The sequence below is a fragment of the Rattus rattus genome, chromosome 13 (assembly GCF_011064425.1).
Source record: "Rattus rattus isolate New Zealand chromosome 13, Rrattus_CSIRO_v1, whole genome shotgun sequence".
Taxonomy (NCBI): domain Eukaryota; kingdom Metazoa; phylum Chordata; class Mammalia; order Rodentia; family Muridae; genus Rattus; species Rattus rattus.
The window spans coordinates 13,569,983-13,630,930 of NC_046166.1; the positions used below are offsets into that span (position 1 = coordinate 13,569,983).

General features: G+C 51.4%; 5 protein-coding genes and 1 pseudogene across 7 annotated transcripts; 2 read left to right on the forward strand and 4 right to left on the reverse strand.

Moving 5' to 3' along the window:
- Nucleotides 1-19,233: 19,233 nt before the first annotated feature.
- LOC116915098 lies at nucleotides 19,234-20,683 on the reverse strand (annotated as a pseudogene).
- A 2,579-nt stretch (nucleotides 20,684-23,262) lies between these two features.
- Nucleotides 23,263-26,850, reverse strand: Ankle1 (ankyrin repeat and LEM domain containing 1). 2 transcript variants are annotated; one of them, XM_032919524.1, is made up of 9 exons: nucleotides 26,768-26,850; nucleotides 26,526-26,678; nucleotides 26,042-26,147; nucleotides 25,850-25,964; nucleotides 25,093-25,566; nucleotides 24,835-24,997; nucleotides 24,081-24,240; nucleotides 23,851-23,980; nucleotides 23,263-23,674 (listed from the first exon to the last, which is right to left on the reverse strand). In XM_032919524.1, exons 1-9 carry the CDS (start codon nucleotides 26,827-26,829, stop codon nucleotides 23,502-23,504), a joined length of 1,536 nt encoding a protein of 511 aa, XP_032775415.1. In that variant the 5' UTR covers nucleotides 26,830-26,850; the 3' UTR covers nucleotides 23,263-23,501. The 2 variants fall into 2 exon arrangements, with proteins under 2 accessions (XP_032775415.1, XP_032775414.1); XM_032919523.1 differs by having other exon boundaries at nucleotides 25,093-25,569.
- Nucleotides 26,851-28,388: 1,538 nt separating this feature from the next.
- On the reverse strand, nucleotides 28,389-34,584 carry Babam1 (BRISC and BRCA1 A complex member 1). Its single transcript, XM_032919536.1, has 9 exons — nucleotides 34,420-34,584; nucleotides 33,682-34,031; nucleotides 33,261-33,319; nucleotides 32,491-32,611; nucleotides 32,335-32,413; nucleotides 30,860-30,884; nucleotides 30,229-30,358; nucleotides 30,026-30,112; nucleotides 28,389-28,743 (listed from the first exon to the last, which is right to left on the reverse strand). The coding sequence occupies exons 2-9, from the start codon at nucleotides 33,979-33,981 to the stop codon at nucleotides 28,540-28,542; spliced, it is 1,005 nt and encodes a 334-aa protein (XP_032775427.1). The 5' UTR covers nucleotides 33,982-34,031; nucleotides 34,420-34,584; the 3' UTR covers nucleotides 28,389-28,539.
- A 1,316-nt stretch (nucleotides 34,585-35,900) lies between these two features.
- Nucleotides 35,901-46,269, forward strand: Ushbp1 (USH1 protein network component harmonin binding protein 1). The gene is made up of 12 exons (XM_032919535.1): nucleotides 35,901-36,021; nucleotides 36,228-36,349; nucleotides 36,568-37,003; nucleotides 38,888-39,013; nucleotides 40,661-40,794; nucleotides 40,934-41,074; nucleotides 41,392-41,556; nucleotides 42,641-42,890; nucleotides 44,073-44,300; nucleotides 45,326-45,411; nucleotides 45,571-45,693; nucleotides 45,837-46,269. Exons 1-12 carry the CDS (start codon nucleotides 35,968-35,970, stop codon nucleotides 46,012-46,014), a joined length of 2,043 nt encoding a protein of 680 aa, XP_032775426.1. The 5' UTR covers nucleotides 35,901-35,967; the 3' UTR covers nucleotides 46,015-46,269.
- A 3,909-nt stretch (nucleotides 46,270-50,178) lies between these two features.
- Nr2f6 (nuclear receptor subfamily 2 group F member 6) lies at nucleotides 50,179-57,579 on the forward strand. The gene is made up of 5 exons (XM_032919526.1): nucleotides 50,179-50,572; nucleotides 53,129-53,223; nucleotides 55,315-55,839; nucleotides 56,944-57,227; nucleotides 57,279-57,579. The coding sequence occupies exons 1-4, from the start codon at nucleotides 50,292-50,294 to the stop codon at nucleotides 57,213-57,215; spliced, it is 1,173 nt and encodes a 390-aa protein (XP_032775417.1). The 5' UTR covers nucleotides 50,179-50,291; the 3' UTR covers nucleotides 57,216-57,227; nucleotides 57,279-57,579.
- A 935-nt stretch (nucleotides 57,580-58,514) lies between these two features.
- Nucleotides 58,515-60,303, reverse strand: Ocel1 (occludin/ELL domain containing 1). 2 transcript variants are annotated; one of them, XM_032919530.1, is made up of 4 exons: nucleotides 59,589-60,303; nucleotides 59,091-59,256; nucleotides 58,924-58,977; nucleotides 58,515-58,756 (listed from the first exon to the last, which is right to left on the reverse strand). In XM_032919530.1, the coding sequence occupies exons 1-4, from the start codon at nucleotides 59,918-59,920 to the stop codon at nucleotides 58,628-58,630; spliced, it is 681 nt and encodes a 226-aa protein (XP_032775421.1). In that variant the 5' UTR covers nucleotides 59,921-60,303; the 3' UTR covers nucleotides 58,515-58,627. The 2 variants fall into 2 exon arrangements, with proteins under 2 accessions (XP_032775421.1, XP_032775422.1); XM_032919531.1 differs by having other exon boundaries at nucleotides 58,643-58,756; nucleotides 58,892-58,977.
- Between the last annotated feature and the right edge of the window lie 645 nt (nucleotides 60,304-60,948).

Below are 60,948 nucleotides of genomic sequence, written 5' to 3' on the forward strand. Positions count from 1 at the left end.
GAGCGTGACAGGCCATCCTCCTGGGTGGGACTGAAGGGTAGACAGCAAGTAGGACTTCCTGGTGTGCTCACAGATCCTGCTGAGCGCTTTCCTGAAGCTCAGGGAGGAAGGCAGTCAGATGTTGATGCTGTGGGAGCCAGAGTCTGAGGCGTTGCCCCAGCCCGAGCTGAAGCTCGTTAGAAGGGCGATGGCAGAGTGGGTGGGGCCTCGCACGAGTGGGCGGGGCTGGCCAGACTACGCCCTCACATTGGCTGCACGGGGCTGTGGGGCTGTGTGTGTCCTTGGTTGTCCAACACCGTTACTTTGCCAGCAGGGGTCACTAATACTCGCTGTTTTTAATTTTTCTGTTTTTTTTTTTTTTTTTTTTTTAATGTGTATGTGTTTTGCCTGCATGTCTATTGTGCACTGTGTACGTACCGCGTGTCTGCGGAGGCCAGAAGAGGGCATCTAGATCTTCTGGAACTAGAGTTACAGCAGGTTATAAGGCAGGACATCCGCACTAGGAACCAATCCTGGGTTCTCAGCAAGAGCAGCCAGCACTCTCAGCCCCTGAAGCTGCTCTGTAACCACAATGTCACCTAAATGATGAGTGGTAACAGACCACTGCAGAGAACTGATGACCTCATGTAAATGAACTGCTGCTTGGAGGAGGCAACAGCTGGCCTATGAGGTGGCTCAGCACCAAGTGGCCAAGCTTCACAATCTGGGTTCCCTGAGTTCTGTCCTGGAAACACATGGTATAATAAGAGAACTTACTCCCAAATGTCCTATGACCTGCACATGTGGTCATGACAAGTACACACACACACACACACACACACACACACACACACACACACACACTGGGAGGGAGTCCTGACTGGAACCTCAATCCTGGGGTGCCTAACAGCCTTATGAGGGGAGGGTTCCAGACACGAGCTTCACCAGACAGCCTACGTCAGTCACATCCAAGCCCCAAGGAAGACTCACCACAGCATCCCCTGACCTTCCTGTCCATGCTCTACTAGTGACAGAATTGTAATGTATTCACTGTGTGTACTCAGGAGAGTGTATACAGAGGTCAAAGGAGGAGCTGCAGGAACATGTTCTCTCCTTTCTACTCTGTGGGTCCTGGGGATCAAACTTGGGTGGTTGGGCAATCACCTTCCCTCAGACCTGCCATGGGGAGTTGGCTGTAGGTCCAGCTGTCCATCGCTGACACAAATCCTGGCAGAATCTTCTTCAAAGAACATAAAGTTTGCGTTGGCTTCTGGAGCTATGGTGAGCCAATGGTCACGTCACCGTGGTCCTGTCATTTAGGAACATTTAGGGCAGGGTCTAGCTGCTCCCCTCACCATAGGCAGGAGGAGACAGCCTGACAGCTCAAAGGATCGTTTTGGTTTAGTTTAGCTCTTTTTAAACTGTCTCTCTACATAGCCCTGGTTGACCTGGAACTCACTTTGTTTCCCAGACTGGCCTCAAATTCAGATATCCATCAGCGTGTGCCTCCCAAGTGCCTGGGTTAAAGGCTCGTGCCACTGTGCCCGGGTACAAAATGCTTTCTTAATAACTTTACTTAACGTGTGTCAGGACATGTATACACATGACTGTAGTGCTTACAGAGACCGGAAGACGGTGTCATATTCCCTGAAGCTGCACTTCCAGGTGGCTGTGTCTGACATGGGTGCTGGGAACCAAATTTAGGTCCTCTGCAATGGCAGCCATCACTCTTCAGCATGGAGCCAGCCCTCCCAAGGGATTTCCAGTGACCCCAGTACCTACCACTGTTGTACCATGATAAACACCATGACCAAAAGCCATGTGAGGAGGAGCGCTTCCCCTCACAGGTTCCTATGGAAGCCAGGAACCTGAGGGCAGGAGCTGGTGCGAGGCCATGGAGGGGGTGCTGCTTACTGGATTGCTCTCCGTGGCTTGCTCAGCCTGCTTTCTTATGGCACCACCCACAGTGAGCCGGGCCTTGCCTCATCAATCACTAATGATGAAAGTCCAGGAGGCTCGCCCATAGGCCAGTCTGAGGGAGGTTATTTTCTCAGTTGGGCTCCCTCTTCCTGAATGATTCCTGCTGACGGTCACAGCCCACGGAGTGCAGACCCCAGCAGCAGCTGTGGGCATTCAAGGCCACATACAGTAGAGCCTGATGCTAATTACTCTCTCCAGCCTACTGAATCTCCAGCTCCAGCTCCTTGGTTCCTTCTATCTGGTTTAAAACTGTTGCAGTCTGATGCCAAAACCACCTCTAGCCCGTCTGAAGCTATCAGATCCCATATCACTTCCCAGGTTCCTGGAACCCTGTCTGTGTCACGAGGTCTGTCTCTGGTGACCTAGGAAAGTCCCCTCCTGATATTGACATTGAGGTGTCTGCTCACCCATGTGTAAAGTTCACCAGGTCAGACAATCAGTGATGAGGCCTGGGCATAGTCAAGGTGTCTCAGGTGCCATTCAGATATCCGGGTGTAGGCAGGGCACGCACAGGCCTGCAGAGCAGCAATAATGATTGGGTTCGAGACACAGGTCCATGGAACCCTCTGCAGTGTCCTTATGGAGCACTGGGTTTCGGGGTGGCCAGGAGACCATAGATGTGGAAGGTGGTTCCTCTAGGCCCTGGGATGTGGCTGAAGGGACAGTGGTGAGACACAGTAGTCCAGCAGCATCCAGAGCACAGCAGGGACCTCCCTCACACTGCACTCCCTTGGCCTTCCCTGACAGATCTTTTTCTGGTGTCTCTGGGTCACTGCATCCTCCTCCATTGAGATCCCTCCTTCAAGCCTGGGGTCTCTAGGGTATGGCCATTTGGTTCCAAACCTGCCAGCTATTCCACACCATTGCTGCAACAGGCCTGCCAGTCACTGACACAGAGAAGTGACTTGGCTCAAGGACATGCTGGCCACATGCCGCCTTTGTTGTGCATTTTGTTGATGCTTAAGAAATTCTGGGTTGGGGATTTAGAGAGGGTATGTCTATAGTCCCCAGTTCGAAAAAAAGAAAAAAAAAAGAAATTCCACAAAGCTTTACATAGGACCCATCACATCAAAGGTTGATGTGAACGGTTATATCCGAAACCCCTTGAGTCAGAGCTGACCACTGGGCAGCCCTTCCCGCACCTCTGAATGAGCTCATTGGTTTTTGTGGCTGACACCGAAGCATGCTCCTAATAAGCAAAACCGTCATGATTATAACACTCATCTCTATCTCAATGTTCCTCCCATCCCCCCTTACCTTACTCAGGACCAATCAGCTGAAAGATTGGCTGATAATACTTTGCCTAGTAAGACTCCCCCCTTACCCTTTGAACTTTGGAGCCTGGTTTCATATAGAAAAAGCCTGCCCTGAGGACAGACTAGTGCTAGCCACAATTTGATTTTTCCTTCTTATAGTCTTGGACATCCAGTACTACGGTGTGCATTCAATAAACTTTCCTTTTTAAAAAGATTTATTTGTGCATTCAATAAACTATTCTTGCTTAACTGGGATTGTAGACATATAGTTTATGTGGCGATTCCCAGACCCCCAATTACTGGGTGTGTAATATTGAGTGCAGCCCCCAAAAGGAGAGTGCATGTAGACTCAAGTGACCTTGCCCCTAAGTTATTTCCTTTTTAAAAAGATTTATTTGAGGGGTTGGGGATTTAGCTCAGTGGTAGAGCGCTTGCCTAGGAAGCGCAAGGCCCTGGGTTCGGTCCCCAGCTCCGAAAAAAAGAACAAAAAAAAAAAAAGATTTATTTGTTTATTATATATAAGTACACTGTAGCCGTCTTCAGACACACCAGAAGAGGGCTGGTGGGGAGGAAAGGGTTTACACTTCCACATTGCTGTTCATCACCAAAGGAAGTCAGGACTGGAACTCAAGCAGGTCAGGAAGCAGGAGCTGATGCAGAGGCCATGGAGGGATGTAACTTACTGCCTTGCTTCCCCTGGCTTGCTCAGCTTGCTCTCTTGTAGAACCCAAGACCACCAGCCCAGGGACGGCTCCACCCACAATGGGCTGGGCCCTTCCCCCCCCCCCTTGACCACTAGTTGAGAAAATGCCTTACAGCTGGGTCTCATGAGGGCATTTCCACAACTGAGGCTCCTTTCTCTGTGCTAACTCCGCTTGTGTCAAGTTGACACACAACACCAGGCAGCACAGTAAGTAATAACTCGAGATTATTGATGGGAAAGTAGATTCTAACAGGAGAGAAGTAGATATCTGCTCAGCTCTTGTGCCTTTTAATTAGGGTGACTGTAGATATAAAGGGCGTGTGTGTGTTTTATCCAGGAACTAAGTGGTCAAAGGCAGGGTAGACACCCCAGGTCAGGATTAGAATTTTCTACAACATAAACATTTGTTGCATTGGCCTGGAATGCCCTTCTAACACCCTTCTAACACCCCTTGGTTACTGCTAATGAATGCCACTAAGCTACCTCTGCCCTTGAGGAATTAAGTTTCTTTTACCTGCACAGCTCTTTACCTAGTTTTTGGTTTTGTTTCTGGATTGGTCTGGACTTTTGGAAACCCAAAGGAAGAGAGCTAGATACAGGAAATTTTCGTAGAGTCAGGAAGTCAGGAGCCGTCCCACTTCCTCTCTGGTTCCCACTAGGGGAATGCCTGATTCTGGTTCTGGTTCTGGGTCCCTTTGCTGAGGCATCTGGCGCTCTTCCTTTCTGGGATTCCCCCAACTCTATTGGTTGTCGTTGGCATGTCAGTCTGTCCACGTCTGTCAGTGTATGTCTAGTTTCTTTGCTTCCTTGTTCTCTGTTTCATAGTCGAAGAAAAATGGTTAAAGCGCCATCTGCTGGCCGTTCTCTCCTTGATTTAGATTTTAACTCAATTCAAGGGTGATTTTTAGAAGGAAAAACAACAGCCTGAATTGGCTCAACGAAAACTCATAAACTGTGCTTGGAGCCCTGCCCTCAGCTAGAAGACCAGCACTGCTGGAGAAGCCCTGCCCGGGACGGCTTGTCTGTACAAGCCGCTCTTGACAGGGAGCTTCTTAGCTCCAGTAAGCTGAGGGCTAATTCTCCTACGAAAATCTGTGACCGTGAGAATCGGATTCAGCGGTAAGGTGTCCTCCCTTGACATTACAAAAAAGTCTGTCTAGTCTAAGTATATAAATGTGTGTGGCTATTCCATGTTTGTTCCTGACTGATCTTAAATGTACTGATCTTAAATGTTCTGTATGTCTTGGTTATAGATTATTGGCTTATAAATTATTGAGTATGGTTAAACAGTTGTAACATCGGTAACAGAAAGCTCAAAAGTGGTTGCTGGGGATTGGAGTCATTCCAGACAACAACACATGGCCTGGGCCAGCTCACGGAATCAGGTCTCTGCAGATACCTCTAAATTGGGATAATATTTTATGTAATTCCTGTCCTAGAAATCAGACTTACAAAAGATAGGACTTTTAAAGATAGGATAGTTTCTTTAATGGGGTATTAAAACCGCACCTTTATGCGTTCATATACAAGAACTTTTCTGGCAGCCAAACTCTGTAACATGAAAAGGAGGTGTTGTGGTTTGCCCTGAAGTTATCTGTATTTTGATGCTAATTCCACTGCCCCAAGGACAGCTGCCTAGTCAAGAACTCAGAACTCAGGTAACTTCACCAGAACAACCTCCCCATTGAATTTGTAAAGTACAGGTGAGGGTCAGATACAGGATAGAAGGAGAACTGTCATTGGAGGAGAAGGAAGGATGGGCGGGAGAGAAGTTTGAAGGAAGAGGAGGAGACGAGAGAGAAAGGAGGAGACAGAAGGGAGAGAGAGGGGAGAAGCCATAGCAGGTGATGTTAAGATTCTGCTCTGTGTATTTACAGATTGTTATCAAGGTTCCTAAGGGATGGATGGTACCTGGCTTTGTATGTTTAAATGGGCAATTATATCTTATCAGTTGGATCTAAGATTATTGTGTTGTGTGTTCTTTTTTGTGAGGGTTTGAGTGAAGGAAAGTGTGTGGCTGGGATGTGTTTCCGCCAAGATATCTAGCAGATATCTTGGGGCACTGAGGTGCGGGACCCAGCGGGGTAAAAAGACAACTATACTTTTTTATTTTTATATATTTTTACAACAACAGGAGGAATATGATATTGATTTTAGAAACACTGGATTGTTTAAACTGTTTACAAAAATTGAAAATTGGTTTGTCTTCTAAAAACTACGGTTACACTGTTAGAAATAGGTTTTGCCTTCCAAAATTACGGCTAAGCACTAAGAGTTCACTCTCAAAGACAGACACTTTGTTTTGATATTGCAAAAGCAGCTTTTTAAAATTATAGTTAAATATATACAAAGCTATAGGATGTTTTAAATTGTATTAAATATTTTATTGGATTGTCTTTGTGGATACATGATGGTTACAATAAAGACCACAATTTTAATGAAAATTACTATAATGACTTTAAATATTATAATGGACAGCAGCAATCAAATTATAGACCCACGACGGGGGCAGGTTTGGTGGTGGAAGCTCAGGCAGTCCCTGCCGTGGTGGCTGTGGATCTGGAGGTGAAAATGGTGGATAAGGTAGCAGAAGGTTTTAAAATGGAACAGGAATGGCTACAGTTGTTAGCAGGAGAGAGAGCGAGGGGTCGTCAGGAAAGCTGCAGGTTACATTGAGAAACTCCTCCTGAATGAATCAGAGGAACTGGAAGAATCTGCCAGAGAAGGAGCGATGACTGAGGTCAGAAAAGTCACTGAGGCTTAAACAAGAAGCCATCCTGGTTCCGCACCGTCATAGCCACTGTTTGGGGGGAAAAACGCAGCTGTTGATCAATGCAGTAAGATGTCAATTAGATACACGTCCCTGAAGTCGTTTTATCTATTGTAGTTTTGTCTTTTTCTTCTCATTATACCAGGTACACATTACTCTCTAAATTATGGTAATAATACCAGGAATGAAAATTGGTTAATTTAAAAAAATCGGGGTGAGGGGGCTGGAGAGATGGCTCAGTGGTTAAGAGCACTGACTGCTCTTCCAGAGGTCATGAGTTCAATTCCCAGCAACCACATGGTGGCTCACAACCATCTGTAATGGGATCTGGTGCCCTCTTCCGGCCTGCAGTCACATATGCAGGCAGAATGCTGTACATAAAATAAATAAATAAAACTTAAAAAAAAAAAAAAAACACTGACTGCTCTTCCAGAGGTCCTGCGTTCAAATCCTAGCAGCTTAATTCCCACACGGCGGCCCATCTGTGATGGTATCTGATTGTTATAAGAAATAATAATAAGTCCCAGTGTGGGGTTCCTGCCCACCTTTGACCATTTATGTTCCCAGATAAAAAACAACACACACAGCCTCTATATTTAAATATGTTTTATACAGCACAATTGTGGGGCGACTGCCTACCCACAATGCTGTTAGAATCCCCCTCCATCGATAACCCGAGTTATTACTTACTAGGTTTCACCTGGACTGCTCTTAGCTCTAACCAAGCAGCCCTCTGGGCCTCGTTCTCTTGGCCCAGAGGCCATAGCGACTCTTCTTACCTCTCTGTCCCATGGCCGCTCCTGTCTCTCCTTTTATCCTCTTTGTCCTGCACATTATTCTAAGGCATAGAAGCTCTCTCCTTCCTGCTCCTTCCTCATGATTCAATGCTGGGAAACCTAAACCCTGCCTCTGTTTCTTCTTCCCAGCCATTTACTGTATATTTTTATTTACCAATCGGAATTAACTGGGGCGGGGTCCCTCAGTGACTTACACGTAGACTCTCTCATCCAAACGGTTTTGGGGACCCAAATTAACATTAGAATACAAGCAGCATTAGGCCAAACCCACTACATTTCCCCCTTCTTGTCCAATTAAAAAGTCTCTTTTTTTCTTAGATATGAGTTGAACACAATTATAACAATTATGTAAATTATAAGGTATGATATCCAGTCTATCATACTTGTCACTTTAACGTATTCTGTCATCTACCCTAATGCAATGAGTTCATAATCCTGTACTTCAAGCATCTTTGATTTTAAGTTGTATTAGCATCTGAAAACCATCCTCCCAAATCTAGAATATCTTTCCTGTTAAGCAACTTAGGTTTAATTGCGAGACTATAACTAGTCTTCAACCACATCAGAGATTCGAGAAGGAATCAAGCATCATCTGAATGTGTAGGAAGCACAAAGACTTGGCTTCCGAAACTGAAGAACTGGCGGAGACAGCTGACTGCCTGGACAGTCGCCAAGAGCATCTGCCTTCAGCCTTCTGATCCAGAGCATCTGACAGACCTTAAGAGAAGCAGGAATTATGAAGAACTAGCTTGCCCTATCTTGGCAGAGCTCAACAGTTGATTATCTTGTGTCCGTTTGTCCTCTTAGATAGTGTTCTGTCTGTAGATGAAATCATAGCATTTCTTGCCCGGTGGCTACCTGGCCACAAATGAAGTAACTCGACATGGAGGCATGGATGCTCATCTCCTCTGCAGTGGAACTGCAGCACTGTCCAGAGCAGTCTCACAGTCGAAAGATCTTCTAATAATGAAACATTAAATGCTGTACTCTGGGCACCTCTGACACTTTTGAGAACCATCTATCTCTGTATAGCATAACCGAATTGTTAAATGCTGGTTATTTTTAGTTGTTTGGTATTCACATGGCCTTGAGAACACTGTATCGTATTAACCGAAACAGAAGCTAACACGATCACAGGTTCACTCTCTGACCACTCACATGTGTCACTTAACCATCCTAAACAGACTGCTACAGCAGCTACAGAAGGACTGGCCCAAGCCGTGTGTTCTTAAACGAGTTGCGTGGGCACAACATCTATCTAAGAGCAACAAAATAGATTTTAAATTTTTATCAATTTACAAAGATTTATACCAATGAAAACCTTAAGCCTGTATCAATATATAATATCTGTGTTATAAAATTATAAAAATAAAAATCACTGTCTTTTACCCGCTCTAGGTCTGTCACCGCAGTGCCCCAAGATGTCTGCTGGATATCTTGCCAGAAGCACACATTCCAATTCTGTGGCGGCCCAGACCAGCCGGCCCACACTCCCTTCCTTACACTTAAATCTGCACATGAAAGAACACAGAACACAATAACCTCTGATCCAATTGATAGATATAATTGCCCACCTAAACATACAAAGCCCTGTACACATCCATCCCTTAAGAGCATTCATAGCAACCTGTAAAGGTACAGCATGGAGTCTTTTTTTTTTTTTAATATTTATTTATTTAATGAATATGAGCACACTGTAGCTGTCTTCAGACACACCAGAAGAGGGCATCAGATCTCTTTACAGATGGTTGTGAGCCACCATGTGGTTGCTGGGAATTGAACTCAGGACCTCTGGAAGAGTAGTCAGTGCTCTTAACTGCTGAGCCATCTCTCCAGCCCTACAGCATGGAATCTTAACGTCAGCTTCCATATTGTCCCACCACGACTTCTCTCCTTCCTCTCCTCTTCTGTTCCGGTCTCCTCCTCTTCCATCAAACTTTTCTCCCGCTTATCCTTCCTTCTTGTCCAATGACAGGCCTCATTCTATCTTGTACCTGCCTCGCCTGTGACATCATCCCACATATCTGTATCAATGTAAGAAAACATAACTTCAATTTTGTATCAAAATATAAAAATTTCTTCCATTTAAGAATATGGCTATAGGGGTTGGGGATTTAGCTCAGTGGTAGAGCGCTTGCCTAGCAAGCGGAAGGCCCTGGGTTCGGTCCCCAGCACCAAAAAAAAAAAAAAAAAAAAAAAAAAAGCCGAAAAAAAGAATATGGCTATAAAATGTTTTGTTTTAAAGTAAATTTAATTCTCCATCCCCATTTTTCTAATTTCTATAATATTACTCTATTCCCCCTTTTCCCTTCAATCCCCCTTCCTTTTACCTAAGAAAGATAAAGAAGAAAAAAGAAAAGATAGAAATCCCTGAGTCAGGGTTGGGGATTTAGCTCAGTGGTAGAGCGCTTACCTAGGAAGCGCAAGGCCCTGGGTTTGGTCCCCAGCTCCGAAAAAAAGAAAAAGAAAAAAAAAAAAAAGAAAAAGAAATCCCTGAGTCTAAGCTCTCTAGTTTCCTCCCTATCCAAAACTATAATTATTTCCAAATTATTCCTTAAGATGACAACATGTCTATAATTCATAAATTAACCAAAACCAGAGACCAAAACCTAAGGGATCGGGGTGACGATTTTCTATGACTGCTTCCCGCTGAGTCAGGGGTGAAGAATTCCTCTTTTTTTTTAAGGGGTGGGGAGGGGTAGTCCTGGATGTCCATTATCATGGTGTGTGTTAAGTAAACTCTTCTTGCCTAACTGAGATTGGTGGGTGTATGGTTTAAGGTGGCAATTTCCAGACTCCAACAGAACAAAACCAGAGATAAATAACCTAACTGAACTGATGTGTTACCAATTTTTTTTTCTTTTTTTCAGAGCTGGGGACCGAACCCAGGACCTTGCGCTTGCTAGGCAAGTGCTCTACCACTGAGCCAAATCCCCAACCCTGTGTTACCAATTTTGATGAGTATTTTATGCTGGTATTTCTGTCAACTAATCTTAACAATCATAATGTTAAATAAAGAACGTAATGGGTTTTTATATCTTCTCAAACAAAAGGGCTTTAGAGATACATGAAAAATGGAGACAGACGGGCCTTAGAAGAAAAATTAGAAAAATTATAATAAAAATAAGAAAGATACTAAGATAGTAGAGAAACACCATGTTAACATCAAAGGCTTAAAAAGGGATTTTTCTATCACCTGGCAACAAGGCAAGGAAATTAGGAAAAAATGTCCTCCTTGTTCTTTGTATAACCAAATCCATTATCTGCAGGAAATAACCCAAAACATACCCAGAGAAATGAAATTTGGCAAATGGACGTGTTTAATTTTGTAGAATTTGGAAAGTTAAAGTAAAGGCAGCATACCATAGACACATATTCAAGATTTCAACGGCAACTGCCTTACGTTCTGAAAAGGCTGGTTCTGTAATTACACAGTTTTTTAGAAGTCCCAGCATTTATGGGAATACCTGCACAAACTAAGATGGACGGTGTGCCAGCACACATGTGTCTCCAGTAAAATGAAAATAAAGACTGTTTCAGATAACCCACACGAGCCTACAGGACAAGCGGTCGTAGAGAGATCTAATCGCAGTTTAAACAGATGCTTAGCAAACAGAGGGCGTAGCAAAGGCCCCCGAGATCCATTAACCACCACTCTGTTGACTTCACATCTCCTGAATCTAATGAACAAGACACAAATGCTGCTGAGAGACATCAGACCACAGAGAACACTGCTGAGCTAAATCAGCCTGAGTGTATTAAACATATCCTAACGTCAGAATTAAAGGAAGGAAGTATATTGTGTTGGGGAAGAGGTTTGTCTTCGTTTCAATGGGAGACGAACAATTATGGATTCCAACCAAATTAAGAAAAATCAGGGGTTTGGGGATTTAGCTCAGTGGTAGAGCGCTTGCCTAGCAAGCACAAGGCCCTGGGTTCAGTCTCCAGCTCCGAAAAAAAAAAAAAAAATCAGATTTGACCGGGGGTGGGGAGGGGGAGGAACCCTGGAAAATCTTGACCGAGACAGGAAGAAATCAAGAAAGTCAACAAAAGGGGTTGGGGATTTAGCTCAGTGGTAGGCGCTTGCCTGGGGGGAAAACAGGCAACCCATTGCCGATCCCTCTACATGGGAGCAGCTCTGAGGGGGCTGAGACAGGGAGATGTCTCCACCCAGGACTTCGACCAAACACAGACAATAAACCTTACTGGCTACAAAATCACACCGTCCTTTCAAATGGCATGCATGAACGTTTATAGTACAGTTTGGTTACGCAGTTCCGACTAACTTATAAAGAAAGGCCTTACCTGCTCGAACAGAGAGCAGAGAGTCATCTTTAACTGAATTGTGCACACTGCATGTTTTCATACATGTGCTATTGCAGAAATGTATATTATGAGAGTTCATATGTTCACAGAGATGTTGCAGGATATGTGATTACATCGTGAACCCCTGGGCTGTGTTATTTACAGACACCTTCAATCCCTCTGGCTGGAATGCTGACACACCCTTTCTACACACCTTTAATCCCAAGCAGCGACAGCCAGGTTTGAGTCAGAACAGCTGGGTTGAATCAGCAAGCGATTGATCAGAAAGGACAAGAAAAGGCGAGCAGAGCAAGTGTCAGAGCCTGAGAGCGTTCTAGATTAGATTAGATTGGTGAAGGCCAGAAGCTTCCAGGACTAGGCCTAGGTTAGCAGACAGAGGCAGTGAGCCTGGGAAATGAAAATCACAACAGGCAAAAAAAAAAACCTTTTAAACAGAACAAAAGGAACGATGCCAATGAAGTTAAAGCGGCCCTTAAGACTGGCCAATGAGGGGTTGGGGTTTAGCTCAGTGGTAGGCGCTTGCCTAGGAAGTGCAAGGCCCTGGGTTCGGTCCCCAGCTCTAAAAAAAAAACCAAAAAAAAAAAAAAAAAAAAAAAAAACAGAAAGAAAGAAAGAAAGAGCATTAACAAACCAGATGTTTTATATTTGGCATACATAACTTTAATTTTTCAAAATCTGTTATTAATGATGGTTCTGATTGCTTTAACTTCTTTTTTTAGCTCACCACCCACCAGAGGTAGTGGAAAAGAAAGGATACAGGGAAGTGGACCTGTTTAGAAATGGTTCTTAGGGGGCTGGAGAGATGGCTCAGTGGTTAAGAGCACCGACCTGCTCTTCCAGAGGGCCTGAGTTCAATTCCCAGCAACCACATGGTGGCGCACAGCCATCTGTAATGGGATCCGATGCCCTCTTCTGGTGTGTCTGAAGACAGCTACAGGGTACTTATATATAATAAATAAATAAATCTTAAAAAAAAAAAAAAAAGGGTTGGGGATTTAGCTCAGTGGTAGAGCGCTTTGCCTAGCAACCCGCAAGGCCCTGGGTTCCATCCCCAGCTCGAAAAAAAGGAAAAAAAAAAAAAAAAAAAAAAAAGGCTGGAGAGATGGCTCAGAGGTTAAGAGCACTGACTGCTCTTCCAGAGGTTCTGAGTTCAATTCCCAGCAACCACATGGTGGCTCACAACCATCTGTATCTGTAATGGGATCCGATGCCCTCTTCTGTTGCATCTGAAGTCAGCTACAGTGTACTCGTATGCATAAAATAAATAAATCTTTAAAAAAAAAAAAAAAAAAAAAAAAAGAAATGGTTCTTGAGCAACTCCCATCTGTGTTGTCTGAAACCAGCAGTTCAGTTCACAGGTCCCCAGTGGCAGTTCCATCCACTCACAAACACGTCAAGCATGCACCAGCACTGTGCTCGGTAGGTCGGGATAGCAAACAGGAATCAGCAGTGGTGGCTCTACCTACCAAAGACAGCCATGCCTCAGCCTCAGAACGAGTCAGCAGGAATGCCAGAAGAAGCTCTCAACTTTGCCTCTCTCAGCAAAGTGAAGATCAGTGAAGACAAGAGACCAACAAGCATTGCACGGCTAGCTCGGTCAGCAAGCCTAGCTCACCCTCTCCGTCCCTGTCTGTTGCGTCCTTTTATACCCTCTCCAAACATCACGTGTCCTCCACTTTTTTTGCCTCACCATTGTGTCTTGCCTCAGTACATGTGTTTGTCTCAGCTGACGTCAGTCCGCCAATCAGCCAGAGTCCTTAGAAATGGCAAGAAACTGCAGCACACCGCAAAAAGTTTTGTGGGACATTTCTCTCTATGGAGTCCCAACAAGTGCAGCTCAGCTATGCAGTGTAAGGCAGACAGTATATGTGTGCTGTTAGTGAAAGGGCCAGAGTTGGGGCAAGCGAGAAAATTCTCACCACGAACCTCCGAGCACAAGGACCCCTCCCTTCCAGGAAGAAAAAAGCTGGTTTAATTCCTGAGACAGCTACAAGCCAAACTGTCACACAAAGCTACCTGTGGCTTCCAACTGACACCTCCCCCATTAAGAAAGTCTTAAATAGTACACTGAGTCCAATCTGAAAGTAGTTTCGCTCCACCACATGCACATAGTACCCTGCCTAGTTACTGTTGCACAAATTCTGCCCCAATTGTTTGAATTCTGTCCCAATTGTTTGCAAGGTATAAACTCTCTGTTAGAGTCTGCTCAGGGTCGTCTCCCCTTGAAGTGGGACGACCCCGACATGTTGGAATTAAATTCCTCTCGCTATTGCATTGATCACTGCCTCTGTGGGTTTCATTCAAGATGTCCTGGAAGTGGTCCAACTCAGACCTCACATTAGCAAAGAATCCTTCATCACATGTCCTTTCACGTGCTTGCTTTAGCAGAATATCCTTTGTTTGCTTCAGCAAAACATCCCTTCACAAGTCTGCTTTAGTCTTTTACCTGTGTCCACTTCAGGAAAACACTTCTTCATGTGTTTGCCCCACAAAACACCGTTCAACACAACTCACTTTCCAAAGAACCCTCAAGTTTCCACTTCAGGTATAGACTTTGTATATTCATACTAATTTAAGATTATATTTTGTTACAACATAATATGTGTGTGTGTGTGTGTGTGTGTGTGTGTGTGTGTGTGTGTGTGTATGTATGTTTCAACTCTTGTTTAAGGTATGATACCTATGTAATTCCTAGAAATGCAATGTTAAGTTCTAATCCTTATGAAAGCTGCTATTACAAACTCTTTAGGATAATGCAAGTTAGTAGTTAGTTAATAAAATTCATGCTTGTGTTCGATACTAGTTAGTCGATTATATAAAGGCGTTTCCTAGGTTGAACAGATAGTAAATAGTTAGAAACAAGCACTATTTGCCTATTCAAATACACTATAGATAGGTGGCCTTCAAAAACCTCAGAGATCTGCAGAATATGGCATTTAAAGATGTTTTATTGATAAAAGGCCTTTTGACAGAGAAGGTGTCAGTTCCCACTGTACTTAAAACTGATGAACATTGAAGAACCTCTGTATGGAATTTGCTTCTCTGTATCCAGCTGCCCTTGCTTCAACTGCAGACAAAATGATGTCTACACTCGACAAATAAGACTCAGAGAAGTTGACTACCAAGCTTTGACAAAGCGAGGTAAACAGTCCTTCATAATTCCTGCTTCACAAACAATGTCTGTCAGCTATTCTGGGCCAGAAAGTCAAAGCCAATGCTGTAATGACTCAGAGAGATTCTGGGGAACTGTCGGGGCAGCCAGCTTTCTCTGTCATTTCTATAATTTTAGAAGCTGCTTCTTCTGTGCTTCCTGCATATTCATGGAATATTTATTCTCTCTCAGATCTTTGATGGGGTTGAAGACTGAATAGTTACAGTGTTACAATTAAGCTTAGGTCGTTTAGGATTTAAGAAAATGTATTTTTTTTAAGAAAATGTTTTAAAGTATAAAAAGACTTTTAGGTTGATAATGAAAGTTACGGTAGAAAGTGATTTAGGCATAGAACTTTAAACTCACCAAGGCAGAATAGATAGTAATTTACCCAAGGTTTCCAAATACTAATGGACTGGACATCATGAATGTAATCTCTCCTGGTAGTTCTTGTAACTGCTATTCTTGTTGGATAAAGAGACGTTTATTGGACTGAAAAGGGTAGATGTTGGGGATACCGGGCACTGTTATTTAGATCTTGATTTCTGTGCAGGGATCTAGCTACAACTGGCACTGTCACACAACTCAGGGGAGTCAAAACGCAGCCTCAGATAGGGGTCCCAGTTCATGTTTCTCCAGGTGAGAAATGGCTCAGATTGGGACAGAAGCTGTGGTTCTCAAACTTCTGTGCACCCAGATGCCACTGGGATCCACAAAGCCCATTGAAAATGGGCTGCCATTCTCCTGTGTACTCAGACACCACTGAGGACAGTGAGGAGTTTGGAACAGGCCATGGACCAGGGGTGGAGGGGTGTGTCCAACTTAGCTGGGGTGAGTGCTAGGAGTGGAGAGGCCTTTTGTGGGGGCCTTAGGTGTAGCTCTGTATGGCAAAGCCCCCCCCCAACCCATGGTACTCCTTGGTGAAGGAGACAGTCCTTGTTTGTCTAAACTGTTCATTCACAGCAGAAAAGGATGCACACAGCTCACTCAGGGTGAACCAGAGACTAAATACCTTTTGCAGGAAGGAAAGCCTGGGAAGGGAAGCTTATTGGCTAAGCCCTCCAGGTTCATCTAGATTCCTCCTTAGCATAGAGAACTCTGGGTATCAATGCTACATGACCAGTAGTTGTCATAGTCCTCTTAGTGGGGCGTCGTGGTCGCATGCTCCAGGACAGGAACCCAGTCAGGAGTAGATTCAAACCCTACCGTTCTCAATGATGAGAATTGACAGAGTTCCTTAATCTGCTCAACCTTACCAGTTTTTCTGGCTGGTGACACAGTTCTACTTGCCCCATACCTCTGATTGGTTAATAAAGAGCTGATCAGCCTATGACTGAGCAGGAGAGGACAGAGGCGGGACATCTGAGCCCAGTGAGGGGGTCCCAAAGAGATCAGAGAAAGAGAGAAGAAAGGGTGCAGAGAGGCCATATGGAGCAGAACCAGCCTGGACAAGACTCCAATTGAAGGTAAGAGACTACATGCCTGGGAAGTGGACAAGCTACGGATAAGGTTAGAATAGGTGATTATTTGCCCAGTTAGGGCTGCCATCTTTTTTTCTTTTCTTTTCTTTTCTTTTCTTTTCTTTTCTTTTTTTTCGGAGCTGGGGACCAAACCCAGGGCCTTGCGCTTGCTAGGCAAGCGCTCTACCACTGAGCTAAATCCCCAACCCCTAGGGCTGCCATCTTGTTAATAAACCTCCAAGTCCATTATTTGGGAGCAAGGGTACAAAAACATTTACTTTGTAGCACAGTCTCCCAAGGCTGGGCTTGAGCAGGAGTGTTTAGCTTTGTCTTCTCGCTCTCATGGTTAGCTTTAAATGTCCGCTTGCAGCAACCTATACTTACCTGGGAAGCCTTTGGGGTTTTTTTGTTTCTTGTTTAAAGACTTCTTTATTTGATTATATATATTTTCTGTCTGCATGTGTACCTACTGAGAGGCCAAACCTTCTCCATCTTGGGACTGGCCTCCATTTGAAAAGAAAAGGGGCAGAGAACTTGACCTGCACCTGAACCCAAGCTGCACCTAAGTTCCAGGATCCAGTAAAGAACCGCGCAACTCGTCTCTGCCCATACTCCAGAGTTACTTCCTAGCTACACCCTAGCAACAGCCAATCAGGATTGGCTGGTAGTTTCAGACCATTTGTGATTGGTCACGGTCTTGCTTCAGAGCATCCACCTGTGGGCTTAACAATAGTCGTTCAGGGGGTTGGTGATTTAGCTCAGTGGTAGAGCGCTTGCCTAGGAAGCACTAAGGCCCTGGGTTCGGTCCCCAGCTCCAAAAAAAAAAAGAACCAAGAACAATAGTCGTTCAGTTAGATGCCTGCCAGACTGGAAACCCTGTCGCTTGCTCACCATTTCCTATAAAACCTTGTCTGCCGAGGCCTCCGGGCTTTGCCCTGCCATCCTGCAACATCAGGGTCAGTGGTGAGTCTGAACTCAAGCTTGAGATAAAGACCCTAGTGCACAATACTGCAGGCCAGAAGAGGGCATCGGATCCCATTACAGATGGCTGTGAGCCACCATGTGGTTGCTGGGAATTGAACTCAGGACCTCTGGAAGAGCAGTCAGTGCTCTTAATCACTGAGCCATCCCTCCAGCCATTTACAGCCAATACAGGCTTTCTCTGTTTAGCTTTGGCTGTCCTGAATCTCACTCGGTAGACCACGATGGCCTCAAACTCAGAGAGATCCACCTGCCTCTGCTTCCCCAAATGCTGGGATCAAAGGCATACACCACCATGACTGGCCAGAACTGACTTAATGAGAAATTATCTAGATCAGGGTGAAGATGGGCATGCCTATGGGGCATTGTTTTGATTGTTGGTTGCCCCAGCCCACTGTGGGTAGCACATTCCCTAGGCAGGACTTAGAATAGTGTAAGCACAGAGAAAGCTAGCCTAGGCTGAGCTCCATGGGCCCTGCCTTCTCTATTTTTGAGTATGACGTTGCAGTAGAGGTTCCTGCTTTGATTTTCCTGAAACCATAGACTGTAGCCTATCGTTGTGAGCCAACATAACCCTTCCTTCCCCCTCACACCTGCCTTAGCTAGGGGATCTCTTCACAGCAACGGGCAAGACTAAAATACTTCCTACAAGACCAGGGTGTGGTGCCTTCTTCTCTCCACCACCACTCCCACAGGGAGCTCACTACCTGTCCAGCAAACGTATCCACAAGTTCACCCACACCAGGAGAGGAAGACACAGGATCATGGGCATGTGTGTGCACCATACACACATGACAACACAGCCAGCCCCCCTCCTAAGTGAGAGCTGAGGCTGCCAAACACCCTGCTGCAGGTCACGTCCTCAGTCCTGAACCCCTGGCCAGGACTTCCAGGAGGCTCCACTGACCCCAAATGCAGGTAAAGCAGAAGGGAAGCCTGGCACCGAAGGCTTCATGCGACGTGAATGTGACTGGCTGGTACTTAGCACGGAGTTAGTCCAACAGCCTTCTGGCTTTATTTACTGAATCATACATATCTGAAGGTGACACACCACATCCTCCTGAACATGGCCTTGAACTCCTGACTCACCTGCAGGACCGCAGGCCTGCTCCACCAGCGACAGGTACCCAAAATATTTTCCAAAAAAAAACCCCTAATAACTGGAGGGCAGCCCCTAAGGACACTCACCACACACCCAATGTTTTTGTAGCTCAGGCTGGCCTGGAAGCTCAGGCTAGCCCGGCATTCTTACCGATCACAACTTTCCTCCTCTCCTTTCCCCGCTACTCTACCCCCGTACTCCCAAAGCCTCCTGCATGCTAGGCCAGCAATGAGAGACCCTGGGTCCCTGTGGCTACTGTGGACTCTTGCTAGTTCCGGTGACATTAAGAATTTGGAGTTGAAGGGGTTGGGGATTTAACTCAGTGGTAGAGCGCTTGCCTAGCAAGCGCAAGGCCCTGGTTCGGTCCCCAGCTCCGAAAAAAAAGAAAAAAGAATTTGGAGTTGAGCTGGCTCAGTGGTTAAGAGGACCCAATTCAATTCCCAGCACCCACATGGTGGGTTACAACCATCTGTAACTGTAGTCCCATAGGATACAATGCCCTCCTCTGTGTGCACATGAAGACAAAACATATACATACATATATATATATATATATATATATATATATATATATATACTTTATTTCTGCAAAGCCAACCAAGAAGTGTTGGAAGGAAAAGGTGTAAAAGTTATCCTCACATATTTGGGAGCTTGAGCAAGCACTTAAAAGTTTGAGAAAATGACAGTTGAATCCAAGGCAATTCCCAGCTTGTGTACTCATATAAATAAAATAAAAAAATCTTTAATAGAAACAACTCATACTTTGGGTTTAAGATCCTTGCCCCTCCAGTTCCGCTGTCGTGACATCTGACTCTTCATCACTGTAAATATTTTCAGCCATTCGCCATGTCTGCACGGCGTTATCTTCAGACACAGGGCAAATGACCCAAGGTTCACTGAAGTCAGAAATCTCGGCAGTGTGTCCTCCGTGAATAGACAGGAGCTCTGGAGACCCATCTTCTGCTGATTGTTCTTCTCCAATTTTACTTAAATCCCACACATCCAGGCTGCGATCAGCACCACTTGAAGCCAGAATAGTTTCATTATGTGGAGACCGATGGACCTGAAAAATCTCATCCTATGGGATTCCAAGGTGTGGAGCTTTCGTTTCAGATCGCGCAGGTCCCATGAAGCTACAGTCTTCTCTGCAGAGCCATTTGCTAGAATGCACTCCCTATCGGGCTTGGATGAGAGGCAGTTGACCTCTGCAGAGGCTCAAATGGCTCCGCTTAGAAGTAGTATTGGATCTGGTGTCCCGTGTCATAAGTTTCTGATCATCAGCAACAGATCCAGACAAGGACTCACGCAGCAGATGCCAGGCCACATCCTCTACAACAGCTGATCGACCAGCAAAGATTGCTTCAGCATCCACAATCTGGCCTTCCTTTGGGTCCTGCATTTATATCCCAGGGGCAGACAGTATGGTCATCAGATGCACTCAGATGTCCACTCAAATTAGAATTCCAGGAAAGACCATAGCCTTCCTTTTGGTGACCCCTCAATCTAACATCAGGATTACCTTCTCCACTTGGATCTGTTTTTTGCAGGGTGTTTTGTATAGTGAAAAACCGAAAGCGTCAGAAGATGGCGTTTTTGTGGCAATGATGTGAGGATTCCGTGGCATATAACGAGCGCGATTTACTTCTCCTTTGTGATTAATTTTAATTTCACATTCAATTTTTCCTGTTACAGAACCAAAGCCACCAAATTCTCCCTTGTCACTGTCACAATGGGAAGCATCAAACTGCGCATCATCATTGGGAATATGAACTTGATATCATACACCAGATGATTCTGCTCATCAGATGTATGAGTGCCCAGCACTGGCCAATGAAGAGCATGGGTCATAACCAGGTCATACAGAAACGGTGTATTCTTCTTCCAGATTTTATATTCTTCGTTTATGACACGCTCCTCCACAGTATCTTCAAACATCTCTTTACTCGCCATCTTGCGTCAGGTCGTCCCCCACTCCCACCCCGCCCTTTGCCGCCTCCGACTTCCCTCGCTAGTCAAGAGCAGCCGGGTCGCAGTCGCTCCTGCCTTTCCCAGGCACATCATACAATCCTAGTTCAGAAAGCCTGAGCTCTGTCTGGCTGTCTGGGTTCTCCCCAGATGCTGCGATCTTCTCTTCTCCCTCCTCCCGCCTTGCGGCTTGAGGGAAGCAAGGTCTGAGACCTCTCCTCTCTCCAAACTTGGAACGAGACTATTCAACCCGCGCCTCTCAGCCCGCCCAGGCCCTGTACTCATAAATACATCTTTTTTAAAAAATTTGAGGAGTTGGGGATTTAGCTCAGTGGGGTTAGGGATTTAGCTCAGTGGTAGAGCGCTTGCCTAGCAAGCGCAAGGCCCTGGGTTCGGTCCCCAGCTCCGAGAAAAAAAAAATTGAGCTGGTGCTGCAGAGATGGCTCAATGGGCTGGAGAGATGGCTCAGTGGTTAAGAGCACTGACTGCTTTTCCAGAGGACCCAGTTCAATTCCCAGCACCCACATTGTGAGTCACAACCATCTGTAATGGGATCTGATGCCCTCTTCTGGATTTGTCTGTAGACAGCTACAGTGTATTCATAGAAAATAAATAAATAAATCTTTAAAACCACAACTGAGCTGGAGCCAGGAGTGCATGCCTTTAATCCCAGCACTCAGGAGGCAGACTGAGTTCCAGGACAGCCAGGGGTACACAGAGAAAGCTTGGGTTTTTTAGAGGGTGTGTGTGTGTGGCGGGGGTTGGGGGAGAGATGGCCTAGGAATCAATCACAATTAGCCTTCACTAGCACTTGCAACGGTTTTGCTGGTTTTTTAAAGCCACCCCTGATGAAGCAGCAGCCAGGAGAGCCCGAGACATAGCAGCCAGAAGTCATGGCCTGAAGTGTGTGAAGAATCCAGGGGACAAGGTCTCCTCCACTCCTCATTTATGGATGAGCATGGTTTCTGGGCAGCGAGCTTCATTGGGCTCAATTTATGCAGGTACAGTTTATGAATGGGCATAGTCAATGGGTGAATGGCCTTTGCCAGGACAGGGCAGTCACCTGGGCACTCTGAAGAGGGACTGACTGTTCTCAGTGGGACTTCCAGCTGGATAGTGTGGCCTCGGATGGTTGTGCTTCCTGTGGGCGTGTTATCTGGCCTTTGTCTGAGCACCTGGAGAGGGACTGTTCTTTCTCAATGGGGCTTCCAGGGAGATGTGGCCCAAGACAGGTGGGCAGCCTTCTGGGCAAGGTGGGCAGAGCTTCCCTGGCATCCTGCGGAGGATGTGGGGACCCAAGGACGCTGTCCAGCACTCTACAACATAGATGATGCCCCCATAGCAATGACCAAGTGACATAAGAGCCAAGGTCAAGAAGTTCTGAGCATATTATAGGTTCTTAATAGATGTTGAGTGAGTGAGTGAATACCTTGGGAGGGTGACAGGCCATCTTGGGCATCCTCCTGGGTGGGACTGGAGGGTAGATAGCAAATAGGACTTCCTGGTGTGCTCACAGATCCTGCTGAGCGCTTTCCTAAAAGTCATGGGAGAGGATAGGGCTCTATATAGGGACTGTGTACTTATTCAAATGATCTATCGTTTCTCAATCCTGATACATTGTTGTAATGCTTAGGTCATGAATCTCCTGTGTTGGGGCTGGAGATGTCTCTGGATGCACTTCCAGAGCTCCTGAGTTCAAATCCCAGCAACCACATGGTGGCTCACAACCATCTGTAATGGGATCTGATGCCCTCTTCTAGTGTGCAGGTAGGTGTACATGCAGACAGAATATTATATATACATAATAAATCTTTTATAAAACAGAACAAAAAAACACCAGAAGCTCAAAGAGCCAGATCAATAATAATACACAAGTATCACGGGATCCATGATTGGGTGATAATCAATTAGTATAGGGATATTAGAGATCACTTATCCGCCCAGTAGTGAAATATGGCTTGAAATAACTCTTGGCTTCTTCATGTGGTTTTTTGGGGACTACCAAAGGTGAAGAAATACAGCTGCCAGATGAATGTGCTAATCACCCTTATATTAAATGATTCATTTTACAAGAGATAGTGCAGGGGCACTCCTGACATGTGAGTGTGCACACTCCCCCAGTGTGCAGGGGCACTTGTGACATGTGCGCGCACACTCCCCCAGTGTGCAGGGGTTGTGAGTGTACACACTCCCCCAGTGTTCAGGAGCACTAGTGACATGTGAGTGTGTACACACCCCCAGTGTGCAGGGGCACTCCTGACATGTGAGTGCACACTCCCCCAGTCAGTTTGGAACTGTTTCATCTAAGATGTGCTCCTGAGAACACAGTGGGGACCCTGGTCTCCACCTGGTGTGTGGACAGCCACAGGAAAAGGACTCTACCACCAAAGAGAAATGTCAATTTCCATTTTCAGATGCCCAGGCTGCCCTCCAACTAGCAATCCTCCTGCCTCAGCTTCCCAAAGGCAGGGGTGATGGACCACCACTACCAGTCTCTCTCCAGCTCTTCCTTGCATCAGAAGATGAGACATGGACACAACGTAGTAATTCAGAGTACTGTCTTGCTTTTGGGTTTTGTTTTTGTTTTTTGGTTTGGTTTTGGAGACAGAGTTTCTCTGTGTGCTCCCTGGCTGCACTGGAACTCAACTCTGTAGACCAGGCTGGCCTTGAACTCAGAGCTCCACCTGTCTCTGCCTCCTTAGTGCTGGGATTAAAGGTGTGTGCGTCTGGTGCTCCAGAATACCTTCTGCTCCTCTGCTTGTTTGCCTCCCATGATGGGGAGCTCAGTACTCTTCCAGAAGCATCATGGATCCCCAGTGAGACCCACTGTCACCATGGATCCCAAATAAGACACACTGTCACATATTCACCACACACACACACACACACACACACACACACACACACACACACACACACACACGAAAACACAGTCCTCTGAAGCTAAAACTGGGCACGGCAGTCAGGGATCCGCCACTGGGACACTCAAGACACCTTGATGGCTCAGGATTCACAGTCACATCCTCAGCACTCAGCCTCGAGCCTGAATGTCCTGTGGCCTCAGCTCTCTCTCCCCCTCAGCCAGGAAGACCAGCAGAGCACGCTGTAGCAGGTATACGCCCAATCGCCGACGCCGAGGAAGTGGCCAATGGGCAACTACTCCGTAGTAGTGCCCCTGTTTCTGATTGGTCAGTGTCTGGAGACCTGGTGAAATAAGTGGAAGGAACAGGAGTGATCTCTGCCCCAGCCCCTCCACCATCCTTGGCGCTCAGTAACTGCATGAGTGAATGAATACATGAATGGACAGTGAGGAAGAGGAAGAGGAATTCATAGCGCAGACACCTTTCGTGTTATCTCAGCTCTGCAAGCCAGACCCCTACCTAGGGCATCCAACAGGCAAGCCTCCCGCGTGTACGCCTCCACGGCCACCACATGCTGGAAGCAGTGTAGAGAGATGATGCCCCGGCCACTATCCCAGATGTCTAAGATCCGGCGGATCTTGGGACAGACCTGTGGGGTATGGGCGGATTACAGCTGGGATCCTAAGCCATCTTCCCTCCCAGGCCTGAAGGCTGGCCGACACGCCCCGACCCTGTCTTTCATGCCCCACCTGTTTCCTTGGCTGGTCATGGTAGCCACGGGCTTCCCAGAGGTGGGCATCTGGCCGGGCACGGGTCCCCTTGCCCACATAGAAGATGGCTCGCACAAAACATTGCAGACACTGGGCCAGCGTGAGGGAAGAGGCTCGGGCAGGCAGGTCCTTCGTCAGCCTGGGGTACAGAGTAGCTCAGAGGATGTAGGCATTTGCTGCCACCCTGATCACCTGAGTTCCATCTCTGGGACCCACATGACAGAAGAGAACCGACTTCCACAAGTGGTCCTCTAACCTCCACATGAACCCCAGCGTGTATGTCCATGCACACAGTCCCATGCACAAAGAATACAATGTGAAAAGGAGGTGGGTGGTGATGGCAGGGGGTGCAAACAGCCAGTGTGCCCACATCCAGGACACCCTATTTTATAAGCCATAAAATGAGTACTCACAGCTAGAACTGATCCTCAACACCATTTCTAAAGGAGGCGGTAAACAGAGAGGGCTAACCCCTTCCCTAGGCACACACAGTGAATGGAAAACGAATACCCACTGTCGGTTGGGGTTTGCTTTGTTGTTTTGAGTTGGATGCTACAACCCTGCCCTCAGATCACAGTCTGATCTTTAAACCATGAGATGGAGGAGGCAGAAACCTCCTCCAGCAAAGGGTAGCCCTTCCCCCACCCATCCTGGATGGAACTTGCAGAGCTAGGCTTTGCTCAGCAGTCATCCTCTAACCTCAGGCCCACCCACGGCTTTTCTCTCACCACACCTGGGGTCGAGAAGTAGATATGTAAAACTAGACTTTGTAATGCCTTCCCGCCACTTCCTCGACGGATCCGGCCGCTGAAAGTGCTGAGCCAGGGCTGCCTCATCCACCTGGCAGTCAGGGACGGTACCCGTCCTTAGCGCCTCTGCCAGTTCTGGGCTATGCCCTGCATCAGTTGGGAAGGGGAAACTGAGTCAGAACCGAGGACAAAGGATTCCAGGAGCGTAGCCAGACTCCAAACACCACCACCTAAGGACTCACCAGGGCTAGCCTGGGCTTCCTGCAGCCGCCGCAGGTAGTGTCCTCGGGTGAAAGGTGTGACAGGTCCAGGGCTATAGCCCAGAGCCCGGAGGGCCTGAAGGAGCTGCAGGTCGGACATTGGGGGAACGGAGCCATGGGGGTGCAAGGCTCCCAGATCCCCATCACCAAGCAGTAAGGGTTTGTCCGTGGACTTTTCGGTCAATGTCAGGGCCTGTGACTGGCAGTTGGGTGCCCCCTCCCCAGCTGACGCGGCCCCACGGGTTACCCACAGGCTGGCCATGAGCTCGCATATCCCCCCAGGGCGCCTGGGCTGCAGAGAGTCCTCCACTGCGGTGACAAATGAGGCATCGCTGCTGTAGTCCGAGCTCTCAGTGGCCTCAGGGCTCTGGGGCTGCACAGCCACCTCCACGGGCTCCACTTCCAGCTCAGCTCTATGCATGTGCAACTTCGAGTCCTGCGAGGCTCCAGGAGACCCTGCTAAATCAGGTCCTTGGTGTGTGTTGGTTTCAAGGCTACCCTGGGCTACATGAAACCTCTCTAATGTATAAATGTATGAATAAGTAATCAGATAAAGCACAGATATAAACAGATATGATATGGACATGATAAGTGATATAGGTGACAGATGATTGACAGGTGATTGACATGATAGCCATGTGACTGATAAGACCACGGGTAGTGATTGACATGATAGATTTACATACAAAACTGGACCCCGCAGTGTGGTAGTCCGGTGCATCCCATCAGCTCCTCTCACCTGTGGGCTCTGGGGTCTCATTCGGCTTTCGGGTGGGCGTGTCCAGCTCCCGCAGCACACGTGCGCAATTGTGATGTTGCTGCTGTAGTGCCCAGTCCAAGGGCCTGAGCCCGTCCTGTGCAGTCACAGTCAGCAGGGGGCGCACATGCCCACCCTCCCACCACCCATGTGTTCCTGCGCGGGGGTACTGACCTGGTCCCGCAGTGTGGGGTCACCCCCTCTGCTCAGCAGCAACTCCAAGGCACTGCAACAGCCCCACGCGGCAGCCACATGCACGGGCGTCAGCGCCTCCGCAGACCTGGGACCCCCACCCCCAAAGAGAAAGGAGAGGTGTGAGGCGTTGGTTTCTTTCCCAGGTAGTCTCGTATAGCCCAGGCTAGCCTTGAACTCCGGCTCCTCCTGCCTCAGTCCCTCGTGCTAGGATGACGGGTGCCCACTACCATGTTCAGATTCTTGGGGTAAGGAGAAAGATGAGACTGTAACTCACGGTCATCCTCCTGCCTCAGTCTCAGGAGTGCGGGAATGACAGGTATGCGACACCTTTTCCCCACCGACCTTGGAAGCAGACATCTCCATCTCCTAGATCCGAAAGCCTCGGACCCGGGAGCCTGACGCCGAGCACTGCTGGTTCCCTGAGTCACACCCACCTCACCCAGTGACACGGGCCGCGCCTCACCGAGCATTGGGGTCCGCGCCCCAGCGCAGAAGCATTCTAAGGCAATGCAGGGCGCGCGGGTGGCTCGCTCTGGCCGCCAGGTGCACCGCCGCCGCGCCATCGTCCAGCACCAAGTTGGGGTCTGCCCCGAGGCGCAGCAACTTCTCCACAGCCCTGAAGGAGGACGAGCATGGTAGACCCCAGCCCTCCTGGCCAACCAGGGAGCAGAAGGTCGGGGAAGACCCAGCCCGGGCTGCCCTCACCGCGCCTCCTCCTCGCGTAGTGCTGCTAGCAGTTGCAGGGACAGGGAGGAAGCATCGGCCATGTCCCGCAGGAGTCACCGCCCTCCGCAGTTCAAATTCGCGCGGCAACCGTCTACGCACGCGCAGCCCCGCCTGTCTCTGCTTCTGGCCCCGCCCACGCGGGCTAGGATTGTGAAGCTGCACCCTTAGCCGGGTTCGGGAGAGAGCCGAGGTCGTCCGGAGCAAACCAGAGGGTCTCCAAGATTTGGTGGGCACATCTGGGATGCCAGGAGGATTACATCAGATTCCAGGCGAGCTGGGGATAAAGAGCGGAACCTCTCTTTGTCTTTAACAAAACAAAATACACTCCTGAGTATCCCTGATGGAGCTCAAGCTGATCAAGAACTTTTAGTGTCGTCCTCCTGTCTCAGCCAACGGACCGAGTACTGGGATTTGACTCCCGAAGAACAGCATGGCACATTTTCAGTCCTGCAGAGTTAGCTATAGCTGTATGGGGAAGAGCTTTGAGAGGGCCAGCGAGATAGCACAGCAGGTCAAGATGCTTGCTGTCAAGTCTAGTGACCTGGGTTCAATTCCCAGAACCCACAAGTTGAAAAGAGGAAATAGAATGACATCCACATGTGTGCCTGGACCGCGAGCCTGCACGTGCACGGGCGCACACACACTCATACACACACTAATTAATTAAATAAAAGTTATAAAGAGCTTCACTTTCCTTATTTGCAAATGGGAGGACAGGGCTCAACACTAAGTGTCCGATAAATGCAGAGGCCCGAAAGCACCTAGTCAAGCTGACCTCCTTTTCAAATTAACTAAAGTGTGTGGTTTTTGACTGCATGTTTGTGTGCCACGCTTGCCTGCTGCCCATGGAGACCAGAAAGAGGGCATTGGATACCTGGAAAGTGGAATTGTGAGACCAGGTGTGGGAGCTGGATCAGGGTGTTCTGCAAGTACAGCTTATGCTTTTGATGGCTGAGCCATCATAGGCCCCTGCCCTATTTTTTATGCTCTGTTCGGTACAGTGCTTCTCCGTGCAGCCCCTGCTGACCTAGAACTGGCCTCCTCCTGTCCCCACCTCCTATATCAATGTGAGCCCAACTCCCATCCACTGCCGTTTTGTTTCCTATGAATGGAGAAGGTGGAGAGGATGAGCCTCCGGCCTGACCTGAGGTTGAGGGGCTCCAGGGTTTCCCTTCCTTTTCTAGGGTGTAAACCCTATGGCCCTATCCTGGCCTAGGACATCAGGGTTCCAAAACCCCAGGCGGCGACTGCTTATGGTGAGGCCACATGGCTACACATGTTCAACCAGATCAGGGTACTGAGACTGGGGGTGACAGGTGTCACCCAAACACATTTTCCACTTGGAGCTGGGACTGTTGTGTATCCAGGAGGTCCCAAATATGGCAGCCATGCCATTCCACCTACAACAGCTCTTTCCCCTCCCTGGAGGACTTCTGGAGAAAAGGACATCTGGAGTGGGTTCTGCAGGGTGAAGGAGTTTGGACAGTGCAGTGAACACCAGCCTGAGGGTCACTCAGATACAGCTGAGCCTGAAGTCACCACTGCCTTGTTCAGTGCCTGTTTCCTGTGACTCGTGAGCAACAAGTCTCAGTGAGCCCAGTGACACCAAGGGTAGGCTCTGGGGCCTCAGACTTTTATTCCGATGACAAAAATGGTCCCAGGAAGAATGAATTTACAGTGGACAGTGTGAGATTGAGCATGTGCCAGTGACAAGGGTGTGGGTTCTCTCCTCATGGGACGGTGTGGAGTTGTCACACAGTGGCCTCCCCCTCGCCGGCCTCTTCGTCCTCTTCCAGCAGGCTATAGCTCGCGTGGCTCTGGCAGGGCCTCTGCAGCGGGTGGGCCAGCAACTTGGCCACGCAGTTGTGCAGCTCCAGGGCGGGGCCAGCAAGTGCTACTGCATACTTGTAGCTGGTGCCCTTGGTGTCCAGACTGCCCATGAAGGCGAACATGTCCTGCGGGAGGCAGTGCAGGCTGTTTAGAGTGAGCATGGGCCCTTACAGGCCCTCCCTGTCTCTGGAGACCTTCCAAGAGGAAGGGACATCCAGAGTAGGTTCTGCGGGGTAAAGAGGAGTTGGCCAGGCCACAAACTATTGCAGTCAGTAACTGTCCTAACCCAACCAAGCAGCAGGACCCAAGAGCTCCTTCCCAGCATTCTACAAGCACAGTGTGAGGCTCAGGGGCAGCTCAGATACAAAACTACTGCGGAAAGCTCAATGCAGCAGGGCACATTGAAACCAGAGGAACTCCCAATGCAGCGTGGGAGGATCCTGGCACTCTCCATGCAGGGTCGGGGTGGGGGTTGGGGGGGAGATCCTGAAGCTAGAGGCCAGCCAGGACAACTGCAGTACAAGAGACCCTGCTTTAAGCCAGAGGGGAGGCCAAGGGCAGCTCCCCACAGGAGGACTCTTCTCTGGTTTGGTGTTTTCTCTTTCCTCAAAAAAGGTTCACTCTGTAGTACAGGCTAGCCTTTTGTTGTATATCAGTTTCCTCTGAGATTGAAACATTCTATTCTGGAGAAAAGCTCCTGAAGCAGGAAGGTTAACAACTTCAAATGGCTTCAGGAAGTCCCTAAAACTGAGCAGATGCACCAGGCCCCTCCCTGGCAGAGTAAAGAAAACCCCTGAGACTAGTGAACAGCTGCAAAGAAGACTGTGAGACCAGACCTGAAGCCTGGCAGGTTTAGAGCAGAGAGAGTCACTTGGAAGGGACACCCTCACATCACAATCCCTGCCTCAGCCTTTCAGGGGCTTCACTCCAGGTAAGGGGCTGGAGTCACAGGTGTGTGGGGCTGCCTGGGTTGAGTAGGTGTGGAGGTCAGAGTACAATCTTGGGGCATCAGTTCGCTCCTCTCATCATGCTGGTCCTGGTTTTAATCAGGTCCTCAGGGTTGTCTGCAAGTGCCTTTATCTGACCTACAAGTTCACAGACTTTAGATTCCACTCAAGGTCACACAGCAAGTTCATAGGTGAAGGAACGACCTGGGAGGGGTTGGGAGGGGAGGATACAGCTGGGTAATGTCAGGGATAGGGCAGGGTGCTAGGGTTGGAATGGCAGGGTTGACTGTGCTCCCTGGGCTGCCAGAGCAGTGGCTTCCCCAGTCCTCACCAACAGCTCAGAGTGGAAATGTACAGAATGGTTGTTAAATGACTAAATGACTGGCTCAGTGGCAAGGAGAGGCAGGCCCAAGTCAGATGTCTCAAGATGTCTCCTCCATTCTCCATGGTGACATCTCACCTTCCAGCTCATATCGTCTTCCTTCTCCTCAGTGCCATTGTGGATGTAAATGATGTCGAAGAAGAAGTAGGGACATTGGAACATCTTCTGCAGTGGATGAGAGGTAGGTGGGTGAGCGCTTACCCCAGTCTCTGTGATCCTGACAGGTCCCCTTTGGTGTCTAACCACTGCCCTCCCTTCCCTCCCCTTCCCTCCAGTCTCACCTTCATGGGCTCAGTCAAGGAGAACTGGGGCTGGCAGGGTGGGCGGCTGTAGACCAGGATGGTGCGCACGACGTAGGGGGGTGGGATGGTTTGCACATTCTCTGTGACTGGCAGCTCAGTCTTCTGCTGGCTACAGAATGGGGAGGGCTCGATACCCAGCTGTCATCCACCCTGGCCCAAACCCCTCTCCCAGCAGCTGGAGCTGCCACCATGGGGCCCTGTATGTGACATTAGCATCCCCATCTCAGCCAAGTTCCTCAGGCCAAGATCCTAGGGGCAGTGCATGTTAAACGAAAGCCAAGAAAGGGAAGTGGGGCTGAAGGCATCTGAGGCCATGCCTGGGGACTGAGCTCAATGCACGAGCCCCACGAGACAGAAGCAGAGGACTCTCACAAATTGCCCTCCGCCCTCCATACGTGTACCATGTCATGTATGCCCACACACAAAGTAAAGACATAATGAAAAAACTTAGAAGACTTCTTCAAAAGTATTCTCAAAGGAAAAACCAATTCATGCTTCCCAGCTAGACACAGGTCTTATCCTGAAGCCCCGCCCACTGGACGGCCTTAAGTGGTCAGCATCTTGGTGGGGAAGGAACCCAAGGCCATGCCCACTCTGGATGAGCACTTACATGAGGCTGAAGAGACCTTCCAAATCTGGGAGGATGTTAAGGACAAGGTGCCAGCTTGGAGGCAGGGGATCCCCTGACCTATACCTTAGAAGATGATAGGCACCTCTGGGTGCAGGCTGTGTGACCCCCAGGGACAGGCTGTGTGACACACACACACACCCCACAGTGCAGGCTGTGTGAAACCCAGGTACAGGCTGTGTGACCCCACCTCACCTTGCACCGCTAACCCTGCTTCCCCTCACACACCACAAAGGGGGATGCTGGCCTCAACCCACTGGAGGCCCTCTGGGGCTCCACTGCCCTGCCACAGCTCTGCTTCCTTAACTCAGGTGGTTGGGGGACAGGGGAAGGCATTCTGCATGTTAGGGCCAACAGAATGAGCAACATGGTTGTGATTTCTCAGGCAAATATGAGCATTAAGAGAGCAGCAAGTGGGGTTGGGGATTTAGCTCAGTGGTAGAGCGCTTGCCTAGGAAGCTCAAGGCCCTGGGTTCGGTCCCCAGCTCCAAAAAAAAAAGAACCAAAGAGAGCAGCAAGTGTATACTGGTCCCTGAGTGCATCTGCTACATGCTCAGTCCTGTTGCTGACACCTATCCCACCAGCAATGCCAGCGATGGAGCCTGGTCTGCCTGGAGCTGGGTTTGGCATCCTTGTGTGTAACAGGCAGCTACCTGCTGTTTCCCTTTTCTTGTTGGTGGTGCTGATTTTGTGTTTTTGAAAGTCTAGACATTCCTATACCCCCAGCACCTCCCTGTGGTGGGTTTTGAATGTGACTCCGCCTAGAATGTCATACATGGAATACTCCATTGGTGATCTCACTGGACAAAATCCCCCGTTTGCTGGGACGTCGGCTCAGTTGCTAGGGTACTTGTAGTTCAGTCACTGTGGTGCTAGTAGCTCAGTTACTAAAGCGGCTGTTCAGCAAGCATACAGCTATGCTACACTCTCCAGCACACGTCAGTCCAGCATTTTAGGAGGTGGAGGCAGACAAATCAGAAACTCAGGGCCATCCTTAGCTACACTGTGAACTCAAGACCAGCCTTGGCTACATGAGAAATAGTCTCAAAAATATATTAATTGCATATTTGATGTGGAGTGGTGGCACATGACTTTAACCCCAACACTTGGGGGGCAGAGACAGGTGGATCTCTGTGAGTATGAAGCTAGCCTGGTCCACAGTGAGTTCCAGGACAGCTGCATAATGAAAGACCCTATCTCGATAAATAAATATTGAAAAATAAAGAACTATAGGGCAGAGTGGAGACATGGCTCAGCGGTTAAGAGCACTAGCTGCTCTTCCACAGGTCCTGAGTTCAACCCAGCAACCACATGAAGGTTCACAACTATCTGTACTTGGATCTAATGGCTTCGGATTTTGGATGCACGACTTGGGCTATGTTGTAGGGACCCCATAGGACTACTGAGCCCCCGCCACAGTGCCACTGAAGTAAGGCTGGGGACAGCGACAAGGATACTGAATGTGGAGCAGGATGCCGTCTCCAGGTCGTACAGGCAGCTGCAGAGTTCACGTGGGTCAGAGGTCAGGCCAGACAACTGTGGGGAAGCCAGGACTTCAGGGCCAGGCTCCCGGTCCTGAGGTCCCCTAGGGCCCCTGCCCTTCCTCAGCTCACCCAGGCAGAGTCGTCGTTCACTACGACCAAGGCAAACTCGTGGCTCTTGTCAATCTTGTGTTTCGTGCGCACAAACATCTCAACCATCTTCTGAGACACATTCAGGGCGTTTGTTCTGGACCTGGGAGGGAGGGCAGGGTGACAGAGGTCAGTTCCTAGCGGCAGGGTGCGGATAGCCAAGCGTGACAGTTAGTGTTGATTGTTAATGCTAGACAACACCTGGCATTAACTAAAACCCCAGTGGCTGGGCATGCCTATGAGGGGTTTTTCTTCCTTAATTAAATCATTTGACGTGGGAAGATCTGCTTCTAGTCACAGCTCTAATATGGGAAAACCCACTTTTGATCTGGGCCCTAATACACACCAGGTTAGCCTCAAACTCACTGTGTAGTGTATAGCCTCAAGCATGCCATACAGCCCAAGCTGCATTGCCAAGGTCGACCTTGAACTCCCAACTTCTCCATCCCTATCTCCCAGTGCTATGATGCAGGTGTGTGCTACTGGCTCCCGAGCCAAGGCCAGTCCAGATGTAACACCTGATACCCCAGGTGTGCCAGGGGCACACACAAAGCTTCACGAGCTAGACAGTGGCCTACCCCATCACCTTGAGGCCAGCTAGGATCAGTTGGCTCCTAAGAGTGTCACACATATGGACAGAAGCCTAGGACACAACTCTGGAAGTGTCAATGTGATGGACACCTGGATCCTGGTGTGAGGGGATCACCCTATGCATTCTGAGTTGCCTATGTCCAAACTCAATGCCACAGTACCCATTAAAGGACTCCAGCTTTGGCACAGACATCTCCTCTGAAAGATCCAGACAGATGATCTGAAACACAAAGAGAAGACAGAGAATACAGGACCAAACCAGACAGCCATTACAGCTTGGGCGGGACCCAGTCAGCAAAGCTCAAGAGGAGCTGGCGGTGTGGCTCAGGGGTGGAGCCTCGGCCTAGAATGGAGGGGGGGGGGTTTTTAGTAGCGCATGGAAATCCAGATGCCATAAAATAAAAAAAATAAAAATAAAAACAAAAACAAGAATCTAAATTTGGTGACGTTTAAGCTACCAAGTGTGTGATGTTCATGGAACCTGTAGAAAATTGAGGCAGCAACTTAGAGACTCTCACAAGGCAGGAGTGGCCTGTCTGAGGGTCTCCATCCCCTCCATCTCCAGCCAAGATCCCCACATACCACTTTCTCTGGACAGTTGACCCTTGGTGTTCGAATCTGGACCTCAGATGCTGGTGCTGGTACCTGCCAGGGCTTGGGCCCAGCTCCCGGGACACTGGCCGCCCCATCATCTGCAGTGGCTGCCTCACCCTCGCCCTCGCTGCGGCTACCCACATTGGCCTGAGCCCCGATGGCCCGGTCCTCAGCCCCCTCAGGATTGGAGCGAGTGTGAGGCCTGGGCTCTGAAATCGGCTCCTCTCCTTCTTCCTCCTCTTCCTCTTCCTCCTCCTCAGTGGGGCTGTTGGCCTCGGCTACCTCCATAGTTCCCGAGTGGTTGGATGGAGGGGGGATAGTGGAAGCCAGGATCCTGCCTTAAGAGTTTGTAAAGACACTGGTTACAAGGAAGCCAGAAGTTGGGCATGAGCCCCTTACAGCACAGGAGTTCTGAAGGCTGCAGAATGCTACCATAAGACACTGTGTCCAGGAACCACCCTCAGGTGAAGTAACAGCTTGTTCGTTTTCCTTTTTGTTTGTGACAGCTTCATGTGGCCCAGGCTGGACTCTAACTCTAGAGCTATATGATTTATCCACTGTTGAAGCTTCCCAAAGCTCCTTTTCCCCTGAGGCGGCGCCGGTCAGGTTCTCGGGGAAACACAGGAAACCCAAATAGCCGACCAACCTTGCAAAGGATGCGCCTTTCTCGGGGTGGCGTCTCGGGACTTCAAGCCCCCCCCCCCCAAGTTCTCAAGCAGAACGAACCTGAAGCTGCAGCAAGCCGGGTCGAAGTTAGACCGCGGCGACACAAAGTTCGCGCGCGTTCACACCGCCGCAGGTTCCACTCTATAGCCTGGGTACCGGGGCCAGTCAATCAGGTCTCTAGGAAGCCGCCATCTTCCTTACCGGAAGTGCTGCCTTCTGGGAAATGTAGTTCAGGACGTGGAAGCTGATAGGCTGAGGCGTTCTAGTAGCTTGGAGTGTAACGGGCTGGAATGGGGCTGAAGAGGGAGGGGTAGTATTGAGAGTGGGTGTGACCCGTGGTGAACTGAAGCAAAACTGAGAGGAATTTGTAGTTCCGGCTTAATCACACTAGGGTTCTCAAGGCCTCTGCTGTGATAGGACAAGAGATTGAGCTGGGCGGGGCCATTTGATGATTGACGGGGTAGGAATTGGCTTGGGCTTGCCTAGGGCCCTCTCAGTTACTTATGTGACTTGGGTTGGTATTCATTCACTAGTTCCGCGATGCGAGCTGGTGGCGCACACCTGTCATCCCAACACTCCAGAGGCCCGAAGACGAAGATCGGGTGTTTAGACAGCCTGGACTATATGAGACGCTGTGTGAAAACCAAATGGAAAGAAAAAGTAAAGAAGCCACTGTGGACAAGCTCACTGTCGCCAGTGACTCCAACGGCCTGATGCAGTAGTTCAGTCTCGTTGAAGAGAAACGTTGTGGGCTACTGAACAGGTACAGGCTCTTGCTGCCAATCCTAACCTGAGTTCGATCTCGGAGACAAGTAGTACCATCACAGACAAAGATAAATAATGAAAAATAAAAGCTATGCAAGTGCTGGAGCCAACTCTCGCAGTTTTGTTTTTAGAGACACAAAATAAAATTTTAAAAAGACCTTCACATTAGAGCGAGCCCTGATGAACAGGGGGACACAGAAAATCCAAAATAAAAATGGAGGCACTACATGTTTGGGCTGGGATAAGGGGATACTGATATCTTGGAGTGGGACAAAGGTCCTGGTCCTCCATCCTCTTCCTGTTCTGGAGGAAGCTGGCATCCTGGAGAAGGAAACAAAACAATAACTGTCCATGTGATCAGGGTAGGGAGCTTCCTGTTTCCCAGCCCCTCCCAGGCCACCTTTGGCCATTGCGGCCTCAGTAGCCAGTGGCCAGGATGGCCTGAGATATTCTTAGGAGTTCAGACCTTTCCCAAGGTGCCCTGGAGAAGAAGAGAAGAGGGCCGCAGAGCCAACCCCCAGGGTGAGGGAGTTTGGTACTAAGAGAGTCGTGGGAAGAAGGAGAAATCTTAGGATACCACTCAATGCCTCCATAGGGAAGAGAGAGGGCACAGATAAGAGAAATACATTCAGACAGCGGAGGGAAAAGGAATGCCCGGTAGAGATGGGGGACGGGGAGGAGGAGACAAGTAAACAGTTAATGGGCACTATTGGAGAGGTATTTAAATATTTAAATGTGTCAACCAGTGCAAACGACCCAAAACTCCTACAGGAAAAAACAAAAAACAAGGATACCAAGGTAACAAAAGGCAAGAACTGAGAGCAAACTGTAGTGACAGGAGTAATGAGTGCCCGGGCCACACGACCCCGAAGCCGGCGAGGGAGGTATCCTCTGCCTGTAAGTGTGCCCCTCTTCCTGCCACACCCAGCCCATGGATCCTGGGAACCCAGGCCTGCTTGGCTCAGAACCTGTTGTGGTGCAGGGGAGACCTCCACAGGGAGAGCTGGATGTGATGACCAAGAGCCCGTGTGTGTGTGTGTGTGTGTGTGTGTGTGTGTGTGTGTGTGTACGCACCTGCACATGCACGGGGGTGTCATTCACAGGGGGAGCTGGACCCAGTAGCTGAGAGCTCAGAGGAGGTAGACACCACCAATGGGAGCTCCGAGACTAAACCTGAGCTGCTTCAGGAACATCTTGGTCCTAGCCTGCAGGGCCCTGGGAACCGGTAGGATGCATTTAGTATGTAACCTTGTATTCCAGCCGGGGCCCATACTCAACTGCCTGCTGCCGCTCACCTGCCATAGCTTCCCCTGCTTCTCTCCTCTTCCTTTTTACCCTCCAGCCATGAAGCTCAGTCCCTGCTCAGCCTTCCTAGGGACCCTGGGGTCAGCCCTCTGCCTCTGCTGAGTCTCAGGTGGCTAGGGTTCCTGATTATCCTCACAGGATCAAGGAGGATTGTGATGTGGGATCCCATGGGGTCCTACCCTTGAGCCCGGAAGAACGGCGCGAGCCTGAGGTGGAAGCCCACCAGGCCCTGCAAGAAGCCTCTCTGGATACTGGCCCTGCTGAGATAACAGCACCCAATGTGTATGAGACCTTGAAGTGCAGGCTGAGCTCCCTGGAGGCAGTTGTAGCTGCCTGGCGCCGCCACTCGCTAAGCTTTTCAAAGCCAGTGGAAGCAGAAGACAGAGACCCGGGAGCTCCGGGGTCTTTTGGTAATGAGGAAGAAGCCTCTGGACCTGGACAGCAGGAGGCAGCGCACCTCATAGAGAGGAACGCCTGGCTGCGGCTGGCCCTGGGCAGCCGGGAGGAGGAACTGGCGCGCACTCAGGCTTCACTGCAGGACGCCCAGGCAGAGAATGAGACTCTGCAGAGACAGGTGAGCTGGTGACTGGGAAAGAGGCAGATCCTGCTTTTGGGAGTAGATACTGACGTGGGTGGAGCAGTGGCAGATGTGCCAAGGAAGTGACCAATAAAGACAGCGCGGTGAGATGGGGAGCAAGGGAGACTGGCAGTCTGCACCCCACAATCTTAACACGCAGGAAGCTCAAGAGGGACAATCTCTACTCTGGCGAGCCCTGGCTAAGACCAACGTTCTTCTCAGCTGTAGACTGAGTCCAAGGTTAGCCTGGGTTACAGACCCTGTCTGTGTCAGTTGCACCGCAGACAAGACACACACACACACACAAATCTTATCTTGGGGCGGTGTTTTTTTTCCAATTCAAGGTTTCTCTGTGTAACAGAGCCCTGTCCTGTCCTGAACTTACTTTGTAGACCAGAATGGCCTGGAAATCACAGAGATCCCCCTGCCTCTGCTTCCCCAGTGCTAGGATTAAAGGTGTGAGCTATGCCAGATTTGTTTTAAGGTTTCTATTGCTGTAATAAAACACCACAATCAAAAGCAATTGGGGAGGAAGAGATTTATTTCATCTTAAAATTCTCAGGCCTCACTCTGTCACGGAGGGAAGCTCAGGCAGGAACTTGAAGGCACAGAGGTCATGCAGGTATGCTGCTTACTGGCTTGCTCTCCATGCCTTGCTCAACCTGCTTTCTTATCTCAGCCTGCCCAGGGATGGCACTACACACAATGGGCTGGCCCCCCCTCCCCACCAATCGTCAGTCAGGAAAATGTCCACAGGTCCAATTGGGGGAGCATTTTCTCAATTGTGGTCCCTCTTCCAGAATGACTCTAACTGATGTCAAGTTCACACGAACCAGCACAACTCCGGAGATCACTGTAGCTGGAACTGAGTGGGAGAGGTGAAGGCATGTGAGGGAAGGCCACAGTACGCAGGGTGTTGAAGGCTGGGCAGGATTTACAACTGTGTTCTTGTGTGTGGTGGGTTCTGAGGGGAACCCTGCTGCAGGTGTTCACTTTCGCCATCTGATGACTGTGAAAGGAACAGTCTGGCGGTGGACCATAATCCTGAAGGTGGAGGAGGGGCAACAGCAGTGGCGTTTAGTGGAGGTGACCAAAAAACCTACAGATTATGGGTGACGTTAAACCCAGATGTGATGGGACAAGCCTGTAATGATAAGGACTTCAGAGGCTGAGATGAGAAGATCATAATTTAGCACTAGCTTTGAAAAGATAGGCAATCGTCTCAAAACAGAACGGAGCCCTAGCTGGCTCTGCTAAGAATCCTCTTCAGCCTGTGGGCGTGGCTCAGGGGTAGAGTGACAGCCTAGAATACTCCAATGAGGGGCTAGGGGCGTGACTCAGCATTTAGCTTTCAGAGGCTTCTCACAATAACAAAAATGAGTTCTCCTGAGTGTGGTGGTGCACACTTGAAATCCCAGCTGCTTGCGAGGCTGAGGTGGGAGACGGCTTGAGTTGGGGCAGTATAAATGACTCCGGGAAACAGTCTCCTAAAAAGTTAGAGAGGAATAAAGTGAGGGCTAGAGAATTGGCTCTTCGGTCTAAAGCACTGGCTGCTCTTCCAGAAGACCCGGGTTTGATTCCAAGCATCCATGTGGCAACTCTCTGTAACTCCAGTTCCCAAGGGACCTGACACCTCATACAGACATACATACAGGGAAAACGCCAATGCAAATAAAATAATAAAAATAAATCCTAAAAAAATAAAATAAACTCTGCCTCCCCCATCACCCTGCCAGTAGGTGCACTCCCCTGGTTAGGCCTTGAGTGTTGAGAGCTCTGTGGCAGCTGGGAACCGTCCCAGGCCACATTGACGGGGTTTCAGTTGCTGTAGAGAATTGGTTGAATATGTGAAGTCAAGGCCTGATCCCCTGTCACCGGCAGGTACAGGAGCTGGAGGATTCCCTGATGCAGCTGGAGGCCTCCCCGCCTCCCTCCATGCTCAGAGCAGGCCGTAGAAACAGCAACTCCAGCAGTTCTGGGGCAGAAAGGAGACCCTGGGCACCTCAGGTAAGAATAAAGCCTTCTGAGTGAATGTCATGATGATCCCTGCTTTCCCAGTGTGAGGGGCAAATATCAATTTGTGCTTTATGGGATCCCATAATAAAAGACAAAACTTTGGGGTTGGAGATTTAGCTCAGTGGTAGAGCACTTGCCTAGCAAGCGCAAGGCCCTGGGTTCGGTCCCCAGATCCGAAAAAAAGAAAAGAAAAAAAAAAAAAAAGACAAAACTTTTCCTGGGGAGACACTACACACATCAACTGACCACAGATAGGGAGCCCATGACACATCAAATACGGACGCCACTAAAGTTCAACTTAGTGAACCAATGAGTTTTATTGGAGTTACAAATAGGATTATGGGTACACATTATGGGTATGAATATGGGTACATATAGGATTGTAGTTATGTACATGTTGATGGACAGAAATGATTCAAAGACAGCTGCATTACTAGAGTCTGAGTGACAGCATGAGTGACAACTCACAAAAACTGGGAACCTGGAGCTCACTGCAGGTTGGAAGTTGTCCCTTCTTAGTGACTCTGGTCTAAACCTCCTCCACACAGCTGGTCTTATCTCAGGGTCTTCTTTGCTTGCTTCTTTTCTTTTCTTTTTTTTTTTTTTTCCGGAGCTGGGGACTGAACCCAGGGCCTTGCACTTGCTAGGCAAGCACTCTACCACTGAACTAAATCCCCAAACCCTGCTTGCTTCTTTATTCACTAATCTCAAAGGGGCTTTCCTTATTTTGGCAGGGAGGGGCCTAGTCCAGTTTCTGCTCAGTTTCAGGGACTTCCTGAAACTATTTGGAGTTGTTTACCTTCCTGCTTCAGGAGCTTCTCTGTGGGGTGGAATGTTTCTATCTTGGAGGAAACTGTCAATACAACCTATAATATATGAAAAGAACTAAATAGGACTTGGAGCCATGGCTCAATGGTTAGGGTCCTAGCTGCTCTTATCGAGTATGCAGGTTCAATTCTCTGTAGCCACATGGCAGCTCACAATCATCTGTAACTCTTATTCTAGGAGATCTGATGCTTTCTTCAGGGCTTCACAGGCACTAGGCATGCATGTGCACAGACAGACGTGAAGGCAAACACCCATATACATAAAATTAAAAGAAAAAATAAAAAGCTTAAATTACTAGCTTGGTAGCTCAAAGCAGTCACCCCACAGTCACCTCAATTGCTTAAGAGCCTGACCAGAAGGCTCATGACCAGTAAATGTGGGGACACCCTGTCTCCATATTAAAGAAAAAATAAAATCATTGATGAGATGCCTCAGCTTCTTGGGGCAACTGTTGCCAAGCCTGCTGATACAGGTTCAACCCTTGGGTCCCACAAAGTGAAAGGAGAGAACTGACTCCCATATGTATGTTGTCCCCTGACATCCATTCACATGCCATGGTACACACACACACACACATACACACACACACACACACACACACACGCACGCACGCACACATGCATAATACATTCCACATGTGTATGCAAATACCCTCCCCAAAACAAACCAAAGATGTAGTTGTACCTCAGTGGTGAAACAGATTGGAATATGATTCAAGGCCCTGATTCCACCCCAGCCCTGCAAAAAAAGGGAGAAAAACACCTCTGGGGCTTTTGATGTTAGATAAATCAAGTCATGTCTTCCTGGCAGGACTCTTCCATGGCTCACCCCTTTCTCCAACGCCTTCGGAGTGACTCCAGCAACCAGAGCTTTGGGTGCCTTTCCACACAGCGTCCATCCCCAGAGATGTACCTCATGGAAGACCAGATGGGACAGCTCCAGGGGTGAGCAGCTGAATTACAGCTGCTGAGCATTTAAGGACACAATTTCTCCTGCCACTGGGTTGTGATTGGGAAGGGGAGAAAACAGCTCTGGGTGATTGGAGTGTCACTCACCTTCCCTGTTGCCCACCTTTGGAGGCAGGAACATTGAGAAGTTGAAGTGCTTCAACCGCCTCCTGCTGGCTGTGCTCCAGGGCTACAAGGGCCGCTGTGAGAGCCTCAGCATTAAGCTGGGCAAGAGAGAGGCTGAGGCCACAGCCCTGCACCTGGCTCTACAATATAGGTCTGTGCCTGTTTCCAATGATGGTGGTTGCTGGGGCTGGGGTGGTGCTGCATGCCAGGATGGCCCTATGTACAGAGGGACACAGGACCTTCAGACATTGCCTCACAATAACATGTTACTCTGACCCATAAAGAATGAGGGGTGGGAGGTGTCTTTTGTAGTTTGTTATATATTTATTTGAGACAGGGTTTCACTGTGTAGCCCAGGCTGGCCTGGAACTCTCTATGTACAGCAGTCTGGCCTGGAACTCACAGAGATCTGCCTATCTCTGCCTGGGTTGGGGATGAATGTTGAAACATTTAGATCCTATCCCACAGCAAGGACTGTGAGGAGGTGTATGAGGTGCTGCTTGCTCTGAAGACAGCTGGTCTAGGAGCTGGAGTTGGAGCTACCAATGGTGACCTGCAGGCTGCTGAGAAGGAGGCCTCTAGGCTGCTGGAAAAGAAGGAAGTAGCCATGGATGTAAAGACACCCCAGCCCAGGTACCCACAGGAAGCACAAGAGTTGCTGGTCCATGAGAGTGATGGGGGCATGTCCCAAAGCCTGCTGTACATGGGGCATTGGGGTCAGGATCATCATTCACTGCTCAGGGTTGGCTCTGCACTCATCATGTTTGGCTGATACAACGCCTGACTGGAGTCAGTTACTCAGTGGCACCAGGTGTGGTGACAGTCTTTGATTTCAGCACTCAGGAGTCAGAGTTAGAGTAGTTCCAGGCTAGCACACACAGAGTGATCCTGTCTGAAATGAATACAAAAGCAAACACACACATACACAAAGCATCAAGTAATGTAGACCCTAGCTTCAGCCTCTAAAACTGGGTAAAAAAAAAAAAAATACAGGGGTTGGGGATTTAGCTCAGTGGTAGAGTGCTTGCCTAGCAAGCGCAAGGCCCTGGGTTCGGTCCCCAGCTTCGAAAAAAAGAAGAGAAAAAAATACAGTGAAGAGAAGTTTATTAGGTTTATTAGCTCATGACTTCAGAGGTGTCAATCCATCATTGCAGCCAGGAGGTAAAGAGGAGGGGTACAGGAAGTAGACAGGATTTCACATAGCCCCAGAGAAAGATGGCACTCTTGACAAGTTGTGTGAACCTGGGAAGCTTATCAGTGTACTTGTAAGGAACGTCTATGGTAATGGCTGTGAGCTCCTGACTTAGTCTCTGTGCAGAGAGTCCTCAGTGCCAGTGCAGCCTTGGTGCCCAGTTTGAGCTGGGCACACCTCACAAGTAAATTCAAATTCCCCTAGTGGCATTATTACCATCAAGGCTCACCACCTTGCTATGTATCTGAATGTGGCCTTGAACTCCTGACCCTCCTGCCTCCATCTCCTGAGAGCTGGGCTGTTATTATGGTGCCAGGCATGGACCCTCACGCATGCTAGGCAAGTTCTGAGGACTGAGCTGCAAGCTGCTGAGCCCCAGCACCTACCATACTAGAATGCTGGAAGATTATTGGCTGGGTGTAGGTCGTGCTGTGGATGCTGTTGGTAGGCCCCAGGTGGAATAAAAGTGTGGTTCCTTAGGGCTGTGTGTTGGGAACAGCAGGCCTGCCCCCTGTCTCTTTATAGTCCAGAGGGCAGTAGTGTGGACAAGCCTACACCAGAGGAACTGGCTGCTCAGCTCCACGGCTATGTCCAGCATCTCCGAGAACGCTGGGCTCTGCTGAAGATCCCCCCAGCACTTGGTCCTGCCACTGCACCCAAGCCTACTATGCCCCATGCAGAAGCAACAGTGCAGACCATTCTGGAGATACAGCCCGGGCCCGCCTTGCCTCAGCTGGAGAAGTCTCAGATCCAGCAGGACCTAGCGGCTACTCGGGTAGGAATGTGCTGAGATAGTCACAACACATCCTCGATGATGTCATTGGAGCCCAGGGGCAAGCAAGGTCTCCCTTAGGTGGGGAGCTGATCTCTTGTATGAAGGGGAGTTGAAGGTGAGGTTTTAAGGACTGCATAGGAGTCTGTCCCCCTGGTTAGGTTTTCCATAAGACTCTGTAAATTCCCTTGGCTTGCTATGATGAAATCCCTGACAGGAACAATTTCAGGAAGGAAGGTTTGTTCCTGCTTGGCTGACCGTTCCAGGGTGTGGTCTGCCATGACTGCCAGAGCCTGAGGCAGCTGTCACATTGCCTCTGCAGTTAGAAAGCACAGAGAGACGCATGCTGCAGCTCACCTCTTACTCAGTCCAGGCCCCCAGCCCGGGGAATATGAGTGTCTTCACCTCTGTTACCCTAATTTAGATACCCCCTCATAGACATATCCACAGGGTTGGAGATTTTAGATCCTGTCAGGTTGACAGTCGAGATTAGCTGCTTTCCCAACATTCTCTTCCTGTGGGAGGTGTTGGGCTGCGGCCAGGGCAAGTTCCTGGGGCTAGTGGCAAGGTGGCTCAGTAGTGCAGCTCTTACCTACCACATATGTGCACTCCCTTCCTCTCCCATACCCCAGCACAAGAGGATCATGACTCCTGGACTGAGCTCCACAGTGAGACCAGGTCCCAAAAATGTATAATAACCAAAATGTTGAAAAAAAAATACAAGAATTGGGCTGGAGAGTAGGCTTAGTGCTTAGGAGGGCAGGCTGCTCTTGCAGAGGATCGGGTTCAGATGCAGCACCCACATGGTGGCAGGTCCAGGGGTTCTGTCGCCCTCTTTTGGCCTCTTCCAGAACTGCACTCATGTTTCAAACTCACATAAATGGGATCTCTGTAACCCTGGCTGGCTAGACAGCTCTATGTAGATCAAACTGGTCTTGAATTCACAGAGATTCACCTATCTTTGCATCCAGTGCTGGGAGTATGATCTGCACCATTATCCGTATCATAAATTAAATTTAAAAAAAAAGTGAGGTCTGAGAAATTCTAGAAGCTTCCGCAAATGTTATTTTTCCTCTGTAGCTTTTACAAGAGGAATGCCATGACGTTGGTGAGAGATTTTGCCAGGCTTCTGGGTACTGGCCTCAGTTTCTCCAGCAGCTGACTCTAGACCCCTCTGCTCCGTAGGACGGTCTGGCTGACCTGGTGCTGCGGCTGCAGCTAGCACAGCGAGAGAAGCGCGGGCTGGAGCTTCGTGAGGCGGCTCTGCGGGCCCAGGGCCCTGCTCACCGACTGCTCCTGCAGCAGCTTCGCTGGGAGCGGGCTCATCTCATGGGCGATGGCAGCAGCGGAGGCAGCAGCGAGGACCCGAGCAGCGAGGAGGAGGCTGGGGAGGACAGACCGCAGCACTACCAGGTACAGCTCCTGCCATCACGGTACCTGCGAGTATCTGCCATCCAGCCCAAAGAACGCATTGTCAAGGCGCTTCTGGCCGAACCTGTCCGGTTCAATCCCAGGAGTACAGACGGTGCTGGAGCCGTGGCTCAGCGGGTAAAAGCCCTAGCTGCTTTTGCTGAGGAAAAGGTTCGAGCCCCAGCCTCTCTCAGTGTTTCAACACTATCACTCCAGCTCTAGAGGTTCTGATGCCCTGTTCTGACTTCTGTGGGCTCTGCACGCACACGCTTGCAAACACCCATACACGGAAAATAAAAATAAATTAATCTTTAAAGGTAACAAAAAATATTTAGAAGTCAGGAGAGAAGGGTTACTGGAATTCTTGGGGCGCCTCAACAGAGCTGGAGAATTAGGGTCCCTTTGAGAGTTCTTAGCTTCATTAGTAAAATGTAGCCAACAGAAGCTCAATTTATTAGAACTTGAAAAGAGAACCCCAGGCCGGGCAAGCTAAAGGGAGAAGGGTGATGGGGTGGGGGTCGTGGAGGTCAACCCGAGCTGGGGGACACTTTCATTAGTGAGGGGCTTAAAGTGTAGTGATGTTCTAACAGCACCCAAAGGAAAAAGAAAACAGCCGGGCCTGTTTGAATCAGGCCTCAGAAAGGTGGAGACCCAGATTTTATGGAGACGCTGGCATGTGTCCTGTTCTCTACACAGAGAGGGAAAAGCGGACCAACGCCAGTAAGTTGTCTTCTGACCTTCTGTGCAACAGCGGCACATGCGCGCACGCACACGCAATATTAAATAGATGGCCGGGTAGCCGTGGCACAGCTTTCAATCCCAGCACTCAGGAGGCAGAGGTAGTCAGATCTCAGTTCTAACCCAGCCTGGTCTACAGAGCAAGTTCCACAGGACAGCCAGGGCCACACAGAGAGACCCTGCCTCAAAAAAATAAAGTGAAACTAAACTAAATTCTAGCTGGGATCTGGGCGCCTTCTATATCCAACTTGGGGTGAGCACAGCATGTTCTCTCCTGTCCCCTCCCTTAGGGTCCTCCTGCTCTCCTGGGTGGTCAGATGGGCAAAGTGTGGGACTCTGAGACCGTATCCCAGGAACTGTCAGCATCTCTGGCCCGGTGAGTACCAGGGCCTGGTGGAGTTGGGGGTGGATGCGTAAGGGGGTGTGGTTGGAAGCACTGTATACAGCAGGCACCAAAGTGTATGGGGTCTGCAGGTGTGTGAGGCCAGGGACAGGGTTGAGAGTGGCTGAGATGGCCTCTCTTGCACTGTTTCAGGGCAGTGGACCTGCGGGCGCAGCTGCAGTCCCTGCGGCGGCAGCTGGAACAGATGGCTCAGAAGGGCCGAACCAGAGGAGCTCAGAGTGCTGAGCTGAACAGAGAGCTATGCAAGGCTCACAGGTGGGACTCAGCGCGGCTCTCCCTGGGCCTTGATTTCTCTGCTTCTAAGAGAAGCAACGGACAAGCCCACAGGTCCTAGTTTTTGTCCAGCTAGGTCTTTGTCCTAGCTCAACCAGGGATCTCCCATCTCCTCCTGCTTGCAGCGCTCTGGCTTTGGCCTTCAGAGAAGCCCACCGGAAGCAGGAAGAGCAATGCCGGAAGTTGGAGCAGCAGATGGCTCAGATGCAGGCTCAGCAGGCAGAGGAGTTGGCAGTGCTGACAGCTACCGCCAGGGCCCTGGGGGATCCTGGGGTACCTCAGCCAGTCCAGACCTTCCTGTAGGGCCGGGACCAAGCTTGCATGTGACCCACGGGGTGGTGGAAGTGTCACAATGTCCTGTGGTGGACAGGGAGGCAGAGGGCCCAGCGACTAAGAGCAGGGTCTGCTCTTGCGGGGACATGGGTTTAATTGCTACCCTCAGCAGCCATGGTGCCTGTGACTCCAAGTCAAGGAGATCTGTCGCCCCCTTCTGGCCTCTGCAGGCTCTGCATTCACACACCCTCCTCACAAATGTAATTAAACGGAATAACATACAAACCTGTCTTTTGTCCCTGGCAGCTGGAGCGTCTCTTCAAGAGGAGACTGAGGGGGAGAAAGGCTTAGCTTAAGGGTGTGGATGAGAAGCTTGTTCCCAGGAAGAGGAACCCCAGGCTGCTTTGGAAGTTGCATTTACAGGAAGTAGAGGGCTGGTGGCTGCTCAGCTGTAGGGCACCTGGTGAGCATGCTTGAAGCCCTCAGAGCCGCCTCTGTGTGCCCATCCCACCTGTCTGTGCTAAGGAGGCCTGTGTTGGTCCCGGAGTCTTCTGCAAAACAGAGAGGGGAAACAAAGGCCTTGGTGGGTGGAGTGTAGGCCTAGCATGTACAAGGTCCTGAGTTCCAAACCCAGTGCCACATGCAACAGGAAGTCTGTGCCCACCCGTGATGCCAGCATTCAGAGTCTAAGACTATCCTTGGCTATATAGTGTGTTTAAGGCCAGCCTGGACTACTTGAGACAGTAGCAAAGAACAAAATGAATGCGGAGGTGGAGACCAGGCTCAATGGTAAGGAGCACTGGCTGCTCTTGCAGAGGACCTGGGCTTCAGTTCCCAGCACCCACGTGGTGGCTCACAACTGTCTGTAACTGCAGTTACGGGGGTCCAGTGCCCTTTTCTGAGCTCTGTGGGCGTCAGGCAGATACATGGGGCACAGACACAAATGTAGACACACACACACATACACCTGAATATAAAAACAAAAAGTGAATGGATGAATAAATGAGATAAAAAAGTGACAAGAGAGGTGGCTGACTGGGCAAGAGTGCTTGTGGCCAAGTGACAATGTGAGAGGTCTGCCTTCAATTCCCAGGTCCCACGCAAAGGTGGAATGAGGGTGGATGACAAAGTTGTCCTCTGACATCCACACAATAACCCGCTGTTGTTGATAAATTGAGAAGCAGGACAGATACCTCGGCAGTAAAGAGCACTTACTGCTCTCCAAGAGGACCAGAGTTCAGTTCCCAGCACCCATAATAGCTGCTCACAACCACCTGAAACTCCAGTTCTAGGGGGTCTAATGCCTCTGGCCTCCCAGGGCTCCCCCACACAGATACACATAATTGAAAATAGTAAGAGTAAAATAAAACTTAGTGTACTGCTATGGTAGAGAGCCTCTGAGTGGGGATACCTGGAACAACCCTCAAGAGGGCTCCCCAGGAGAGAAAGCATTGTGTGACTGTCCGTGTCTGAGTGGCTGTGTGGACTGGCAGCAGTTGACTGAATGGCCACACCCTTTGCTTGGGTGGGGGCTGGGCTGAGGTTGTCTCCTGTCTCCTGACTGAAACTGTAGAGCAGGACTGGCCTGCGGGCCACACCAGAAGAGCTGTCTGTCCAGGGGAGTGGGGGTGGGGAGGGCTGCCACAGTGCCTCAGGCAGTAGAGGCTGGAGCATCCCTGGGGTTGAGGACCTGTTTGTCCCACACTCTCTGGGGGCTTTGAGGGACCAGGCCAAGTGAGGCAGGCTACCTTGCTGGTGTGTGTGGGGCTGGGGGTGGAGGAGGATTGCTTTCTTCTTTCACACCCTACAAATCTTCAGGATCCTGTCACACATCGCCCAGAGCCGAAGGCAGGCAAGCACCTTAGCCCGTCTGGCTGGCCCAGGCCTTTTTAAGCTTTAACCACCAGATCGTTAGTGGTCAGCCAAGGTCACCTGCTGGGGGTGGGGGGCGTGCAGGACTGGTTCCCAGGCAGCTCCGACAGTATCTGGCTTTTCCCACGGGCATCCCAGCGGCAGATGGGCCCAGTGTCTTTGTCCCTAGGTCCTCCGCAACCACGGGTCAAATGTCACCTCGGGGCCACGGGCAGGGGTTATGGGGGCGGGGCAAGGCCCGGTCCATCCGGTTGGGCCCCAAGGGTGAGGGGGGCTATGAGTTGCGGGCCTACTGGGACAGGGCTGGACCTCTCTGGAACTCACTTTCTCCCATCCCAAACTCTTCCCTTTGGCTCTGTCACTTAGAAGTCTCCCAAAATCCTTGTTTATTTGAACTTCTGTGATTCAGCCCCCTCTTCCAGAGCCTTCTTTCCTCCTAAGCCCTCCTTCCCTCCCTCCACCCTTTCAATCCTTTCCTGAGATACTGGCACCAAGGATTTGAGAATAGTTCAATCTAGGACTGTCCTCATCCCAAATTATCAACTCTGACCCCTAAACTGATTTATCTTCTGGGCCACCCAGGCTTTGTCACTAAAGCAGAGTGCATTCTGGGAAGTCCCTGCTCCAATCTGATCCTAGTCTTTCCTGCTTTCTGTATTTGGATTTTCACATGGTGTCCAGGCAGATTGTTTTGCTTAGGTCCAAAGGCACAGGGCTGGGTGTACCTGGCTAGCAGAAACCTGACCTTCAGTTTCTTTACGTGCCCTCATGTGAGGGCTCATCTGGGGTCATTTTCACAAGGCCCTTGATAGGGCACAGAAGAGAGGGCACCCTGTCCAGGTTGGCTAAGTGCCCTGGTGTCTATACTGGACCCAGGCCTGCACAGGAGACAGAACAGGCCTAGCGGCCAGAACTGTGACTCAGGGGTGAAAGGTCACCCCAAGAGGGACTTTTCCGGCCGGTTAACCGGTTAAACGTTAACAGACCAGAGTCAGGCCTCAACTTCCAACTAGGCCTCAAATGTGAAAGGAGCTTAATAAATGCGTGCCCTGGAGGGCGCATACAAAGGGTGCTTAATAAATGCTTGCTCCAGTAGAATTGGAGGGGGTTAGGGGCGTGGCGGCAGCTGGGAGACTCTGAGCGTGGGAGGGGGGCACATCTGTGGCCCAGCCGGTCACGAGGCCAAGCCCTTTCTGTGAAGGGAAAAAAAAAGAAAGAAAAGGAAATGAAGGGGGACCCGGGACAACAGCCCCGGGCTAGCACGCCTTCCGGCCGGCCGGAGGGTCGACGGACGCGCTGCCTCTCCCACCCTTGAAGCCTGAAAGAAGAGAGGGGGACCCCTTGACCTCACAGCGCGGCCCCCCCAGCCCCAGACTCCGGACACCAGGTGTTCACCGGAGCGGAGCGCGAGTCGGGGGCGGGGCGGGCCGCGGAGACTTTGAGGAAGGGGGGGCCGCTCCAGCTGGCAGCCGAGCAGAGCAATGCGGGGCGCGCGCGTGTGCGGCGGGGCGTGCCCGGCAGATGTCCCCGGGGGCGCGGCTGCAGGAGCCGCGCGGAGCTCCCTGATGCCCCAGACAGGGCGCGCAGGGGTTAAGGCTGCGAGGCCGCGTGGGGAGGGTCAGCTGCGCGCCCCTGCCCCGCCCTCTCGCCGGCCCACGGCCCGGGCGGCGCGGCTACCCCATGCCCTTATAAGGGCGGCCGTCGCCGGGGCAACGAGCGCCGCCCCGGCCGCGCCGCGCGCCCCGCCCCGCCCCGCCGGCGCCGATGGAACGCGGGTGTCAGACCGGCCGCAGCGCGGGGCGGCGGCGAGCGCCAGGGCGAGGCCGAGGCTCGGGCCCAGGCGCAGGCCCAGGCCGGCCGCGAGCGCGCTCGGCCGGGAGAGGATCCGGAGAAGGCCGCGGGCCACACTCTCCACTCAGCTCTATCGGCCGGACCTCTGCGATTGCGGCCGGGAGCGCGCGGCGTGCGGGACTCCCGGTCTCCGGCGCGCGCTCCCGCCGCCCCTCCCCCCTCGCCGCGCAACTTGCGGCCAAAGTTTCCCCCCGGGCTCGGGGGCGCCCGCGCGCGCTCAGATGGCGAGTCACTAAGTTGGCCTGGGCGGCGGGGCCGGGCCATGGCCCGCGCGACGCCACCGGGTCCCCAGGACTCCGGACCACGGAACCCGGGCGCCCCAGACTCGCGCCTCTAGCGCGCCCCCGTCGGCTGCGGGCACGCGTGGGAAAGTTGGCCTGGAACCGGCCGGACCAGTTCCTGCCTGGCGCGCGGACCGGCCGCAGGAAGTTGCCGCAAAACTTTTTTTGGGGGGGTGCGACCGGAGCCCCCCGAGCGCGCGGGCTGCATGCGCCCGGGATAGCCGGGTTCCCCTCGGGTCGCCAGGCGTGCCCAGAGGGGACAGACTCGTCCCGGGGCGCCCCGGCCCCGCTGTCCCCGGGGCTATGGCCATGGTGACCGGTGGCTGGGGCGGCCCCGGAGGCGACACGAACGGCGTGGACAAGGCAGGTGGGAGCTACCCACGCGCGACCGAGGAGGACTCGGCCTCGCCTCCCGGGGCGACTAGCGACGCGGAGCCGGGTGACGAGGAGCGTCCGGGGCTGCAGGTGGACTGCGTGGTGTGCGGGGACAAGTCCAGCGGCAAGCACTACGGAGTGTTCACCTGCGAGGGCTGCAAGAGTTTCTTCAAGCGCAGCATCCGCCGCAATCTCAGCTACACCTGCCGGTGAGCTCCACGCGCGGCCACCGTGCCGGCCCGGACCTACTCGGTCACCTTGGGCCTGGCGCTGACCTTCCCCGCACCCGCATTCCCGCTCCAGGCCACAAGCTCGGCCTCAGTCGTGATCCGGTATACAGTTGGCGATGCATGAGTGCAGGTGCCCCCACCCCCGCAGGTGGTCTTGCTCTTGTCCTCCTGCTCAGGAGAGAGCTGGTTCTGTTAGGCGGGGAGGGCTCGGGGGTGCTGTCAGGAATGGGGACCCTCTTTCCAGCCTCCAGAGCCCCCTTTCTCGTGGGAGCCCGTCACGCGTGGTGCCCCGCGGGAATCAGACGTGCAAGTCGCACCGCGGGGCTGGCGGCGTCCAGGGGCCATTGTCTGCGGCCGCGCGGATCGATCCGGCGCGCCCTTGGGTCAAATATCACTTCCAAAGTCGCCCTGGCATGGGCAGCTGGAGGGACTCCCGGTGGGTGGCTCGGGATAGCTGCCTTCGCCGGAAGCGGGGGGCTGCATGCACGAGGGTCTGTGCCTGTCCATCAGAGGGGTACCCCTTAGGCTCTGGGTCACCGGAAGCTGCCGCCGGAGGGCCAGCAAGGCCACCGGAATTGACCGCACCCCCCACTCCTCGGTTGGTTCAGCCTTGGGGCTCCGGGATGAGTCCTTAAACTTTTCGGGGCGATTCTAATGAGTGAAGGGCCGTTTGGTGGGGACCCTCTGCAGGGCTGTGCAGGGCGTGGTCTTGCCTACTGGCTGCCTCCGAGGACCGAAAGCCCCTTGAAAAACAGGTTAGCTGTCCAGGTTAGGGGTTGTAGAGCACTTTTTATCTACGCATGCAAATGCTGGGCTCTGCATCCCCTACCCCCGAGCATGCAGGGCCTCAGAACAGGGCAGGCAGCCCGGTTTCCCAGTTACTCAGAGCTCCAGAGAAGTTGTAGGGTCATGAGAAGGATCCTGTCCCACTGGACTTAGCAGGTGGGGCTGTGGGGGCTGGTGAGGGGCTGGGTGTGGAGTTGGATCCCCTCCCAGAGGGAGATGCTAGTGGCAGGTCAGGTGGGGTCCACCATGTTAGAGTTTGGACTTGGTGGGACCTGCCTTGCTCCCCTCCTCCAGCTGTAACTGGGCCACCAGACTTTGGCCTCATTCTTGCGTCTGGAATGAGTTGCTGGGTCTGGCTGGGTCTTTGGGGAGAGTGAAGGGGACTGGGGCAGGCTCAGGGTCCCACCTGCTCTCTGGGTTCCTCAGGACCTATGCTATGAGATCTCTTGTGGTTGGTCTCCCTCTCTGAACCTAAGTGGACCAGCAGCTATCTGGGGTTGGGGGGCGCTTCAGGAAGTGGCCTCAAAGCCCTGGGGTAGGGGAGGCAGAGGAGGAACCCTCCCCCCACGCTTAGTGGGCTATGTTGTCAGGTGAGCCCACCCAGGCACAGCAGAGGCACATGGGCATGAAGTGCTGAGTTAAGGGTAGCAGGAGCCGTGGGCAGTGTGTGAGCATGGTATGGTCACATTGGATTGGGAAACTAGCCACTGTGAGTTACACACAGTCCCAGCTACTCAGAAGGCTGAGGGTAGCCTGGGCAGCCTAGTGAGGGGACAGTGCCCACTACCCCCATCCCCAAACACAGAAATGGGGACAGCCATTGTAAGGAGCATAGCACAGAAGAATTTAGAGTTTTATAGGTTTTAATCTGTCCTAACCACACAGTGGAGATGGCAAAACCTTCCCTGAGCAGAGCCCGCCCGCCTAGGGTCTGGCCAGTTCCGCCTGGCCGCCCTGATCCCCATCACCGCTTGGCTGCTGGCTTTGTTCTGGCTTAGCTTGAGTTCTCTCTGCCCTAGCTGGGCCCCTTCCTGGGGGCCTCTAAAAGTCACAGGGGCTGGAGCTGTCCTGGAGCCCCCAGGACCTCTCAGCTCAGTGGCTCTGTATGGGGCAGCAGCCAAAGGGTGATACGGGAGCAGGCTGGGAGGAGAGGCCAGCGCCTAGAGCTTGATTTCCACCTCTCATCTCCGTGTCTGGGTGCTTTTTGGCACCCAGATTGGGCACTCTTCGAGGGCTGTCCAGAGGAAGAGTCTTGGGCTTATGGAGACATGGGTGTCAGGCTGGTGTTCTCAGGAGAAAGGTGCTGTCTGTTCCTTCTCACCGTAGGCTGTACGGTTGAACCAGCGCAGTACTGTGACTCCATTCATGGTCGGCACTTGGCATGATGGTGACCGAGTAAAAGGAACAGGATTCGGTTTCCATCCTTTTGTGTTTCAAACCAGTTCCATTGTATCCTCTGCCAGAAAATGCTTTTCCATCTTCCATCCGAACCCAGGGCCTTGCGCTTCCTAGGCAAGCGGAGCTAAATCCCAACCCCTTCTCAGGGAACTTCGCATCCTTTAAAACCCATTCTAAAGGGCTCCCCTTGTGTGCTGTCCTTCACCCAATATGATCAGATTGCCCCTTCCAAGTTGGGGAACTGAGTTCCTATAGTGCTTTTGGGGTTACCATCCCAGGCCAGGGAGCCCCCACTGGTGTTTCACAGGGGTTTGCAGGCACATCACTGGGAACCCTGGCCTGTGTCTCCAGGTCCAACCGTGACTGTCAGATTGATCAGCACCACCGGAACCAGTGTCAGTACTGTCGCCTCAAGAAGTGCTTCCGGGTGGGCATGCGCAAGGAGGGTGAGTAGCCATGAGGACATGGCCATAGCGAGGCCGGTGTTGGGGATCTGAGGGGAGGCAACTAGGATCCCAGATGCCTGGTAGTGGGGTGCAGCCACTCAGCTCTTTCCCTAGGCCTTGCCTGACCTCTGACCTCAAAGGGCAGCTCCTTGCCCTTTCTCCCTGACCACCTCCCCCTTTCTGAACTGGGAGTATTATTTTTTACTTGTTTACTCTCTGCTCTGTGTGTTTGCTAAAGGCGGGGTTCAGCCAGTTTATAGCCAAAGGCTGCCAAAGCGAGGCTCAGTTGGCTATCCCTGCCCGTGAGACCTGGGTGGACAGACACACTGTACAGCTAGGTCTCAGATCCTGTTAGGTGCTCTCAGAATTCAAGTGCAATGTAGAGGCAGCCACTCAGAGCCCTGAGGGTTGGGAGCCTGGGATGGTGCAGAAGGGGAGGCTGCTTAGCTTCCCAGCCCAGCCTGGGGCATGGGCCTGGCTGGGACATCATGTAACATGCTCCTGAGAACCTGACAGTGGCCGTTGTGTATGGTTGGCTTCACACCTGACAGTCAGGCATAATGGTGCAGGCTTGTCGTCCCAGCACCTGTGAGGCTGAGGCAGGAGGATTTCCAGTCTGAAGTCAGCTTGGGCTACATAGCAAAACCTGGTTAGAAAAAAACATTCATTGGGCACATACAAAACAAACAAGTGTCAGCCTTCTCTAATGACTCTTTGGTCCCTTTAAGTTGGAGGTGACTCCTGCTCTGTCCTTGCCCAGAATGAATTTGCCTCGACCTGTCTGTCAGATGGAAAGTCCTGATAGGTCTCTCTAGTCAGAGCCTGTGATCGCTGGGACTCTTGCTTCTAGTGCCGTCCTGCCTCAGGGCCTTTGCATAGCTGTTCCTCCTTCCAAACGTGGCCTGGCACCTCCCTCACCTTGATTGTTAGTTCCTCCAGGTCCCCTGCTTGTTGAACCCCCAGTCCTTGTTGCTCTGAAACTGACAGGGTTCGTGTGTCCATCTCCAGGGCCTGCTGCAGGGTGTGGTACTTAGCAGGAGTCAACAAATGGTTCTCAGCTGGAGTCACCACCCAGCCAGCCTTTCACACCTGACAGGCATATTGAAAGCAGAATCACTCAGGTAGCTTAGTGGCGTCCACCTTTGACACAGGAGGAAACAGGCAGAGAGCACATAGGTGAGAAGTGTGCTGAGCTGAATTCCAGCCGTCTAGACTGGATAGAAGAGGAGGAGGAGGGGAGAGGGGAGGAGCAAGATTTGGAGATGTGGAACATTCTGGGCAAAGGCCCTGGAGTAGGACCAGGGCTGGATGAGGGAGCAATAGTGAGGGTGGGGTTCCCGTCCTGTGAGCAAAGAGGACCTTGGGAGCATTTGGGTCCAATCCGGCTCCAGCTGACAGGTGGTCCCCAGCTTCTCTGTTTGGCCTGGGTTCCCCCTGTGCCCCCTGCATCCCTGGTTCTGGCTCTTCCTGGGCTGACCTAGAGTTCACCCACCAGTGAGACAGGTGTCGCTCATTAAAGCTTGTTCATTAGACGCCTCCTGGCTCCCTGCCCAGGCTGCCTTCCCTATGCTAAAATGCCTCCGGGAGCCAACCTGTGCTCCGTGCCTCAGTGCCTCAGTTTACTTTCACTCCATTTGTGACCCAGGACTCAGATAAGCATTTGGACTTTTTTTTTTCAGTTAGTTTTTGAGACAGTTGGAGCCCATTCTGGCCTCAAACTTAGTTTATGCTGAGTTGGCCTTGAGCGCCTGACCTTCCTGCCTCCACGCCCCAGGGCTCGGATGGCAGGTATGCACCACCTGCTAACAAGGCAGCTGCTGTTCTTGGGGACCACTACCATACCGCATTAACGATGTGGTCCCTCTGGGGAGAATTGCAAGTAGCAGGAGAGGTCAGGGACAGAACTGGAGTTCTCGGTGATTGACAGATGTGGCCTTAACGTTGCAAGAGGAGGAGGTGCAGCTGGTGGGGATGCTGAGGTGGCCGCTAGACACTGCTAGTGCCCAGTGCGTGCAGGGTCACTTGTGCGGCCACGCGGGGTGGAGGTGGCCCTCCCGCGCTGTCCTCTGACGCGCCCGTTTCCTTCTGCAGCGGTGCAGCGCGGCCGCATCCCGCACGCTCTCCCGGGTCCCGCGGCCTGCAGCCCTCCGGGCGCGGCGGGAGTCGAGCCGTTCGCGGGACCGCCGGTGTCCGAGCTGATCGCGCAGCTGCTGCGCGCTGAGCCCTACCCCGCGGCTGGGCGCTTTGGTGGCGGCGGCGCCGTGCTGGGCATCGACAACGTGTGCGAGCTGGCGGCGCGCCTACTGTTCAGCACGGTCGAGTGGGCCCGCCACGCGCCCTTCTTCCCGGAGCTGCCGGCCGCCGACCAGGTGGCGCTGCTGCGGCTCAGCTGGAGCGAGCTGTTCGTGCTGAACGCGGCGCAGGCGGCGCTACCGCTGCACACGGCACCGCTGCTGGCCGCCGCGGGGCTGCACGCCGCGCCCATGGCTGCGGAGCGCGCGGTGGCCTTCATGGACCAGGTGCGTGCCTTCCAGGAGCAGGTGGACAAGCTGGGCCGCCTGCAGGTGGATGCTGCCGAGTACGGCTGCCTCAAGGCCATCGCGCTCTTCACGCCTGGTGAGCCGCCCCGCCCTATCAGAGCCCCCATCTATACATAGGCCACGCCCTAAGCAGCCCTTTCCTGGGGACAAGCCATGCCTCTAAGTAGACTCCACTCTGCCACATACCCCGCTCCCAACTGGACCCAAGGTCACACCCTCAGCATTGATGCCAGGCAACCGGGCCATACCCTCCCCTCTCTAGCCAACTTGGGCTACTCCCCAGCCAGACCGAGAGGACATTGCCTCAGGCCACACCCTTTTGATCCCTGATGACGCCACCGCTGCACCTGGCCTGGCTTGCTGCGCTCTGGCCTAACACTACCTCCAGGCCCCTACTCAGACAAGGCCATACACCTCACCCCGGTTCCTGACACTGCTCCAGGCCACATACCAAAGCTGCACGAGATCATACTCTGCGTCCTACTCATGATATTGCCCCATCATGCTCTCAGACTGATCTAGACAGTATCCTACTGGACTGTGAAACACTCTGGAAGATACAACTCAGGCAAACTCTAGGCCATGCTATTAATGCTACTCTCTACTCAGAGGGCAGACCTCTGAGCTCCTGCCTCTGTTCTGGGGCCATATCCCACAGGGCCACTCTGCCTCTTGTGCCATGCCACTTGAGTGAGGACACAGATAATGACCCTAAGTTTTATCCCTGGCCATACCTCAGGTACCTTTGGTGTGGTAGGGGAGGACAGTGCAACATTTTAGAAACCCTGAGGCGTGAGCTGAAGCAAGGGACCAGTGAGTTCTAGGATTGTATGGAATACAGATCCAGACCTTGTCTAATTCCCTCCTGAGAGAGCAAAAGGGGTATGGGCACTGCTACAGAGCGAGGCCTTATGGTGGGCGTGGCCAAGGGAGAACCTGGCCTGGAGGCTGTTCCCACAAAGTGGTGCATAGCGGTAATGCCCCTCCTACAGGGAGCCTGAGCCTGTTCCATGGTTTACATGGCTAGTCTGTGGTGGACACTCACTTACATACTCCTGTACATGCCCTGGGGTGGTCCCTCTGCTACGCCTGCCTCTGGTGGCATCCTTACCCTCTCCCTGCAGGCCTCTCACCCTACTTCCTCAACCGTGACTGCCTTTGTCATCCCTACTTCCTGCAGACGCCTGTGGCCTTTCTGACCCAGCCCATGTTGAGAGCCTGCAGGAGAAGGCACAGGTGGCCCTCACCGAGTATGTCCGTGCCCAGTACCCATCACAGCCCCAGCGCTTTGGACGCCTGCTGCTGCGGCTGCCGGCCCTGCGTGCTGTGCCTGCATCCCTCATCTCCCAGCTTTTCTTCATGCGCCTGGTGGGCAAGACACCCATCGAGACGCTCATCCGGGACATGCTTCTGTCAGGGAGCACCTTTAACTGGCCCTATGGCTCGGGCTAGTGATGGTCCTCTTCCAGGACACATGGAAGCTGGGGCCTTGTAGGGACCGTGGGGACCAGGGCCCCAGCTTCTCTTCTGAGACTGACTTCTTTTTTTAAAGACTGTGAAATGTTTGGTTTGTTTTTTAAATAATCATGAAACCAAAAAGATTCGGATCTCCCAGGCTCCAGCTTTGTCCTGGCTGCCCTTCGGCAGGGTGGGGCTGAGGGTCTGGAGCCAGCATGCTAGTGCCTCTGGTCCTGGGTATCTGGAAGGGCCACTGCAGCTGGGCAGGGGTGCTATGGGCCAGGAGGGTCCCCTGGATACATGGCCCATGGAGGGCACCATGAAATCATGGCCAACAATAAAGATATTCCCATACTTGGTCAGACTCTGCTTTCTTCTGCAGTGCTGGGGAACTAACCCCAGGGTCTAGCCTGTGCTCTGTAGGTCCCAGTGGAGTGGGAGTCTCAACTACTGTGGAGGAATAAGACTCCAAAACAGCTTTGCAGTGGCTAGATCAAGCCACACTTGAAAGCTTGATGCATTTCTGTGTTCATGAGACCATACAGTGGGATCCGTTTGAATTCAGTTTCTTCCTCCAAGTAACATAACAGACTAAGATGTGAATTTAATTGTGCTGATGTGTGGTGATGAAAGGAACCATGGGAGTAGCCCAGCAGTGGTGTCGGGCACACGCCCTTGATCCCAGCACATGGGAGACAGAGGCAGACCAATCTCAGTTCAAGGCCAGCCTGGTTCATATAGTGAGTTTAAGGATAGTGCTACACAGAGAAATCCTGCCTTGGAAAAAGAAAAATGCCAGGGAGTTAAGGGCTCAACTTTCCGGTGGGACCGAGGTCTGCGTTCAGGCACTAGCTGATCTACTTTTCCTACAAACCCCACACATGTGGGCCTCTGTTGGAAGACATCTTCCTAGCACTAGGTGGTAACTGGACTCCTGGCCTGCGTCTTATCATCCTCAGTGGCTCAGGGGTTAGAGACGCATCAGACAACACACACACAGCCTATGCAGCACTGACCCTAGGCTGGGGAAATTGAGGATCTATGTGGAGTGGACAGGACCAGGTGTCCTGAGGGTACACCCCCTCACAGGTCCCAAGCATCACCCAGTCCTTACCCCTGCTGTGTCCCATCACAATACTTAAACCAGGCTGCCCCCAACTCATGCCTTCTGCTTATGCCACCAGGAGACTGAGATCTACACAGTCGCTGCCCCCATACCAGACCTTGGACAGGTCTCTGAACCTTATTTCTCCCTCTGTAAAATGGAGGGATGCTTCTAGGCAGCTGCACACAGTAGGTGTCTAATCCATGTTTATTCTCTGGGATTCTCAACAGGACTTGCTTTCCCTGGAAGAACTGGTGTGGTTCCCCGTGGGAAGAGGAGCCGACCACCATGTCTAAGACACTCAGAAGTACACGGAGTTCTCACTGTTGCTGTCCCTTTGGTCATCAAATTTGCGGATCTGGGCCTTGAGGTGCCTCAGTTTACCCTTCAGGTAGTCACAGCGAGCTTGCTTATCCAGGAAACCAGGATCCTAGGGGAACAAGAGTTGAGCAAGTCCTACTGGCCCTCTAGCCAGAGGCCCTCAAGCTGTTCAGCTCCTTTCATTATAAACCTCAGCTTTGATTATATGGTCCCAGATTTGGGACAGCACCACTCACACACACACCCAAATCTGTGGCCTCAGGGGTCTCCACTCACCACCTGCTTCTTCTCAAACTCTCTCTTGACATGAGCTGCCATTCGAACCTCCTTCTGAAAGGGCAAGGTGGGAAAGGGGCTCAGAAGGGCCACCATGGCTGTGACAGCATTCCACCCAGTGCAGCACAGCCGCAGGGGGGCTGGGGCACAGGAGGTCCTGGGCTGACCTGGCTTCGCGGCGGGGGCAGTGACAGCAGCAGAGCCTCCAGTTGCTGGAGCTTAGCCTGCATGGCCCCCACCTGCCGCTGGAGCTCCAAGAACTCTTCGTACTGGTCCTGAAACACTGCGGCATAGCGGCTTCGGTCTCTTCTGCTGGTCACTGGTGGGTACTTACTACCAGGTTGGAAGGGGTCAGTGTGTGAGTACAGGGAAATCTGTCTTTCCACTCCATTATGGCAATTGGCTTTTCTTTGCCGGTGCTGGGACCCCCAAATCAAAATGCCTTCTATCACCCATCCCATTTCCTAGTTTCATAAACTCCTATTCTCTCATAAAAACCCCACCCTCACTGCCCCTTTCTGGTTCCCAGTCATTAAGAAGCACGGAGGGACGTGGGCATGATGAATTCAGGAGGCTGGGCAAGAGGATCCTTACTCTTTAGAGGCTATCTTGGACTACACGACCAGACCCGGTCTTACAACAATAAGCCACGAGGGGGCACTCACAGCTCGTAGTCAGGCACTGGGTTGGGGCGGGGTCCCAGATCCCTGGGATGCTTCTCTGGGTGCAGTGCGGCCCGGAGTTGCAGCTCATCCGCAAACACGATCTTCCGGGGCCTCGTGCAGAGCTCACTGGGCCTGGACTGGCAGTGCGGCCGTCCGGCGCGGGGCTGCGGACGCTCCGGGGCAGGCATGCATGGTGCCGTAGCGCTCTGGCGACCCCCGGCGGCAGGGCGCGAATTGCAAATGGCATCAGGGCCTGAGCGCCTGGACCGGGATCCGCAGGCCGGAGGACCGCGCGAGCGGCGCCTGGAGGAGGGGCCTGCGGGTATTTGCATACGCGAGCGCGGTTGGCTGGCCGCGCAACCCAGATTCTGTCCCTCGGTGCGGACCCCGGAAAGAGGCGTGGAAGAGGCGCCGTGGCGTCACCGTCCCGTCACGCACCAGAGTGGCTGACGGTGCACCGTAGGCCCCGCCCCATCCTTGAAACCGGAAAAGCGCAAAGCCGCGGAGGTCGACCCTGGGCCGAGTCGAAACCGCCTCCCTGCCTCCTGCCTCGCGGGGTTACGGCCCGCGGAGCTCCCGGCCCTGCCTGCCTGTGTTATCCGATGGTTCCGCTCGGTGTCACCTGTCCCGGAGCTGCCCCTGGCCCTGCCGCCGGGAGCGCAGCTGTGCAGGAACTGCGGGCGGAGCCGCTGGCGCGGTCCCTCGACCGCTAGGGCGGGGCTTTACGGGCGGGCGGAGCCTGTGGCGAGAGCTCCTCGCAGGGTTGGAAACAGCCCTTCACATTGCTGTTTGGCCTCTTCATTTTCCCCAGTCTATTGGGAAAACCAGGTAGTTTTGTTTTTACCAACTTTCTTTAGCAATTGTATTTAAAAAGATCTCTGTGGTTTTGTACACACGCAGGGACCAGTACAGGTAGTTGGGTGTCGTCCAGCCCTACTTTTTTTTTTTTTTTGACAGTTTCCCTAAACCTTTTGGCTACTCTGGCTGGCCAGTGAGCTCCAGGTAGTTCTGCCTGTATCTCATAGCACTGGGATGATAGGCTCCTGCTCCTCACCTCTGCCATTTTAGAAGGGTACTGGGGATTCAACCTATATCTGCATACTTTTTTTTTTTTTTTTTTTTTTTTTTTTTTTTTTTTCGGGGGTTTTTTTACCCAAAGGCCTTTTTTTTTTAGGGTGAGTTTTACAACTGAGAAAAATCCCCAACCCCTTTTTTTTTTTTTTTTTAAGATTTTATTTATTAGCTATACAGTGTTCCATCTGCATGTGTGCCTGCATGCCAGAAGAGGGCACCAGATCTCATTGTAGATGATTGTGAGCCACCATGTGGTTGCTGGGAATTGAACTCAGGACCTCTGGAA

Excerpts from the sequence above, each read along its gene's own strand:
- Ushbp1 (XM_032919535.1), top strand. The coding sequence starts at position 35,968 with ATGAGTGCCCGGGCCACACGACCCCGAAGCCGGCGAGGGAGGTATCCT. Across the intron at positions 36,022-36,227 it reads GAGGGAGGTATCCTCTGCCT|GGGGAGCTGGACCCAGTAGC; the intron begins GTAAGTGTGCCC and ends TGTCATTCACAG. Across the intron at positions 40,795-40,933 it reads CAGATGGGACAGCTCCAGGG|GAACATTGAGAAGTTGAAGT; the intron begins GTGAGCAGCTGA and ends CTTTGGAGGCAG.
- Ocel1 (XM_032919530.1), bottom strand. The coding sequence starts at position 59,920 with ATGCAAATACCCGCAGGCCCCTCCTCCAGGCGCCGCTCGCGCGGTCCT. Across the intron at positions 58,978-59,090 it reads TGCCCCCGCCGCGAAGCCAG|AAGGAGGTTCGAATGGCAGC; the intron begins GTCAGCCCAGGA and ends TTGCCCTTTCAG. Across the intron at positions 58,757-58,923 it reads AGTTTGAGAAGAAGCAGGTG|GATCCTGGTTTCCTGGATAA; the intron begins GTGAGTGGAGAC and ends TTGTTCCCCTAG.
- Nr2f6 (XM_032919526.1), top strand. The coding sequence starts at position 50,292 with ATGGCCATGGTGACCGGTGGCTGGGGCGGCCCCGGAGGCGACACGAAC. Across the intron at positions 50,573-53,128 it reads AATCTCAGCTACACCTGCCG|GTCCAACCGTGACTGTCAGA; the intron begins GTGAGCTCCACG and ends CTGTGTCTCCAG. Across the intron at positions 53,224-55,314 it reads GGTGGGCATGCGCAAGGAGG|CGGTGCAGCGCGGCCGCATC; the intron begins GTGAGTAGCCAT and ends TTCCTTCTGCAG.
- Ankle1 (XM_032919523.1), bottom strand. The coding sequence starts at position 26,829 with ATGGCCGATGCTTCCTCCCTGTCCCTGCAACTGCTAGCAGCACTACGC. Across the intron at positions 25,965-26,041 it reads ACCCCACACTGCGGGACCAG|GACGGGCTCAGGCCCTTGGA; the intron begins GTCAGTACCCCC and ends GTGACTGCACAG. Across the intron at positions 23,675-23,850 it reads TTGCCTGTTGGATGCCCTAG|GTCTCCAGACACTGACCAAT; the intron begins GTAGGGGTCTGG and ends TTATTTCACCAG.
- Babam1 (XM_032919536.1), bottom strand. The coding sequence starts at position 33,981 with ATGGAGGTAGCCGAGGCCAACAGCCCCACTGAGGAGGAGGAAGAGGAA. Across the intron at positions 32,414-32,490 it reads TGAACGACGACTCTGCCTGG|TTGTCTGGCCTGACCTCTGA; the intron begins GTGAGCTGAGGA and ends GCTTCCCCACAG. Across the intron at positions 30,113-30,228 it reads CCTTGACTGAGCCCATGAAG|AAGATGTTCCAATGTCCCTA; the intron begins GTGAGACTGGAG and ends CATCCACTGCAG.